General features: G+C 40.0%; 1 protein-coding gene across 1 annotated transcript; it reads left to right on the top strand.

The window, feature by feature from the left end:
* Nucleotides 1-18844: 18844 nt before the first annotated feature.
* On the top strand, nucleotides 18845-51200 carry LOC129100218 (chemokine-like protein TAFA-3). The gene is made up of 4 exons (XM_054609794.1): nucleotides 18845-18944; nucleotides 43343-43492; nucleotides 46427-46551; nucleotides 50376-51200. The coding sequence occupies exons 1-4, from the start codon at nucleotides 18845-18847 to the stop codon at nucleotides 50385-50387; spliced, it is 387 nt and encodes a 128-aa protein (XP_054465769.1). The 3' UTR covers nucleotides 50388-51200.
* Nucleotides 51201-72089: the final 20889 nt, after the last annotated feature.

The raw sequence follows: 72089 nt of genomic DNA, 5'->3' as shown, positions 1-72089 counted from the left end.
TAACAAAATCGGCCTGCAGCACATATAAAGGTCACTAATTCACAAGTGTAAAAATGCCAAGTTGTGGTTTATGACGGGGGTTGTGTTTCGGACTATTTCTTGGCTGGAGACATTAACAGTAACAGTAGCCAATAGTCTAAAGCTTCAAATTTAAAGGACAGATATGAGAGTTGTATTAAGCTTCCTCTTCTGGTATCCATTTGCATCTAACTCTCTGTAAGAAAGCAAATAAGCACATGCCTATGTTGAACAATACTTTTTAACATAGCCATTAGATTTAATTACGGCACAAAATAATGAGTGCATTTCTTCATTCCTGTATTTTTCTTAGAATTACTAAAAGGAACCTTCATTTTGAGTTGATTTTGGCAGTCCATGTGGACAAAAGTGGTAGTGTTTCCGAGCACCAGATTCCCTGGTTCTCTTGTGCCTCCCTTCCGTCGAGAAGTTCTTATAGAGGCATCAGTATTAAAATGAGACTTTTAACTTTTGACGTTTAATAACCTGTTAAAAGTTCCCCACAGTAACGTTAATAACAGATGTTTCATCACGTGAGATAGCTAGTAAGTACGACTCCATTTTGCCCAGAATCATGTAGGGGCGGCTGTGGCATAGTGGAGAGCAAGGTAGTTCTCCAATCAGAAGGTCGGTGGTTCGATACCCGGCTTCAGCAGTCGATGTGTCCTTGGGCAAGACACTTAACCCCAAGTTGCTCCCGAAGGCTTGCCATCGGTGTGGACTGGATGTTGCATGAATGTTAGTTAGAGCCTGATGGTGGCACCTTGCATGGTAGCCTGTCATCGGTGTGTGAATGGGTGAATGATATGTAATATACTACTGATTGTAAGTCGTTTTGGATAAAAACACTGGACGTAAATTGCATGTTCTGCACTGCCGAATTGTACAATTTGAACCTAATTCATAGAGATAGAGTTGTTTTTTCACAATGATTCTGTATTAATGATGATCACATGATGTGTTGAGAATGTGGTTTAAACGGGGCCTTAAGTAAGGTCACCTATTCAACCCACTGAGGATCCTATTCTGTGTTTAGGAATATAAATTAAAACCAGACATGCACAGAATACTCCAATTAATATGTCCATGCTCCATCACACCATTTCAATCTTTTGCTAATATCATCTCATGAGCACAATAGCCTATTGAGATAAAAAAAAAAAAAAAGGAATCTGAATGAATGATCTTGAAAAGAAAGGGGAAGTAACCTATTTTTTTTTTTCAAGGTCTATCAATTTGTCCCAGTACTCTCTCTCTTTCCCCTCTCTCTCTCTCTTGCTTTTGCTCTGGAGTGCAGTATCAAATCTATGCAAGTCACTGGGGAGTTGTAGACCTTTACCTGCTCTGGTCTGGTTGTGTTAAAGGTCAGATATGAGAGGATCCAACACACTGGTCTCAGATGTCAACACTGCCCGCCTCCCACAGCCTGGATTAAGAGGCGAGGAGACGATGGCTGCCAGGAAATCATTTGTCCTCCAGCCTGTCAGTAACAGTCTGTATCCCTGTCGGTGTGTGTGTGTGTGTGTGTGTGTGTGTGTGTGTGTGTGTGTGTGTGTGTGTGTGTGTGTGTGTGTGTGTGTGTGTGTGTGTGTGTGTGTGTGTGTGTGTGTGTGTGTGTGTGTTTGAGAGGGATAGAGGTAGAGAGAAAGAGTGCACAGGTGTATGAATGTTTATTTGCAATATCAATATCCCACTGATCCTCTTCTCCCTGCTGTGTGTTTCTGCATATCTCTGATTGCCAGATGTGTTTATTGAGTGTGTGTGTGCACGGATTTGTATTTGTGTAGGTGTGTGTGTGCTACGACCAGGTGTTTGTATGAGTCTCTCACTCGCAGTGAGAGATCTTTGTGTTGACAGGACTGATGCTGTTTATTTTGACAATATGCTGCCAGGGTCGATGGGACACCGGCTGTGTGTGTGTGTGTTTGTGTTTGCAAGAAATGTTGTGCGATGTGTGTGCCGAGCTGTACATCTGAATTGCTGTCACACCCAGAAGACAGCAGACTGTAATCAGGCATAATCAGGTGGTGTGAATGGGCATGCGTGCATGTAGTGTATGTGTAAATGTGTGTTGTTCTGGTGAAGCTCAGGTTTAATTATGGACTCACACTCACTCACACACTCACACACCCTCATGCATGCACACCATACACACACACACAAGACAACAAACTCTCGTAAGCTGTGTTAAAATATCCATCCGAACATTTTAACAGACTGCTCTTGTCATTCTTATACCTCTGTGACCACTTAATTGTTTGTCCGCTGTTGTTTTTGATGTAGCCTTGTCTGTGAGATAGCACCCTACAGCTAACTACAGCTGCTGGATAGTAAAACCAGTGAGGGGGCAAATGCAGCACTATCATTTATTGGCACCACAGGGAATTCCTTTAGGTGTCTGGTGTCTAACTTTGGTCCTTAGCCACAAACACAACACATATGGTGTTGTAGAGAGAAAAAAAACATTTCTCTCTTTAACCCATTAATAGCCATCTCTGTTTTTAGGTAAGGGTTTGCTTAATTTAAATTAAATGGACTATATATGATCACCAGATTGCAAACATTTGTTTAGACTTTTTAAAGCTCTGTATGTATGTTTCATCAGCCAGACATAAATGTGAACGGCCTGATACATATGTCCTATGACTTATGTTGACTATTTACGTGTTAATTTTTCTCAAAATACACAAAGTGAGTCTATTCCGGTGTCTGGATCCTCTCTTTTCATGGAACTTCAGTTCCACAGTCTTAAAAAAAGATTTTGTAATTTGAGGTCAATTTTGATGCATATTAATAAGATGGTGGCAGCCTAATAAATAATAATAGCTAATGTCAAAATTTGTCAAAAGTTTGACTTTTTTTATACTTTCGTATGTTGTAAGTAATCTAGCAACATCTTGTGACTTTTTGAGCAGGTTTTAGCTACTTTCCATTGAAAATTGATGGCAACACTGTCCGGAAAATAGCCAGAGCCTCGCGTCCACGTTGAAAAAAAGCTCTCATCTTTTTCTGCAGACTAAAATTCAAATGTTTTAACTGTAAGAATAATGCAAGTACAATCCAGACAACTGTCAAACTAAGTAAAGTAAAACAATCAATAATATAATTAAGAAATTGTCAACTTCATAACATTTGTAACCCACAACTTGGAAAGACAATGAAGTATAAATTGCTTTACGTTGGTGTTAAATTTAGAGGTACTGACTGAAAAAGGAGGCAAAATCACAAACTTGAAAGCAATACTTTGCAATGATATTGGATGTAAAGTTTAGACTGCTTTACATTTTTGGGAGACACCATATTGTTTTATGTTTCAGTTCCGCTATATTTTCTGAAATATTTCTGTAACTTTTAATTGTTCTAGTAGTCAATCAAAAGCCTGCATGGTTCTAGCTTCCTGCGGACAGAACAGTGGGTGGTTATAGGTTAAATTCATGCTCACTTTTATGTATCCCAGGATTCCCAATGTAAGGCATTGACTGAACTGAAGAGGAGGTTTCAAACAGAAATGTTGGCACCAGCTTTTTACTTTATGTTTTGTGTTAGCTGACATTAGTGATGATGATCTATCCTCTCTTTTTCCCTTTCTCTCTATTCTCTATTTCTGTGACACACTTCTGCATGCACCAGATTCATCGTCTTCCGCCTCCTTATGAAACATAACTGTGACCTGCAACACAAGCTAAGAAATAGTTGTTTGAATTACCACACGTATCACAACAATACAATGTTAAACTAAGACGCAAGTGTATCTCTCGGTCTTTAATCGGATTTCTGAGCTATCTATCGGCGAGAGACTCGATGCTTTAAACATTTTGCAAATCAAACCATGTAAATTTTATTAAAAGGATGTGAAACAAATATTTGAATAAGAGGGGTTGTGTATGTCAAGCGTGAAGACGGATAACATGAATACATTACGGAGGATTAGCGCGTTTCAAATAGCCTGTGATGTTTGAGAATTACAGATTCATTTGTTCATCCAATTTGCAGATGCAGAGGTGACAGCTCAGTCACTTACAAGATGTGTCATACTGACATGTGTTAATGTATTCAGTGACTGACGATTACCTCATATAGCTGTGTGTGTGTGTGTGTGTGTGTGTGTGTGTGTGTGTGTGTGTGTGTGTGTGTGTGTGTGTGTGTGTGTGTGTGTGTGTGTGTGTGTGTGTTATGTGGGATAGGTCACAAAGTGTATCTCATTCCTTTTGAATTGTTTTTCGGAAAAATGCTTTGTCATTCTGCGTATTATTCGTGTATGCGTGTGTTTGGGTTCACACAACTCGCCGGTCTGAGTTTGTATGAGTGACACACGTCAAGTGTCTAAACCCTGGAGGGTAGAAGTTGTCATGGGAATGCGGAAGGGAGGGGAGGAGGGATAGAGGGATGTAGTGAAGGTAGAGCGAAAGAGACATAAGGAGAGATATTCCAAATGAGTAAGCAGCCTGTTCATTAGCAGCATAGGAACATGTTGGTGTGTGTGCATGTATGTGTTGTTACAACCCATCTCGTAACAGTGTGTACACTGAGCAGCAGGATGCTAACTAGGACACATTTCCCAGAATGAAGCAGACAGATTTTGAACAAGATCTTAGTATTTATTCACTTTTTTACCTCTGCATGAACTGCTGTGTGTGATGCATTCCTCAGCATATCAGCAAGCAGATGTAGCTCGCTACTGAAGTGCTGCGTTGCTTTAACGCGAGTACACAGCTTATGCACTTTGAGTTACTCGACTACATCACTGGGTTGCCAATTAGACAATTTCTAGATACAAAAGGGAGTGTTTCAATTTCAGGAAATAAAGTACAGGGTGAAAGAGACTAACTCAAGTACAACCTGGCAGCCATTTGCTTTCCCCCCCCCATCAGTCCTCAAAATGTCAAACTCTTTACTTTTCCCACTGAATATTACATGGCTTCTTCTCCCTGGTACGTTGTATTTGGCGAAGCATTTTTTCCCCTTTGTTTTCACGTTTTTTAAGCAACTGTTTTATCTTCTGAACAGGAAATAAAAAAATATTTCAAATTCATAAGACAGACATACATACCTCAGATTATTCATGTTTTGGCTACGCGTGTTTCTGCGACAGGTTATAAGTTGAAGATTGAATTATACTCGAGGAATTGAATTACAAACAGAGAAACATAGGGATGACTGTTTGTATGTGTGCACGACTGTGCTTGTGTGTGTGTGTGTGTGTGTGTGTGTGTGTGTGTGTGTGTGTGTGTGTGTGTGTGTGTGTGTGTGTGTGTGTGTGTGTGTGTGTGTGTGTGTGTGTGTGTGTGTGCGTCCCTGAAAGGGAGGGATGTGTTCCATTTGAGGAGACCAGTTTTCTGTGATCACATTCTGATAAGAATTGTGGGAAACCACACTCACAACAAGCCACCATGGAATACCAACTAGACACACACAGGCTCTCTCTCTGTTTCTCTGTCTCTGTCTTTCTTTCTGACATACACACATACAGATGCAAACACACTCAGAGGCATACACACACATGGCAGTGAATGCGTATCCACGTTTCCTCTTCCTCTAGATGCAGTTCTTGAATTTGATTAGATGACTTGCCTCTGCAATGTTAATATTTTCTCGTTGTGCGTATAACGCATCCATGGAAACAAAGGCATGCTTGTGTAAGTGTTTTGCAGGAACATGGATTCCTGAGACCAAGCAGTGTGAATGATTTACTCAATTTACATTGACAGCAAAGGAAAATGTCCACCCAGAATAACCAAATGTATAAAACAAATCACTCTAAAACCCAAGATGAAGAAATATCTCTGCCGGCTTATTTCTGACTCTAATGCACACTTATTGACAGAGAGCAGAGTTTAAAGCAACTATAATCACTATACTTTTATAATAAAAATGTATCAGTGACAATGTAAAAACAATGCAACAATGTGAAAGTGGTTGCTCCTAGTAATGAGGTTTATATTGAGTTTTCAGCTCATTGTTCAGCTGTTTAATGTTTGGTTCATTCTCACCGCTTGTATAACAGCATTTTCAGCCACAAGATGCAGTTGTTTTCAATGAAAGAGCTCTAAAGAAAGAAAAACACTGTACACTACCTGCTCAGCACCAAACAGCAGACAGACACAGTTAGTGACCATGTGGTGAACAAAATGGAGAGTTTAGCAGCTAAAGAGCCAAATATTTCCCCAAGGAGTTGGTAGAGACCAAAAACAGAGTCAAAAGAGAGTGAAATTTGATAAACATTTATCAAGTGGAGCGAAACATGACTCCAAATGAATGATAATGTTGCTCCATACCTGCTGGATGTAAAATAAGCAATTGTATGCTAAGTTTGCAGATCAATGTAAAAGGTGATAAGTAGTGATGGTGTGTCGATGGTGTGTTCACAAAAAATCACGAACTGCAGGTTTGATAAAATGATCCTATATTGATCAATAAAAGCCTTACATAAGTCTTAGACCTAAGCTATCATTTATGTAAACAAAATTCTAATTTGACAAGACTCAAGAGTAGATTGGACCAGCTTCAACAGCCTCTTTTCTGTCTCTTGCCCCTCGATGAGTGAGACAGAAACAAAAAAGAGACATAATTCCACCCAACAGAAAAACTAAACTCTCTGTTTGTCCGTCTGTCCGCCTCAGAATCTTGCCAGCCCAGCTGCTGATCTGCCTGCCCCAGTGGCTTCAGCTCTCAATTATCATGTCTGGTGGAGAGATGTGCGTAGAAGTCAATAGCTCACCCTGATCTGTTGGTTATAACGTTGGAGTTTTGGTGTGTGTGTGGGTGTGTGTGTGTATGATTGTGTGTGCCAAAACTCTACATCTGCCAGACTGTTAAAGGGTCCTGATGAGTTTAATCTGCAAGGACAGGATGTATTGTGGTTAAGTGTTTATATACAAACTTGTCTGTTCCTGTATGAGCCGGAACAGAAACGTAAAACGGGATGAAGACAAAAGCGCCATGCTCTCCATTCACGAACACAAACACGCATACAGTTATAAATAATGTAATTGAACATGCTACTTTTATTTTTTTACTTCAGACTATGAGAAATGATACGTGAGAAAATAGTTTTTTTGCGTGTGTGTGTGAGTGTGTGTGTGTCTGTGTGTGTGTGTGGGTTTGGGTGTGTAACTGGAGCCCATCTGTTGTTGTGTATGCTGATAAGGCAGCTGCATCTGTGGGGAGCTGACTAGCACATTAGGAGATGAACACATACAGACACACAGACACAGACACACACACACACACACACACACACACACACACACACACACACACACACACACACACACACACACACACACACACACACACACACACACACACACACACACACACACACTGAACCTGCACATACTGGACAGCTAACAGTTCATTTGACACTGTAATTACAGCCAGTGATCATGGATCTATTCATCAACCCTCTTCCTCAGGGCGTCAACTGACCTCCAACAATATCACCATGAGACAGAGGGATGGAGGGAGGGAGTGAGTGGAGGAGGAGGGATGAAGGGCCGAGGGAAGAGAGGAGCAGGGATGGAGAGACGAGAAAGGGCAGGCTGAAAATAAATGGGTTGCAGGCAAATATGGGAGAAAGGGGATGGGGAGTGATATAGAGATTGGCAGGGTACATGTTTATGGGCCTGGAGGTGTGTTTGTTGGGGATTGATTCATTCATAAGTCTGTGCATGTGTGTGTGTGTGTGTTTGTCCAGGCAGTTCACCTTCCACCACAGTCTCTTGTGTTGACCTTACCTGCTGTTTTACTGTGCATCATTAGGATGAGTTATACAGCATTATTGCTCTGCTGCTATGGCTGCTGGTTAAACACACACACGCACACATACACACACCCACACACACACACACACGTATGAACATACTCACAGGCACACACCAAATCATGGCAACCAGTATGAAAACAGCATGCATAAGTTACGTGCACCAGGCTGCAAGGTGAAATAGCAAGGCATGAGGAGCAATCTGGGGAGGAGAGACAAACGAAAAGAAATGGGTAAGTTTGTGTTATGCACAACACAACACACCGCACTGCCTGTGTGCTGCCCGATCAGCTTTTTTTTTCAGTTTTCTGAGTCCTGTTGTTATTGTTGATACACCGAATGAGGGCGAATCTTAGCTTAACAAAACCATAAACTGCTCGCTACCTAATAGTCAACAGTACAGTTTAAATGGATGAAAACATTGTACCCGTGATTTCATGTACAGCAGTAATTTTCCCTCAGGCCTGCTGTTTTCTATTCAGATCATGGTCACTATGGTTGGTAAAGTCACCACAATGAGCAAAACACGCTAATGATGCAGGGCGATTTTCTCTCCAAGTTGTTGTTTTTTTTCAATTTCAGGCTTTGAGAGAGCTCTTGCAAAAATGCAAAGCTCATAAAGTGGAAAAACTGTAATTCTGTTGTCATTCGGATACGCCAAGAATTATGTTACTATAGAAACACTGACATCATGCTAACAATGACTTTGCACAGGTTCATATTGAGAGCTCCTTCTTGGCTTTTCACTGCAGTAACTCCAGCACATTATTTGTCTGAAAGCTTCCAGTGCATTGCTTTATCCGTGCGGCTCCAGTACCAGCCACAGAACAAACGTGCTCTTGATAAAAGGCCTGTCCTAATTTAGGAAAACCTAAATACAGACTTTGTTTCGGTTGACAGAGCAACCCACCTTTTTAGTGTCATGATTCATCGCCTCTGCAGTAATCAGCATCTGCTCTCACATTTTATGTTATAATATTTCTTTGCACACACTCCACTGCTTCTTGTTATTGCTTCAGTAATATTTAACAAACTGAAACACTAAGGTATGAATACATAGCTGTCATTCCAAAGATACTTCGTAGATGCTACATGTTTTTGGGGACTGTTAGCAAAACTATTTTTGAGTGATGGTGTGTGTCAGCCCCAGTCTGATACACAGGGGCCTACTGGGACCACACAAGCAGATGCTTCATTTACAAAAATTATGCATTTAGGGCAGAGAAATAGGTCTGAAACGGGGGAGTTTAGTAGAGTTACAGAATGAGACCAGAGAGGACAGAAGCCATTAGCGAGATGCACCATTGTGATCTCCACATTGTTCATTAGAAACTCCTTCCCTGTATGTTAATCTGTCAGAGAAGGAGAGACAAAAAAAGGAGGGAAAGGGAGGGAGAAAGGATGCACCAGAGCTCTTTCACCGTCTCCAAAGTTCTTTGCCCCTCTTTAGGTGTTGATTTAAGTGAGGCAAGCTGCTCTCCCACACCAAGCATTACCGCCATCACCTACTCACCGATCATCATCTCTTTGTCTCTAAAATGGAAAAAATAATAACGGGGAAAGTGGGTTGTTGACTTCCCTAATCTACTTTAACCCCGCTCCATCGCTTTCTCTCTCTCAACCACATCTTTTTCTACATGAACTATAACCAGCAGCGTTGGCAGTCCTCCACTGACATACATGGATGAATCTAGTTCTGGATGTAGTTTTTCACACACAGATTGAAAATGTTTGAGTTTCCAAGCAGCAGAGTGCTGTCCTGCAGGGACGAGCTCTGTCTGTCTGTCTGTCTATGTGTGTGTGTGTGTGTGTGTGTGTGTGTGTGTGTGTGTGTGTGTGTGTGTGTGTGTGTGTGTGTGTGTGTGTGTGTGTGTGTGTGTGTGTGTGTGTGTGTGTGTGTGTGTGTGTGTGTGTGTGTGGGCATCTTCAAATCGTAAATTCCAGTGAGTAACATGAGAGGCTTCCTCTAACAGGACCTTTGATTGTTTTTTTTCTGGTAGTGTGCGTTTTTAAACCCAATTGAGGCATTTTCATCAAAAATGACATTGCTTCTTCACAGTCATGACTTAGGGGAAATTGAACAGTACTTTCTGAAGTTTCAAAATTTATTTTTGAACATGAAATAACAACATAGGGCATGCCTAGCTTGACACGTAGTGACAATGCCATAAGGGAATTATAACCCACTTAACTGAGAAAGAAAAAACAGGTTACAAAGTATTAAAATAAATCACGGATCATTTTGATGATTTGAATAATTTTGTTCAGTTCAGCTCAAAGATTTGTAATCACTGACTATAGTTGGCTCCCTTTTTTCCACCAAGCTAAGAAGTCGCATCACTTGTCAAATGCACTTCAGTGTGTACAATAGTAAGTTTCAGCACTTCATCGTTAATAGCAATGTCCAGTGTTCAGTTCAGTGGTACGTTCAGTCCAAGCAGCCACGTGACGTTCAGTACAAAAGTAGCCTGCACAAGCTCTGAATATAAGATCAATAGTTCAGCAGCCTATTATCGCATTATGGTTGTTTCCGTGGCTTTCGCAGGCTTTTAATTAGCTTTTAACAAGGAAGTAACATTCTGTGTAATGTATCACAGCTGAGCTGACAAAGCACTCTCAACCAACAGTGATGAGCTCCACTGATACAAACTACTCATTCGTTCAGTGACATAACGATTCACTAAAGTCAGTTTACATAAGAAATTTGAGATTTAAATCGCAGTTTTCAAGCCCAAGGTAACGTCCAATCCTGAATAAAATTTGATATGCATCAAATTAATATTTGATGCATATTAATAAAATATCAATCCATCAACAAATCATAACACTAATAGAAACACACATTTTGGAAAGTGATCTGAAAAGCATTCATATCAACAATGAAGCAAGTAATGATGACAGAGAGACAGAAATGGGAGGGGAGGAGAGACACAATCTAAATATACCAGCTGAGGGCAGTGGAGAGGAGAAAAAGCCACGGCCCTCTGAAAACCACAGTGTGATAAAAAATTAAGTTGGGAGGCGCAAGAGAGAGAAGAGCAGAGAGAGAAAGAGAGAGGAGTGGAAGGGAGAGAGAGAAAATGCTTTTACTGCCGGTCACTTTCACCTGCCTGTCTGGGTGATGGACGGATGAAATCAGACTCTTATTAAAGTGCGCCGGGAAGTAGAACCTACATTCTTCATCCGTTAGTGAGTTCAGAAACAAGGGAATAGCTGCAGCCTTTTTCCCTCCCAGTCCAGGAAGTTATCCTAGAGAATGTGAGGCTCAGTATTTCTTATTTGTTTTATATTCTTTGATGAGACTCCTGCTGAACTGCCTCAATTCCTAATGTTGCTTGTTCAGCAAAAAAAAAGTGTTCTTGCTCTGCAGAACAACTGTTACATTCGGCAACAAAGACTGATATCATTGGATGGATTTCCACTTTGCTAGCAGTTAGTTAATCCCAGCCAAGAGGCTACAAAGTTCTAAAAACCTGGATTGAAATCGAATTGAAGAAACTATTTCTTCCCCCCTGGATTATTTTTCCATCCGTGCTCTCCCATGCCTGACGGTACCCTCTCGCCCCACGTTAGGGACCACACAGTGGAGGCCATTTGCATTTCGCTTTAATATATTTCCTAAATTCCAAAGCTTCAAGAGATCCCTACTTTGCATTTGTTTATTTAGTTCAAAGTGTTTTTTTCTGTTATTGCCCAAGAACCTTGCAGAAATTTGAAGTGTAGTCAAAATGTGATAGATACATATGAAAGTGGTGCACTGTGTATTCTATGGAGAGAGAGACTTTGATGTTATTTTTGCAGTGTTAAGCCAGTTTATAGCTATGGTGCAGCTCGCGCCTGTAGGTGAGGGCTGGCAATTCCCTTTTTCTTTTATTGTCTGATGCTGTTGGACTTGTGGATGATAGAAAGGCTCAGACAACATAACTGCGTTTACCACCTGGATCTGCACTGTCAGCAGACACACTCTCCAGCTGTGTGTACTTGATGTACGTGTGTGTGCGTGCATGCGTGTCTTTGTGCATGTTTGACCTGGGGATGTTTTAGGGGTGGCTGTGTTGTGTGTGGACGATGGATTTGTAGTGACATCAGGATTTTTACCTAGCGGTGCAGCGAGTTCTCCGGGTTAGCACAGCGAGCAGCAGACACATGCAGGCAGAGCCAAAGAGAGAGGGGGAGGATGGATAGAGCGTGACACCCTGGGGTTGAATCAAGCTTTAGGGATGCGTTGGGGACACACATGTAGTAAAAGGGAAAAGCTTAATTTGAAAGATGCGAATGTCAAGTGTGTTATGAGCACTCTGAATTCATAGAATACAGTTAACTAGTGATCGAGTGTTAAGACGCTGAGGATTGGAGGATGAGAAGGCCAAAAGCTTCCCAATCCTCATTTCCTCTCTCCTTCCGAACACACACGCACACATGTGCACACACACTCACACACACAGTATTGAGTTTCCAGAATGCTTGTTAAATAGGAGGCTTAATTTGGAGCCTCTGGTTTTTCTCCACAGGTCACATGGAGTGAATTTATCCACAAAGGCCAAACTGTGGATTTCATTAATGAAACACACACACACACACACACACACACACACACACACACACACACACACACACACACACACACACACACACACACACACACACACACACACACACACACACACACACACACACACACACACACACACACACACACACACACACACACACACACACACACACACACCCCTGGCTGGATCAAGGAGGCCTAATCAAGCCTAAACCTCCCGAGGTTGCAATTAGGATTGGAGAGCCACAGTCCTGGCTCTGGCTACAAAACAAACCCATCCATTAAGTCACAAGAATACACAGATTTCCTCTGACAAATCGTCATACTACTGTGGTCCATCCATTCGCATTCATCCACTGTTGTGTGCTAACTGAGCCACTTCATATTTACTGTACAGTAGAACTACCTAAATAAAAAAGTACAGGGGATAGACTCACATACACCTTCAACTCTTCATAGCTTTTTTTCATCTAATATAGCAAAAACTATTTCACCCTAAAAACTTCTGTTTAGCACAGCTAGTTATGTTGTTAATATGTGTGTTTGCCTCGCCAAGTTTGAGATAGGTATGGATGGGCAAATTGAACTTTAATTAAAACAACATTTACAAGCTTAGAAATAGATCAGTTTGTCTACAACCATGCTAGTATTTTTCCCTGGTTCAAACTTACTATCGGGTTGGGTTTTCACCAGCTTAAGTACATTCACATAATATAATATTGACTCGGAAAAGTTGTTGTTCATTAAAATTTGTATTGCATTGCAATTTACATAAAATTTGAATGCATTAAATGTATGTAACACATTTTATTTTAACTGTGAGTTAAGTATGATTCACATACAAGCAGGTGTAGGAGTGCAAATTGCTATGGCAACTTTTTGAATGTTTAGAAAATCTTTAACAAATCAAGTCATTTTCAACTAGTAAGTAGGTTTGGCCTAAATTAGTTAATAAGTATTAAGATAATTTCAAAGAATGGCATATTGACAACTCCATCATAAGGTTTTTAAAGGGAATAATTGAAATAAAAGTGCAACAACTGGGGAGAGAAATAAATAGCTAACGATTTGCTATGGTTACCTGGTTACCATGCAAAAAACAGCTTTTTGCAGCCATCCCAACACGGCCGGGAGAACATTCTCAATAACATATTTATATGGATTGTAGGTGGATTGGTAACATCAGCCTGATATCCTCTGAGTGAGTTATATTGATACCCATATTTGATGAGATCGGTCCAAACTCTTATGAGAACCTCTGCGTTGCCTTCCCTCTCCTCCATCCTTGTACAGTTCTCTTTGGTGCTTCACCTCCCTTGTATGCACTCGTTTCCTTACCTTTCATCTTTCCTTTCTTTCATCTATGTCCTTTCCATTCCTCCCTGCTGGCTCTTGACAATATCACACAATATCTTCCATTTCTTTTGATACTGTTACTTTGAATAGCATAACAAGCTGCAGTCAGCATCCTGATGACCTTAGCCTTGGTATCACTCCACAGGAGACTGATATAGTCATCTCTCTTTTAAATACTCAGGAAGAAAAGGATCCATATCTACTGTACCTAATTCATAGTCATGCACATGCTAGTTTGTGTGAGGGAAAGCACATGTCCATCCCTTGAACAAAGACTGAAAAACATTCACAAACATGTAACAGCTTGTGGGGATTACCAATTTGGCCTATACTTGGTGCAGCAGTCTTTTTTTTACATTTGATGATAAAATTAGATAGAGTGGGAAATACAAGCTGCTGTTTTGACTGATCAGGGTAAATCCCTGCAGTTACTTGTTGACGTGCATATGTGTTACCATGGCTACCAACAGTATAACTATACAGTGTATTGCTTCTGCAGATTGCAATCAGCAGATGAATTTAAAAGTAGTTTTTAGCTTTTGAAGTAATACGAAAATCATTTTTTTTTTTTTTTTAAAAACACTGCGGTTGGTTTGTTTCCTATCAGACCCTAAATGCAGAGCAACCTGAGTCTGCTTATCAAGTGGTCTGGGTCTGATTGTTTGGTCCGCCGAAGAATTTGATTGACAGTTTTTACGCAGCCCAAAATTAACCACACTAAATAGGCAAATATGTTTTTTTTGTTACAAAAATTAGAACAAACACACAAAAAAGATACAAAGCAACCTACACCATTTTACAAAGTGACTGACCCTTCTGCCAGGAGGGTCAAGGTAGAAAAGAAAGACACACATAGGAGGAAGATTGCGAGAAAGTCAGTCTGCAGGATATTTGAACAGAATAAAGATACAACATAATAGCAGAGTTCATGGGTTATACAGTAATATCTCATAAAGAAATGTCAGAAACCGCTTTCAATCTTCAGGAAATAGTTTTGTGAATTCCACTTGCTAAAACGGATCTATTCCATCTTAGCAATAGAAAACATTTAAGTGAGCCACCTCCTGAAACATGGGGACGATCATGACTTCATGTTAATTGCCACAGTAAAAAGATGTAGAGTTTACGGGCATTCAATTTTCCAAGTGGCGCATATTTCAGTGAATGGAAACTCCTTGAATATTAATGCATTTCCACTACAGTTTTTTTCATTGACCGTTGGGAGATCAACCATAGCTCACATGCCTGTGAGATGTCTGTCCAGCTCTAGCTAAGATGCATACAAACACACACGCCCACGTGCACATGCACACAAATCCACACTGGAGATATAGAGGGGAAGCTGATCTGCCACATGGAGCTAGGAGGCCATTCCAATGGGACTAATTAAAGGGATAGAACAGACCGCAGAACTCATCGGAGACCACCATTCTCTCTCCAACTCTATCTCTTTCTCCCTTCGCTCTTCCTTTCCCTCTTGCTCCAATGTGTTCGGTAACTGAGGCTACATCATCCAGGGTTATAGAATCCAATGATGCTTTCTGGCCAATATTTATAACGGCAGATATGATCATCCACCTGATGTCTACAGTATCTGAAGACATTTTCTTAACATATATGCATGGCAAAATCATGCAAACAGATTCAGTGTAAACAAGCAGTAAGCATATAATCAGATTTCAAAACACAAAAACAGACAAACAGAACTTTTGTCCCAACCCAGGCTGTTTGTGTCCTCTGTGAACCTAAAAGTCTGTTGACTATTTTTGTCACGTCAGTCATCAGTCGTCAGTCGTTAGTCAGTCAAGTTAAGGTCAACCATGAACGTTTCCTAACCCTAAAAAAGTGAAAAAATATAAAAATATATATGTATTTAGCGAGTTGACACAGTGCCCCAGACACTTCCTAAACTGATGCTAGAGGGGTACCTGGACAATGCCGAGTGAGATTGTGTTGCACAGCATTCTCCTCCACCTTCTCTCTCTCTCGTTGTCTCTCTATTTTCCTGCTACTTTCTGAATCCATTTCTACATCACCCACCCACTCATTTCTGCGGCAGACAGACCAAACAACCAGCCAAAATAAAGTGACACTGCATCATCACAAACACTGCTGTGTGTCTAAATAAGCTGAAGAGGAAGCATGCAGGGTCTCTGTTTTGTCTCCAAATAATTTACTACTAGCAGAACAGAGGTGTAAACAAGAGGAAGGGGGGACGAGGGGGAAGGAGAAGATGATATAGGAATGAGGGTAAATGGAAGAAAAGACAAAAAAGGACAATATATATGTGTTTGATTCTCTCCGTGTATGTGTGATGCCCTCTAACCAGAGAAAGCCTTGGCTCAGCCTGTCTGGCTTTTCAGCTTCTCACAGCTCTAGAAATGCATGGCTGCATAGTCAGATGACTCACACACCCAGCTCAGAAAGCAAGCCAGGGCTTAACACACACCACACACACACACACACACACACACACACACACACACACACACACACACACACACACACACACACACACACACACACACACACACACACACACATACAGACACACACTTCCTCACGGCAAAGGCGCTCAGACACACATGCACGCAGATATATGTCCAAATACATGTGCACAAGAAAGCACATCAGCAGATACTGTGACCCAACCAGGCACGTGTATAATCTCATCTTCACTGAGGTAATCTGCACAGACTCTCACACAAACCTGGAAAGTTTGGTTTGTTTTACTCATATCATCACATAGTTGCTCAAAAGTATTTTACATTCTTTTTTTATGATCGGCCACACCTTTGCTGCCTTACTAGAAGAGTAAATCAACCACTATAAAGTATTTAGAGAGAGACTTGAAGCTGGGGTTGGAAATCTTGAGAATCTAGCAAAGTTTTAGATTATCCAACCTAAAACCCAGCCCAGTTCATCCAGCTCTGAATTTAACTCAAGTTGGCAAGACTGACATCCCGTCCCTTCAGGCCTCCATCCAAAGCCACTCCCCCTAAATTATGATAATGAACGTAAACAACGAACATGGATATTGTTAGTACTCAAAGGCAACAAAGGAAGGCCGACCAACCATTTCATTTGGGCCGATTGAAAACTTTGGACGGGTTGATTACAGTTCTGCGAAAGCCAGAAATACTGGAATTTTTCCCTTCTTTTTTTGGTCAGGGCATTTGATTTATTTATTGCTGCCAACAGACTTTAAATGTAGATATCAAAGATGTTTTTCAAGAAATTTGATTTCGCTTTGCAAGCATGAACGTAAATATGTTGCAAAATGCAAGAGCTTGTAGACTCGACTTGAGAAGTTGTAGAAAACAATGTGGGAACTTGTAGAGCAAATATCTGAATTTCTATGTTTAAATTTTTTAAATATTCATACATGTGAGCTGAATTTGAAACTAGAGACGAAGATCTCCTTTGCTCTGCTGTGCATTATCTGCTATCCTCTGTCTGCAGTGTTAGATCCGCTATGACACACAGCCAGGGAAAGTTTCTTCCAAAAGCATTGTTTTGGTAGGTTAGTACTGTGATTAAGGAGTAAATAAATGCTAAACATGCCACTAAAACTTAATATTCCCGAAGAACGCTTGGTCAGAGCAAAGGGTCATCTTGAGAACAGGAATCGTTTGGACATTTCAGCTAACCTTACAAAGGTTTTAATGACAGGTCAAAGAAGATTATTTGATGATATTTTACCTCTGGCTTTAGCTCACAAAAAGTGTTGTAAAAGTGAAGGCGAGAAAGCAGTGACCGATTTGAGAGGTTTTAATCACCGTGTTGTGGTTGGACTGGAAAATAGACTCAGCTTTCATTTGATTTATTTAAATATCTACACATTTGTAATTTTTTCTGTAACTTTACAGTCAGAACACGCATGTTTTAATATTTTAGATTTTCGAAAATATTTATCATACAAGTTTGCATTTTTTCTATGAGGTCTGGTGTTTTGTTTTTTTCAGCTCACGTGTGTGAATACTTCATACAGTTGAAAATGTAAACATGCTCTCAAATCAAGTCTACACACTTTTGCAACATATTGTTGACTAATAATAAAACACAATTAATGGTTGGATTTGTTTTTGTTACATTTTTGTAATAAATTTTAATTTCATTAGAAGGTTTGTGAGATTTTGTGTGCATCAGACAGACATTTGTCAGACCTGAGGAGGCTGTAAAAGCTTTGCACTGCTTTGGTGTGGAATACAGTACTCTTAAGTGCCTTTATTTGCAACCATTTAAATAAACAAAAACATACACATAGTTCATCACTGGAGAGCAAAAATGTAGACTGCATCAACAGAACTTGGCCAATCTCTTTCTTTGACGTTGTTCTCCCGATTTTAAACCTATACATACTGATAATCTCCAACTTCTGTCCATTATCCCTTTGTTTCTCTCTCCTCACATCTCTCTCTCTCTCTCTCTCTCTCTGAGTCACTACCCTTCTGTTTGAATTTGATTGCAGTAAACATTCAATTTCAATGGGTAAATATTTGTTTTCTCTACTGTAGGGAGTCTGTGAGAGCTGGTTGTGTCTGTATGTTTTACAGTTATCTTTGAAAGTTGTCCAATTTTTTTAAAGCAATTGTGATTTAACAAAGCTGTATTATCTAAATGCCCAGATGCCCAACAATGACAATATCGTTAACATAATGTTTACATGTTAACTATCTTAGTTCTTTGTATTACCATTGTTAAAATTTTCTAATTAGCATTAACACAAAGTTCAGCCAAAGGCTGATCGGAATATTAATAGTTTTGCAGGTAATTTGTCATAAACAAAAGAGATGGTTAAAATTGCAATTTTTACCTGATGATAGCGCTATATTAGAAGTCAGGGGAGGCTTAAATTATTAGAATTCATTGTTTGGAAATCATGAATGTCTGTTCAAAATGTTGTCCTCATCCATGAAGTAGATGTTGGCATATTTCCCTGGATAATTAAAAACTTTAACCTGCTGGTAGTGCTAGAATAGTCAACAGATCACAGAAGAATTGTTACTGCTAACATGGCTAAAAAGGCAGTAATGCAGAATATATCTGCAGTTACATACCACCAACGGTTGAACAAAGTCATGTAATTCACAGTATGATTCGTTGTTTATGTGTTTTCTAATGGAGCATGTTTGTTTTCGTTTCTCTCTGGCAGAATGCGGGAACGGGGTCCTTGCATTTGTGGAGTAGGTGTGTGGAGCCTACTGCTGTCTCTCTGTCTGGCCTCCCTCACACAGGCACACAGGAGCCACATAGGTAGGTAGATGCATGCCCGATCATGTGTGTTTGTTTGTGTGTGTGTGTGTGTGTGTGTGTGTGTACAGTACATATTCCTGTCCCTTGGTCAGCGTCTGTGTGCAGAATACACAGCATTGGATCTATCGTGGTTTGCCACCGCAGGCATCCTCTGCAGCCAATTTATTTTCAAGTGTTGTAAAGTTTGAGTGAATATGCCGTGTGCCACCCGAAGTAATGCAGAGGTTGGATTCACAACGAAATACGAGACCACAGAGGCTGGTTGCCAGGAAGAACTATATTAAAAAAAAAATGTAATAAAAGGAAGGGGAATCCGAGTAATCGAACAAGAAAGGTCTTCTCAGTTCAGGGGCTTTCAGGTCTTTGCAGTCCCCATCAGAAAGGGGTGTCTTTCCAGAATGCCCGTAGATAACATTACACATAGTGACCAATGAGCCTTATGGATTAGAAATCCCTGGCTGCGTGATACCCTTCCCATGTGAGCCAAGTGGCTGAGTCACTAGCATGATTGAGCCCAGAGGCCCCTTACTACTTTCCAGTTCGTTTCTCATGTGAAGGTTGGGTATCTTAGCCTCTCTGCTTTACAATGATCACCTGTGTGTGCAATTAAAAATTACCTTCCTCTGGATAAAAAAAGCTTCAATAGAGAGCACGACATACCTGCTACCTGTATATGAGAGCTTATATAAGAGCTTCTCATGTGTCGAGGTCGGGATGTTCTTACATACAATTGTGGGATGGAAATATGAATATGAACTCCTCTGTGTGTCTTTGTGAAGCTTTTAATGTTTAGAATTTGTTGAAAATGTGTCAGACAGGTGAAACTCCATGTTGATCTTATTGGCTGTTTTGTAATGAATTTCATAACAATGAGATCATTTTGTCGCTGTATATGTTGATTATGGTTATTAGGTTCACCTACCTACATCAAATTTCAGCAACAAACCTAGAATAAATAGTAACTTGCACTCAGTGGACACTTAGGTACACATGAATAGAGTCTAATTCAATTAAATGAGACTGCTGTGTAGTAAAGTCATCTTCAATGATGCTTATTATGTCCAGGTTGTTTGACATGATATTCAGCCCCCCCAAAATGTATGATAATAGGGAAGACAAAACATTGTAGTTCATTGTAGTTGTAAATAAAGAGAAGGAGTATTAATTAAAACTGTTGTGGGACACTGGTGATTACTTTATACTAAAATATGTTTCTAATATTTTGTCCAACCATATCATGTCAATGGGGGTGGATACAATCAATCTCTCTGTCTATTGATGAATGAACACTAAAGCAAACATGTGGTTTATACTGTAGGCCCCAAATGGCACCTGAGTACATGCAGATCTTTTGTACACTAATGGTTGCAAGACAAGTTTTAGAGATTGATGTCTAAGTTACAGACATGGTCAATAAGCCACCAAATTTTATTTCAACACTACTCCAGACTCGTGGAACAAAAAGAAGACAAAACGAGGGATGTGACTAACATGCTAAAAACCATATCTGACTGAAATAAGCATTAGACAAATACAAAACGCCAAGAAGTGATGATAGTGGATCTTGTCTTAGGTTTTACTAAAGATATTTATACTGCAGCCAGTTTATTGTGTGTCTCAACATCTGCCTTTTACGGATGTTCCATTAGCGGATGAATGAAAAGGAAAAATGATTCATGAGTCTGAGTCTCTTTTCCTTTTCGATTCTTTAAAAAGAATGCAGCATCTCAGACAGTCCTTTGGCCTTCTGTGTGGGCATTTCTCATAGTTTTATCACTTTTAAGAGATGTGAAGAGGTTTTTTTTGTGTGAATTTGTGTGAAGGCAGTATTTTTGTGCCCTTGCTGTAATGCGAGTACCTATAACCACTGCTTTGTGTGTTGTTTCTGTTTGTGTGTAAGACTGACCCTGCTGAGCATTATATTCTCAGAAAGATTTTTCCTCAAGTCAAGGGCAAACATTTTCATGAATAGAAGGATGATGAAAAGAAAAAGAGAGGATGGATATGCTCCCTTATTGTGGTGCATTACCAGGCTTTCAGTGAAGTGCTGAGGTCTGCAAAAAGCCACAAAAACACTGAAACCACCATGAGAGTCACAATATGAGAATAAGGTTTAGCAGTTTTGGCTTTGTGTCGTTGAAGATTCAGTCATGGGTATTTCATCAAACTATCCTCTGATAAAGTGGCAGTAATGGTGGTGTCGGTATATTAGTCTGACACGGCTGTATATATATGTGTGTGTGTGTGTATTTATGTGTGTGTATGTGTGTGCGTGTGATTGGGCATGTGCACCGCTTGTGTGCTCCCGTTAATGGGTGATTGATTGTAGAGTAAGTTGTAATCAGGGAGTTAAAGCGTTATCCAGTTGCTGGATGTCTGAGTGGGGAAAAACAGAAGAGTAGTCAGATAATTACTAAATACAACCCCTTAGGTCACTGCAAGGTTGACACTCTCACACAAACGGTGCAAGCGTACACTGTCTCTTTCTCCTACACACTAATACACACACACACACACATATATGCAGGCCTGTAAAGCAAAAAGCTGAGGAAGTGATTAGTTGCTGCGTTAACATCCCCCTCTCCTATTTTCCCTCATATAACTTACTCTATTTTGTTACCTTTAATATACCAAAAACAGAGTATGTGTTTTTGCAGGGTTTTTAACTGTCTATATGTTCATGTGTGCATCCTCATTTCCTTGTAAAATAACCTGATGAAGGTCTACGTACCGAAACGTCGTGACTAAAATACATTTATACGCAAGTGAAGAAGACAGTGTGCGGGAGTTTTTTGTTCTATATTGTCTACCTAAGGTATTCTCCTACGCACCTGTCGTCCTACTGGAGTGCAAAAGCTTTGCTCTTTTTAACTGTCTATATGTTGAAAATCAAAATCTAACAACATGCACAAAAATGTAATTTAATTTAATCAAAAAGTGATGTAGGTGATAGCTGGCTACATTAGCCGTCCTGAGTCACGACAGTCCCTTAAGCTGTGACATGAATAGTTTAACTCTTTGCACACCTGCCTCAGATTACCAAACTGTCTTGACTCATGGTGTCTAGTCGATAGAAATACACTGGAAAAAAAGGCAGAGATCTGAGCTTGGTTTGTGTTTGTTGACCAGTTGTTATCCCTGGTAACAGAGATGAAGCCATCGGAACAGAGGTCTGTTTTGGCTAAAATTAGCCTAAACGCCGTCTTCAGATATCAGCCAGGTGTCATGTAAAGCAACATAAACAGAAAGGGCAAATTAATAAGTGTGTGAGGACTTTTAGTCTCTGACTGTGTTGAAACCTGTCTTGAAGGTGGTTAAAGTCTTTCTTATAAAATATATAACATTTTAGTTTCCCTGTCCTAAATCGTTAATTGCCCCAAAGCTTATGATTTTTTACATTTTTTCTTTTTTGGCCTTATTGCCCAGCCCTTATGTTTATATTTGTGTTCTTTCCACCACCATTAAGAGGCATGTGCTGACAAGACAGCTGTGGCAACCTCAGGGGGAAGGTCGAGCGGGCTGAGAAGTGGAAAAAGAAGTCTCAGCATGTGTGTGTGTATGCATGTATGTGTGTGTGTGTGTGTGCTTTCCTAGCTTCTGCTCAGCTTTTATTCTCCAGACTTCCTATCTCTGAGGCCAGAACAGAAAAAGATGCCTCTCTTTTGCCATCAGTGCCTCTCCTTCTGTTAATCCATCCATCCTCCTGTCATTTTTTCTTATTCACACGCTTTATCATACACATAACTACAGAACTGTAGAGAAATTACAGGTTTTATACCCAGACCACAGAGCTCTAGCACACTGAGTGGACTACAGATCCTCAGCAATGAAGATAGGCCTTGGTTAAACGTCTCAGTGGCTTTGCCAATAGTCTTGGAGAAACAGCTCGGCTTGGATTTTGAAGTAAAGCGGAACGCAATTATGCTGATCACTTCACCACACACTGTCAAGTCATTGATTCTCACACTATAGGCTGCAATCTCCATACATCGCCACTGATTAGAGGCTGCTGAGAATTTAACTTACCCTGAAAGACATTCTCACTGCCAAGAAGGGGAAATAGAGATGTAAGGACAAAAATGTATAGGTATGCCAAGATGCATGTGCTAAACAACTCTCACACACGCTCAGATGGACAAGTGCATTCAGTCAGGCATGCACACAGGCCTGCAGTAAATGCACATGGAAAAGACACACACAGACCCATGCAAACATGCTTACATGTATGCACACTCAAAGAGGCTCTCTAATGCGATGAGTGGAGACAGGCTGTCTGCCCTCCTTAAAGGCTGCTGCACAGTAAAGCTGCACTCCATGCTCTGTCTACAACACAGCTCCATATGTGCTTGTGAAAAATTCAAGCTGAAAATGACAAATGTGTTATTTTTAATTCTGACAAACATCCCAGCATTTCCTACCACTTTTAATGCACTGCTAGAGAGAAGGAGAGAGTGTATTTATGTTCATACATGTGAAAGAAAAAGAGTGGCCAAATTATAGAAATCAACTGATTATTAGAAGTGTGACAGATAATCAAGATGGCAAATAATTGTCATTGTCATGTAAAAACTTTGGCAAATAATAAAACAACGCAAACTAAGGTTTCCAGATTATCAATGTTCTTGTCCGGTGATTGGGATGTGATAAAGAGGCACAGCAATCTGGATATGTTATTTTGTGGTACTGAGAAGCAGAGGTTACCCCTCTCACTGCTGACATTTGAAATGTTCTGCTTAATGGCATTCAGATTTTGGAACGCTAAAAAATGCTAAGACTCGATGCATGTGGGTACTTATGACAAATGTGTCAAGTAAACTCTGTGAAGCTTTTCATAAGAGAGTTTATAAATAAAGTATGTCATAGATTCTTGTTTTAAAGAAAAACTAAAATTCAGCTTTACTAAAATTGAGTATTTGTTGGTGTGTGACAATATAAAGATAAGCTATCACTATTCACACACTAAAGCAGTTCATAAAAACCGATAGAACAGAAATTGCCTTCATTGAATGTCGTAAACCTCAATACAATATGACGAGCATTACAGAAGATAAGAATTACAGCTAGGATGTTAAAGTGCCAGTAAAATTGCAGTTAGAGCCTGTGAGTAGAGTAAAATATGGAGAAGGGTTTGATTTGATCACTCAGAAGTAAGAACCACATTTGTCAAGATACTTCCTGCTTTAAAGACTGTTCACCTCCATCCACTTCTCCCTCACTGAGTTTCTAGAATAGGTGACGGGGACAGTGGGAAAATTACACACAAAGACATGTTTTAACCAACTGAAGAGATTTTTGATACATTTTATGGAATTACAAAATAATTTTTTAAACACATATTTAACATAAACCGAGAGATAGTAGAAATTACACAGGGAGATAAATAACACAGGGAGAGAACCCTAACCTAACTGTGTATTTAAAAAATAGTGCTTATACCAAAGTGCTGGGCTGAGAAATCTTATACTCAAGACATTAATTGTGCAGTTTGAAAAACATTTCACCATATAAAAAAAGATACAGGCGACATTAACTACATTTCATGTTACATTTGTCCAATTGCCATTTTAACACCCCAGGTAAATATATATAACATATATATCTATATATCAGTCACAAATTTGTGTATTTGGTACTTTTACTTGTGTAGTATTAGGATTGCGGGACTGCTATAAAGATAAAGAGATAAAGAGGTTTTTATTGTCATTGTAGTGATACAACGAGATTCCGTTTGGTAGCCCTCAGCCAGCCAGCTATATATATGTTATATATATTGGTATATTGGTACTTTTACCAAAGTAAAATATCTGAATGCTTCCTACACCAATGCTACTGTGGTTAGAAGAAGCACTGTTATACACTTACAAGTACATCTTCAAAGTAATTCACAACTACACAATGGATACACCGCGGTGTGAGAAAAAATGTATCTGAGTTTTTCCTTATTTGAATTGAGGGTCAAGGACAGAGGGTGTCGTATGCTGTACAGATTGTAAGGCCCCTTGAGGCAAATTTGTAAGTTGTGATATTGGGCCATATAAATAAAATTGATCTGACTTGAAGAATATTGAAGGTAGTCTGAACACCTTTTGTAGTCCAAACAGGTCATGGCAAATCTAAAAAATACCATTATGCTCATATCAAAACTGTGCTCATCATCAAAATACAATTACATAACATTACATTTTGTCACACAGGTTTCCTCTGAAGAGTCATGATGTTTGTCCCATTGTTTTACAGAAACCAAGGTTGTGTTAATTATTATCTGCCCATTTGTTCATAATTATGGGTGATATACAGCCCCTGGCTCGCTCCCTCCCTCTGCTTTCTCCTTCGCTCCACTTCAATTGGTGTTGACAAATTCCAAGGAACTAAATTTGCATTAACTCACCTTCTCCAATCAGTCTGTCCTTGGAAAAGCATGTGTTGTTTTAACCATGGTTTGTTCAGTTATTAAGGTGCCAGGAGTGTATTTGATAACTGACTCCAAGCACTTTGGCCTTTTGTAGTCGATCACAAGATAATCCTCTGTGTTTATTCTTAGTCAGACACGTTTCCATCACATATTCAAGGGATGAAGAGGTGAGAAATATATTCTAATTTCTGTCAAGCAGATGGCCTGTTTGCAAAAATATTGAACAAGAGGATCACAAAGCAGCCAAAATGGCTACTCTACCAGAGGGAATGGTGTTTATAGCCGTTATTTTCCACCAATTGCAGAAAATGAATATCTATGAAAGTAGATGCCAGACAGCGAGATGCACTCAGCTAGGAGTCAGAATGATTCATGGCGTTTGCCCGAAGAATCAGGTCAACAGATAAACAAAAGCAGAATGCGAGGGTGTGATTGGTTTACTAACGACCAGCCATGTGCTGTGAATATATCTAACTACGTCTATGTGTCATCTACGTTTGGCATGCATGTTTGTGTTTCACTGAATTGGGGCTTTGGTTATAGATGATACATAGGTTTGTTTGATCAAAGGGTTGAAGTGTTTCATTGATCTCCTATACATCAAAGATCAAGGATCTAAGAATAATAATTATAATATCAAGTAATGGAAATGGGACATTTCTTAATGGTTAGGAATCCATTGTCACATTACATATTTTTCCATTGCTTCCATAAAAGACAATGATCAACCGCATCAGAAGTTTAGCTGGTATAATGCTACTTATATTCACCATCTTAGTTTGTCATCTTAGTATGCTCATATTTGCTAATTAGCACCAACCACAAAGTAAACGTTTGAGGCTGATGGGAATGTCAATTTTGCAGGTATTTAGCCATGAACAAATGAAAATTTTGAGTTGATGATGACACTAGAAGAAAAGTCAGGGGATCAACACAGTTACAATTCAATTCATCCCAAGAGGGAAAGGAATGTGTGAACCAAAATGTAGAATGGACATCCATTCAAAGGTTGTCGAGATATTTCACTGTAAAAAACCTCAAATGTCAATGTCATTCTTGTATTAGAGGAAAAGTCATGGTAGCACCAAAGTTTGTAGGAATCATTCATGTTTTCCATGAATGTCATTTTATGGCAATCCATCACATATCTCACGCATGAAAAGTGCAAACTTCGACTTTCTGGTGGTGTTAAATGAAAAATCAAGGGATCAGGGGAAAATGCAGAACAAGGGATTCGTGCTATACCATCACAAAATGCCAAACACTCAAGGGTTAAAAATAAAGCATTTACGGTAAGTGTCTGGGTGCTATGGCCACCGTCTGATTATGTGTTTGCACTGATTTTAGTAAATGGAGAGTTTCCTCTGGCTGCACAGTGAGATTACCTCATTGGGGCCCTCTCAGTGCATTCATTAGTGCTAATCGTTACCTGTTAGCTCACCAGCCAATCCCACATAGACCCGGCCTGGTACATCTGGCTGTTTTCTTAAGTAAAACTTAAGCCGGTATTGACTCTATGCCTTTAGTTAAGCTTCTACGTGGAACTACGATGGTTACAACAGTAGTGTGGATTAACATTTGGGCTGAGAAACTATGGGAGACATTTAAAACAGTAATGACTAATTAGCCTTGATTGCAGTTTTAATAAGTCATAAAGTAATTCACTTTCCATTAAATCCATATACCTTTAAGTCTTTGAGTTTCCAAGTCTGTCTATCCGTCCTCGGTCCGCTAACGCGCCATTCCTATCTTTTGCCCTCTGTTTCATATTCCCTCTTTCCTCCTCTTCCCAACTTTTACTATTTCACAGCTATTAAACCAGGAAATTTCAATCAGGTAGCACAGCGTGAATTTCTGCAGGGGCAGAAGAGAAAGAGTGAACTCTTATTTAATGCAGCCTTTCTTTCTTTTCTCCTCTCCACCTCCATCTCAACTCTTTTTTCTTCTGCTGCTGAACTCAACCTTGGCTCTTTATAGTTTATGATTCAATTTCCAATTTGTCCTCCAGAGGAATTTGCCTGGTGGGTGGTGCAGCAGTTTTGTTCTTATGTGTTTGTACAATGCTCGCCTTTGGTATTCATAGTAACACAGTCTTACGGATACACTCATTTGAATTTTCAATTCTCTGTCTGCAATTCTTTTGGCTTTATTTTACATGAAAGTCACATTGAGATAGGTATCGCTCTCTCAAGTAAGCTCTTGGCAAGAAAGGGGAGATGCTCTGAAATATGTATAACCAATACATACCATTTCCCTTTTATTAGAGTCAAGGATGACCAGAGGACCTTACTTTGGGACTTGAAGGTTGTTAGTTCATCTCAACCCTCAGACAGAAAGCTACAGTGTTGAGCTCAAACTACAAAGGATTACAATTTCCTAGCTGCAGGATGTAAATAACAGAGGGGTTAAACCCCCAGAAAAGAAAATACAAATGAAAATCATAATAATATTTTTTTTTAGATTGTTCTTTTGGAGTGTTTATTAGAAAGTGTGACAGTGTCAAGAAATGTATCACAGTGTTAAATGCTTTTGTGCTGTTGTGACTTGAAAACATTTTGCTTTGTTGTAAATTGACTGCATTATTGTTTTCTACAGTAGGCCGGCTTACTGTGGTCTTGCCTGTGTAAAGTGGTAAGAGGTCTTTTGGTTCATATTCACAATCTTAGACAGCCTTATATGGAAGTGATCAGTATTTTCCAAGTAAACTGAAAATTGCTACATATTTGGCTCAATGGGCATAACAATCTGTTCAGGACAGGAGAGAGAGTATATTGCATTATAGAGCTCACTTATATTGCGCCCATTTATGTTCAGATGCAATCCCACAGGCAATATTATATTAAAACCAATAAGAATTGTAAAAAATTGTAGAGGTGTATATTTCATTGAGTGAGTTATTGTTTATTATTTGTATTGTAAAATGCATCGAAAAACATGGCTCCCTCAACGTTATTGTATAATTTGCAAACAGTTCTAAGTTCTAAGCACATCAAAGCCTTTTGCTCTGCTTCCTTGGGGCCATTTGACCCCATTTTCCTCCTATTTCATTCCCCATGTACACAGATCCAGATTCACAGTCTCAGGAGATTCTGCAAATGGCCAGATGTTTGGCAAGGAAACAAATGTCTGGATGTTACCTTTTTGAACCATTTAAGATATTTTAGACAGGCTTTCAGGAGAAGCAGGAATCCATCCAAAGCTTTTGTTTTCTCGGCCAATGTATATTTGTACACAAGAATAATTTGGACGGATTAGTGCCATTACATTGTGTATCATAACCCAGCAACAACATTCTTCTTTAGGGATCCAAAGTGTTGCCTGTCTTCTGCTGGCTGGATCTAAAGCAGAATAGCCTGTTTCCAGGGTTTTCCCAGTAGAGCTGGCACACTTGGCGCTATGCAAATAATGCATGGAACATATTATCCCGTATAGAAGCTTCATATATACAGCATGTCGGCAGGGATTTTTTTGCCATAAATGTTCATACCTACAAAAGATCCATTAGAAGCAGACTTTAACTGGTGTTTCCATTAGGTTCATGCAGAGATAATAGACCATCACTTTCTCATTTTCTAGCTTTTCTATTTTACAAAAATGGGTAAAGTAGAAAAGCTAGAAAATACAATAAAATAAAAAAAAATCTGAGCACACACAGTTCAATGAAAAATTGGCACCAGTAGTGATTGCTTGAATAAAAATATGATTGGGGCAACATTTTGCTATTTGATTAGGCATCGTGAACAATCCCAGAGTGTGGTCTCTAATGTAGCAGTGTTTTAGTGGATTAACAGGGCCTCTATTGTGGTGTATTTACTGCTTATGTTAAAATAGCATACAGTATGCATATGATTGTGCTTCTGTGTGCATGCACTGTGGAGAGCAGCTTTAGTATTCTTCACAGCAGCTCCAGAGCCATGCACTGATGGATGGGGTGCTCTTTACTTTACTGATGTACTGTGATCAATGCTGATGCAAGGGAAGCGAGTGTGGGACAGAGAGAGGTAGGGAAAGATAGAGAGAGAGAGGTAATGTGCTGCCTCTGCAAATCTCTCTTTCACCATCTCCCTCTCTTTGCCAGTCTTTTTGCATTAATCCTCTCCTCTCTCAGTGAGTTTCCCGCTCAGTTGATCCTGCCAGTATCTGCATATGCTGCATTCTCACCAGCATCATCGCCTTAACTGATATGACACAGTGTTTCCTTGCGTAGCATATGCTGCACAGGGCAACTTTCAGCAGATTACTAGATTAAAGATTAAGCACAGGAAGTTAAGTGTGTGAGAAAGTGTGTGTTTATGTACATCCAGCACAGGTCTTTAAAGATGACACAAACATGTTTGTCTAACTGTCCGGCCTAGCCTCTCATGTTGCCTAAATGTGGTTAAGAGGCTTTTATTTTTAGTCTTTTGCTGTTGTGAGTTAAATAAAACAGCAGTAATGCAGCTTCACTAATCCTCTCACACAACTAATCCTTGCAGAACACCACTGTAAATACTCTGTGGGCTGCATTAAAGTACAAATCACTCAATCCCTCACTGAGCGTTTTATGCCTATTTTGGTTCAGATTAATAGAAATTCTTCTATTTTTCATCTACGAGAGAGATGTTCCGGAAATAACTGGGATTCCTCTTGGACTTTTAACATTTTCTGTGTTGCTTGTGTTTGTGTATTTTTGTAATAAAGTGTGCTTTAGCCAGCACATACAGTACTCACTGTGACAATGAATACTTGAGATAGACGGTCATGGAAATTAATTTGACATGACCTGTACAGCTACCTCTTTACAAAATATCACAATACTTTAGATAACATTCCTTTGAGGAATGTGTGGGCTGTTTTAACTGCGCGTTGTATCATAAAAGAGGATGGTCATGATTAACGTCCGCACTCCTCTCAAAGCAGAGGAAGAGCAGCTCTGCTCTTCAGATCCTCACTTGATTTTACCAATACCCACCACTCACATTTTATTTAGCTCAATTTATGTTTCACTGTAATAAACCTTAATTAAGTCCTTTATCTTCTCTTCTGCTTGTTGTACCTTGCTCTCTAACAACAAGTGTGCTTCATTGTTATTCTACTAGACAAACAAATATGTCCTGAAAAACTAAGTCGGCTCAAGTTGGGTTGTGTGCCAACTGTGTACAAAAATGTAATTATGAGGACATGTGAAGTGCAAGGTAACGTAATTAATCAGGGAACGCATTCTTTATAATTAAGGAAAAGCTTAATCTTTGATATTACAATAAACAAATAGCTTTGTGTAATGTTAAATTACTAAAAAAATCTAATTCCTTGGATCTCCTTAAGCAAAGTTTGCTAATTGTACCTTACAGAAAGATAAGACAAATATTGTTGTTAAGAAAACAGAAGAAACTGTGAAATGTGTATCAAATAAGTGCTTTTGTATTTATTCATTTTTTGGTCTGAAAATGAAACTCCGCCACTGAGTTCTTTAATATCTCTCCTCTGTGGCTCTGCAGTGAATTATACAAGCTGCCTGAAGCAAATACAGGATATTTGCTGTGCTTCTACAGCTTTGGTGTGATTTCCTTAAGCAAAAAACAAAACGTTTCCATCCATTGTGTGAGCCTGAGAGAACCACAGGGATATGAACAAACAGAAAGTAATTTAGCCAATGTCCTGCCTATTGTAAAGGCTGTGCACGCCCACACAGGTGTTTTCAGTTAGTCTGCTGATTAGACCTCTGCTCCTGTTGATGTTGGGTTGAGCTACACTTGAATTATAGAGTTGCCTCATCTTAGAGTGTAGCAAAATAGTCAGGGGATGTCAGTCAACCAATATGTATGCCCACACAGTCCTGAGGAGAAGTCTTATCAGAAACTGGTAAGTGAAAAGGTTTGTGTGTAAAATGGGCATACTGGGCAATTTAAAGCCCCTGCACATCTACAGGAGTTGGAGGTGTTTTCAATTACCCTGGCTAATTAGACCTCTAATTAGAGGTGTGTATGAAACCCAGGACCAAAATAGTCATACATTCTGCCATTGTGATCCTTATGGATGTAATAGTGAAATCATATCATTCCCTTTTTTTGCTGGGAACCCACTGGAGCGACCTCAAGGAAACCTGGGGGTCCACAGACCGCACTTTGAAAACCACTGAGCTAGCACAAACAAAACACCAGTACCCTTGAACTGGCACAACTAAACGGAATGCAGCCATTTTAATTTGATCACCTGTGCTTTTTCTGCTATGACCGATCAAAATGCCTGCTGTGAAAAAGGTCTATGGGTGCAACAAAAACAACTGGAGAATGAGTGAGTTGTCAATCAAGTGCAATTTGTACGCGCCAGAACATTCCTAAAAAGAGTTCTAATCAGGGAACATAAGTGAAAACTGAGTGGTGGATCGTGAGTGTGAGGAGGTTTACGGCCAATGGAAAGAAGATTGAAAATGGTGCTGCTTAATGGACGAAACAAGCCAATCACTGAAAGTGTTGACAATATAACCACTAATGAAAAAAACGTTATTAATGGGAGGTCAGATCAGATTTGCTTGACAAAATCTACTTGCATTGTGGCAAAGTTACCGTATAACCCAAACCATGATCTTTTCCTAAATCAAATGCTTTTATTTCAAATAAAAACCTTTTTTTTAATTGGGAACAGCAGGTAGGGACCCATTTTGCCCCGTCTGAGGCAATATAATGGTAGTGATAACAGTTGATAAAAGCCATTAATGGGCTGTTAACATTCAAAAGTGGTTGGAGGGTGGAAAGCCTCATGATTTTGTTTGTAAAAAGTTCAATCAGCTTGAACTGAAAGTGAATGATTTGGGTCAATTCGTGACTGGAAGCAAAACAGTGTCATTAAAATGAATGTGGAAAATAAAAAAAAATGTGTGGGTGCTTTTCAAATCCACTGATGTCAACGTTAACATTCAAAGCATGTGAAGGTGGAGAAAATTAGGGCAAAATATCATGATTTGGATTTCTGTAATTAACAATGACCTCCTAAAAAAAGTCATTAAAAAATCTAGTCTTGTAACCAGGCCAGTTGAATGAAAATATGTTTCGGAATGTCAAAACAATGGGTTTCAGGGGAATAAGGCAAAAATCAAAACCTGAACATGCAATATGCAGAACAGAGATGCCCAACTGAATTTTTCAAAATGACTCCGATGCCCATTTGGTGCTTCTCTAAACTCACTGTTTTCACCCAAACAGAGACTTATCATCCCTCCAACACAAACTCTCCTCTTCTCTATCACCATTTACAGTCAGAGCAGGCTGTGCTTTTTTTTCCTTCTCTCTCTCTTTTCTCATTCCATCTCTTTGCCTTCATCTTCGCTCCGTCTCTCTTTGCATCTTTCCACCTCTGGCTCCACTGCCAGCCAGCCTCAGACACACCAGGGTGTTCCTTTCATTTGGTAGTGAGGGATGGGATGAGAGAGAGAGGCAGGAGAGGAGAGGAGTGGAAGGATGTAATGATCTGTCCTGATGAATGCAGTTAGAGAGAAAGTGCTGACGCAAAGGAAAAGAGGCATTTAGAAGAGTGGGCTTAATGCACCAATCACAGCGCTCATCAGATCACCTGTCAATGTTCAATAGCCAATAAAGCCATTTGAAATATAAACTAAGCATCTTTATCAACAACATTATTAAGGATAAGCATTCAGGTGTTTGTTGCTCATGTCAGGTATTAAACATTAAAGTTCTAAGAACTTATCTTTTGAACAGGATAATACATTGATACCTGTGTATCTACAGTGAAAGCTTACATTAGTTTTACTAATGCTGTCAAATGTGCTCCATCTTTACAAGTCTGAGTAAACATGAGAGACAGAAATTGGCAATCGATTGTTAAGGTGCAGATTCAATGCGCACAACAGTTAATATACACACAATTTTTTCTCCTGTAAGATGCCAGTAAGGGCGGTTTTATTCTTTTTGGTCACATACTAGTAGAATAAGTTATTTCAAAATAAGTTCCAAATATGAGAAAAGAGGAAAAAAAACAAAAACTCATGGCATTGAGTAATCAATGATGAAAATATCAAAAAATGGAAAATGGAAAAATGTTGCAGCAGCAGTATTTGTGCATCCCAGAGATATCAGTTCCATCCTTGAGAAGATTGTCAGCAGCTGTCTAGGAAAGGGATCTGCCATATTTTCCTCTTTTTTTAAGTGCTGAGTCACATCAGAAAGTGGCACGGTGAAGGCCTTTCATGCACCCTCGTTAAACATCAGATGCTGGAGGTTTGGTGACTGCACGTTGGGCGTGAAGAGGCTACCTTTGGTCAAGGCTGGTTTTGTTCACGGAAAACGATTTGCAAATGACAGTGGCATTGTGGGCTCTGAGTTGACAGCTCGCTTTCATTCCCAGGGCAACAAATACCGACACTAGGTCACGCCCCCTGGCGTCTGATACGCACGCACAAGGCACCCTTTAGCGTCTGTATGACGTACAGGGGCTTTCGAGTTTTACAATGTAAAGCAAAACAACAAAGGACTTTTCATCCAGGACGCAGGTGTAAGAGACCGGTGTCCTAAGTTAAGTGAGTGATGTCTGCGACGTGTTATCCGTACTTATGTCACCTTGTTTAGGTGTTACAAGTGTCAGTATGTATTGGCATGAGAACGTGTTGCAGTTAACTGTTGGTGTGCGATGTAACATATGGGACTGTACAGTCTCTCAAAGAGAGTAAACAGCACTGTAGCAAGCGATTAATCTCGATCTGTGAAACGACACCTCTACAACAGAGTGACATAAACAACAACCATGACTCACACACACGCACACATACAGTATGCAGTCAAGCACACAGACACACGGCGACCTGTTAAAGTGAAATACACAGAGCTTGACGTTTACGAGTGTCCGTCCTCATTCATTTGACAGGCAAAGAATTCAGACAGAATGAAATCATCATCAACATGGCTGCGGTGCTATAGATCTCTCCTCCACTCTCTGTTTGCTGACTGACAAAGAGAAAAAACGGAGGAGGGGGGGGTTGTTTGGACTGAACTCAATCATTGTGTTTCTGTGTCTATACTGGTTTGCCAGGATGACACAGAGAAGGAGAGAACAGAGACTGAAAGGCAGAGAAAGAAAGAGAGAGAGACACCAGCTTCAGTCAGAGAAATGAAAAGAGGCATGACTCTGAGCTCCCCCACAACTATGCACATTAGAAACTGTAGGAGGGGATAGAAGATGTAAATACTCCTTTGGCTGGATGGGTTTATGAATTCAGAGAGAGCATGGGGGGGGGAAAAGGAAGACCGAAATACAGATAAAGGAGACCTGGACATCCCCATAGGGCTTGTGAAAAGTCACCTCTAGTCAGCAGTTAACAATTAACACGGCTTAAAACATTAGGTCCTCACGCTGGGCACACACACACACACACACACACACACACACACACACACACACACACACACACACACACACACACACACACACACACACACACACACACACACACACACACACATATGCCGCTACAGGTTAATGGCTGAGTGGTAATGCTGTGTTAATACGTCTGAGCATATTAACAATTTATACCCAATTCACTGCCCTAATATCTCGCCTGAAGCACAGATTAGTATAAATCGTCTGCTGTGGGGTGGTAGCGATGGTGGTGGCGAGGTTACTGCTATGTCATGACACGCCATGTGTCACCGGGCCCGTCCAGTCGCATGAACTAAAATCTTGTATGATGTAGCAGGAGGACTGTGGTGGTGGTGTGGGAGAGATAATTCCCTTGTCAATGCTGCATTAAAACTGCACGGAGATCAGTGACAGAGAACCAGGGGCGTGGTTATAGGAAGGAGACAATCTAGGACAAGCTGGTCTCATGCCAGTGTAGATGACTTGTACTGGGATGGGTGCGTGGTGGTGGATGGAGCGTGTTATAGATGGAGTGGTTCAGCAGGCAGCTTATCACATTCTTAGTGAAACAATTGTCCCGTTGTTAAGGTGAAAGAGTGACAGGAACTATGACAGGGGAGTAAATGCAATTAGAACGATGAGTATTTGAAGCTGACGAGTGATTCTAAATGTGTAGGGTGATTTCTGGCGAGGCATATTCTCTGACAGCGATGATCCCCTCTGTGTGGATGTCCACGGCTTTTATTTGTGTCTTTCAGACCTCAATTCCGATGAGCCAGATACCAGTGTTTCTTTTCTCTGTTTCGCTCCCTATTTATGTCACATTGTGGGCAGGAACCGCCACAGTGAGCAAACAGTTTCCAATTGTGGTCAGTCACACATTTTGGGTCGCTGAGCTGAGGAAAGGAGTGTGATAGGACAGCGTGTGTGAGTGTGCTGTAGAGCGCTGTTTCAGCTCATTGTCTATCGGTTTTACAAATACAATATTTTGTGGTTTTACATATGAAAAGACAGCCAGCAAATATCTGCTGACCACCAAGGCAACAATTTAAGAATGACCAGCACAGAAAATTAAAGACCTAGTGAATTTAGTTCACTATTTTTAAGTTTCAGCTGTTGCAATGTTGTGTCATATTGTTTATTTCATTGGAAATAATATGGAAAATAAGCCATGTGATGCAACTTTGCTGTGTTGCTGAGGGGGACATGCTGAGTTCAGTTTATTTTTCTGTTGTCAGACACGCCTGCCGTGGTAGTTAATGCCATTGTGTATTGTTGTGCTTTGGGAGGGAGGAAAAATAAGGGCAATTTAAACAATTAAATATGCTATATTGGCATTATTGTACCAAGGAAAATGTTGTCAAAGCATCAAGTAAAAATGACGAGTCTGAGAAAAAAAAGATAAACTTGGCTTTACAAAAAGATAAACCCTTTTGTAAAACCAAGAAAAAAAGCTTCAAGGATGAAGGTATATTGCAGTACATTCTTAGCTGTACTAAGCCTGGAATAAACCATTAAATATGCACAAGTTTGTCATGGCTCTGGACGAGTTCCAATGCTTCTCTTCCTCTCCCTTCTTGTGTTTTTTTACCCTGCTGGTCTCAAGGGTTATTATAACAGAGAGGGACATTAGTGTGGGAGAGGAGTCAAGCTTCTCCAGGGGTTGCCATTGATCAGTCTGGCCATCCATACATCAACACACACACACACACACACACACACACACACACACACACGCACACACACACGCACACGCACACACACACACACGCACACACACACACACAATATGAGAGACACAGCATAGGGGGTACAATGTCAATATTAGTTCATAACCATAAGTAATTCATGGAGTAAAGAAAATAAAATGACGTTCTTCCAGCTTTAATACCTTTACTTATGTCCCAAGAGAGAGAGAGAGAAAATATTTGTTTATACTTGTTGTGTATTTTTAACATTTAAAGAATAACTGTTAAAAGATGTGTGGCAGTAGATGAGAAGAGAGGTGGGATGGAGTTGTAAAGATGCCGAAAGCTTTCAGGGAGAATAGAAAACAGGGTCGAGGAAAAAGAAAAAAGCAGTAGTGGTCGAGTGTGTGTGAGTCCCTTCCTCTCAATGCTAATTTTCTTGGCAGGCTCTTAAACGGAATTTTAATTTGCTCTGTGTTTACGATTCATAACGAATGGTGCCATCTCAGAGGCCAATGTAATCTAATTATTAACACAAATGTATGGACGTACATGCACTGATAAGCACACACACACATGCACTGGGAATCCTACATTGTAATCTAATTCATTTGGCAGTCTGAAGTGAATTTCCATTTCTAAATATGCTCTTTGTGAAAAGAACACGATGGGCCTTGGGGAATTACTTAAATATTTATACATACTAAATATGTGATTAATATAGTGTATCTATATGCACCATGGATACATTAGGTAATTTGAAGCAGTCATTTTTTATTGTATATTTTCACTCACCAGACAGGCAAATGCTTTTTTTAAATATGCAATCTATAAATGCATAAACAACAAATAATAACTTAAAATGGGTGATTTAGTCAATTAAGCTGAAACATATTCAGTTTCTTCAAAAATATGAGACCTACAACAAAAAGCATTTATCTCACTGGTAAGTTCATTCACGCATCAGGCCAATACTTTAATAAGACCCGATAAAGGATAATCAGCTCCCGCAGCTGCTTTGCTTACATATTCTCTTGGCGTCAAGTGTGCCTCTACAGAGATTTAATTTTATTTATTTTGTATTATAAAGAGCCAACTTGAACTGTGAAGACTTTGTACAATCAGTACAGAATGCATTCATTGTCTACAATCCCATGAGACGGTCACCTCCACAATAGCTGCTTTTGTTTCCATAACAGTAATTTTAGGTACTGGCTGCCTTATACGTTCAATATAATAAAGCAATGTATTAAATAGTGATGAATCCAAACATGACAGCTCATTCATTCTCATGAAAGACGCTCCCACAGAACACATGACCAAACGTCTCTCCACCTTCCTACAGTGAGTTCCCATAACACTTAAATATTCTGTCTCAGTCTCCACCTGCTTAACTGCCCATAGACATGAATCACACAAAAGAATCAAGATAGCATTATCTTAATATGAGTCTTTGTGGCTTTTAAACATATTCTGGATGAAATAGATCAATGGATTGTGCTCATTCATAGAGTCATTTGTAGATATTTGTGATGCTGAGGAAATGTTATCTTGTGGATCTGTGTGGCAAAAACTATTTCTGGGTAACAAGGTGTCCCAAACCTGGAAGCTTGACATAGAGAACATTTTGGGGATCTTTCTTATTGTCCGAAACAAACTGGCGGGAGAAAACAAAACGAGGAGAGGAGCAGGCTGCTGGCAGAGCTGTGAGCAAATATGTGGAACTGTCAGCTCGGTGACATAATGGCTACTTGCAGGCTACTTGCAGGCTGTCCAATTTCTACCATTGGTTGTGGCTAATCATGGATGTGAAGAGTAAAGCTCTACTGGAGAGGCGTCTTATTTGGCAAAGGAGGTTTATATACAGTATAGGTGGATGGCACAACGTGTGTGTGTGTGTGTGTGTGTGTGTGTGTGTGTGTGTGTGTGTGTGTGTGTGTGTGTGTGTGTGTGTGTGTGTGTGTGTGTGTGTGTGTGTGTGTGTGTGTGTGTGTGTGTGTGTGTGTGTGTGTGTGTGTGTGTGTGTGTGTGTGTGTGTGTGTGTGTGAGACAGTCTCTCCTAGCGAGAGAGAGAGGCCCCCAGTGGTAGGAATGGCATTTGAAAGAAGTACCCGCCGCTGGGACCAAGAGACCTATCTCAAAGCTTTGTGTGTGTCAGCAAAACCGTGCAACACACACATGCACACGCGCACACACACACACACACACACACACACGCACACACACACGCACACACGCACAAACACAGGGCAATCTGCCCATCTGTTAGTCTGTCAGTAGCTTGTCATCATTAGTAAATGGGGTTAACAGCCACTGCTGTGTTAAGAGAGGCAGGGATAACAAGTCCCCATGCCATGGAGAGAGATGGGAGGGGGCTTACAGAGGGGGAGAGACATCGACAGTGTGAGAGAGAGAGACAAGGCAAGAGAGGGAGAACACATAGAAGGTGTAAAATTCTCTGATTTAAGGCCTGTGATTGAGGATAATGGTTTGCTACCCTGCTGAGTTTGCTGTGTGAAAATGGGGTGCTGGAGTGGCTAAGAGAGATTGAGAAAAGGAGCGGTCATTTATGAAATCGCAGTAGGATGAGGTGAGATAGATGGAGAAGATAAGGAGGAGGAGGAAAAGGAAGAAAATGGAGTAGAGCAAAAATGGATAGCTGAAGTATAAGAGAGATTGCTAAGTTAGATAATCGCCATTTAGAAAATAAGAAGAGGGTTGCACTCACCTATTAAAAATGAACTGGATGTTTTTTAAGTGTAGTTTAGCATCATTAGTCTTCTCTCTCTCTCTCTTTCTCTCTCTCTCTCTCTCTCTCTCTCTCTCTCTCTCACTAAACACTGTATGCACTTATTTCTGGGAGTATTGATCAGTTTTCTATCATATCTTTAATGTATTTTACCCTGGAATCCCTTTATGCTCCATGTAAAAGAGTTTGGTTTTTTTTATATCACAAATATAAAAGATTCTATGATCATAAATCTTGGGTCCATCCAACCAACATAAAGCCAAAATATAAAGCCTTCAGGTCTACCAGGCTAAACAACAACAAAAGCAGCAACAAAAGCAGCAGTAGCATGTGCAACAGCCGGTGTGACCATGGCATGATGCTGGTAAAAACATGTCCTTCCTTATTTTTTTACTTTCTCCGTAAGTGAGAATGATGAATGAGGTGAGTGATCGTCAACAAAGGAGTCACAAGAAAACATTAGGGTCCATGTTTTCTGCTCTTGCCTGATAACTTTTAAAGTCATGATGTCCCACTTCTACCTTCTGTTGTGGGAACATGTCAAACCAAGATGAGAAATTACAGTCTGAAATAATGCACTGTCTCGATTATGCCCTCCATTATGTTATTGCAAACCAGAGAGGTCTGAAAAAAAATACTTAAAATGCACTTTAAATATTTAACATATTCAGCACAAATCCATCGCAAAAAAGAACTGTTTTGATTGTTGAAAAATGGAACGTATTGAGATTGATGTTGAGGCACAGTAAAACTACATGACCTCACACTAAGAGCCGAACAGAAGCAGAGACTGCCAGTTTCCCTTTTATCAAATGTGAAATCATTGCTGTTAAAACAGCCTTTTTGACACATTGAGCACTGCATTCTTTTAAAAAAGCCATCGTCCCCAGAATGTGTTTTTGCAATTTTCATATTTTAAAGGTTGATTTGGAGGGTTAAAACCACAACGAGAGCGCAGACAGGATGATTACAGTTCCACTGGGCTTTTCTTTAAAACATGAACAGCAGCAATCAAAACAATTATAATAATCAAACAGTTTTGGACCGGGGGTCTTCGGCGCTCAGTTTCGCACTTCTTCAGTGTTTTTGTCTGTGATTTTAAGACTGTTACTGCCACCTGGCAGCAGTAATGGTTTTTAAAAGTAATAAAAGTTGTCAAATTAACTTTATAGAGTAATACCATGAACAGGCAACGATTCAGCTGACAATTAGAGAATGTGTTAAATAAAGTATGACAGTCTGTTGTAGACATTTACATATCGAGCAGTGCCAAAATAATCACTCAAACATCATAACTCATATTTAGCACATATTTAGTTAACCATATGGTACATATTAAAGAAATGTATTGCCATCTATTAACATAATTTGCTTAATCAAGCGTCAATGAACTTTTATATCCCTCCAGTAAAGTCATCACACCCCAATCTCCTCATTATTCCTCTATGCTCGGCTTAGTGCACTGCCGCTCCTACTAATGCTGAGTCAATTACTGATGCAGGTGATGAACCTAATAAGGGCCGGGAGGTGTGTTCACTCTCTGTGTGTTGATTTTCCTAAGCTGATTGTTGGTCAACAAGATTGCCAAACTTTATACTTAAAAAAACAAAACGAAGCAAGTCAATTAGAGTTGAACAAAGATAGATAGAGGGCGAGGGCAAAAGGAAAAATGAGAGGTATTAGTATCAAACAAAACTAAAACTCTGAAGCCCAATAGCAATCTGTAGAGGCTCCAATTTCAGACTAGGACATGAAAGTGTTGGATGGCATGAATGGCATACTGTTTTTGGATATTCTTCCAGCTTTGCCACATAAAAATGTCACAGTGATCTAGAGAAATTGCACATTTCAAAAAGGTTCTCCCTCTGAGGGAGGAAAAATGTAATCAGCTTGCTATATTATTCAAAATATAGTTTACAAGCAGTTATTGGGGGTTAAAAGTGTAACAGTTAGCAGGTTAGATTATGACATATCTTCCTGAAAGTAAAATGTCGGTTTAAGAGAGGCACAAAGAAAGTCAGAGTATTATCAAATCAAAAACAATTAATTCTCTCAGGGAGAGACACAAATTTCAATTTCATGGCAAACTGGCCATTTATTTGTCACGAGTACAAACTGGACAATTCGGCCTGAAGTTGTTGTTTGCGTAAATGATATGTAAAACCAAAACGGACAGAGATCTTGTTTGGATCATAAAAGTGTGACCTGAGGTGTGGGAATAGAAAAAAGGTTGAAGGGTCACTACGGTGAGTAGATACAGTTCAAGCTGCGGTCACGTGTGGATATTTCTTGTATACAAATGAAAGTCTCTGTCTGATAATGAAGATAAAGCAATGGTGAGGTGATCACCAATTCCTTGTGGGAGTCATTCTCTGGGGCCCATTAATATTGACACCAAATGTTGTTGTAATTTGTGTGATGAGATATCTTTCTGTGGACCAAAGTGTTGGACTGATGGACAGACAGATGGACAGATCAGTCAACCACCATCACAATCCACTGCTAGTGGATCAAAAAGAGAAATAAGAGGACATGAAAAAGAACGATGAGAGGCAGACACACAGTGGGTGAGATATTAGACTGTGCTTTTCACCGAGATGATAATTGGACTGGGCTTTGCAGGATTGCAGCTTTGTCTTTTTCTCATTAACGGAGCAAATTAAGAACTTTTCAAATCTCTGTTAGCCTGTTTAATATATTCAAACTCTGTTTTTCAGTTTGGCTTGACAGTTTGGCTTGACTTTTAAATACTCTTCGGTCAGAGTAGAGTCATTGTTTTCTGCCTTGGTTTTCATTGCCACGCAGTGTGCACCCTTTGTTGTATTATGGGCGGCTCTTTTGTAATGGAAATAGCAGTAACTTCCAACAACTGTGTGTAAAATCAAAAAGCACCCACCAGGCTTTGACTTTTGCAACCATAAGACTTTACAAACATGCACACGTATACTGACAAACACACACAACAACGCAGCAAATTCTACACAAGTGCAAATGCAAGCAAAGCTGGTAGACAGATCGTACCAAATAGGCGCGCACACACGCAGTATTCTTGCACACAGTGCTCTTGACAAGACGTATTGTTTGTCCTTGACATTTTAATGTATTTGATGAAAGGCTGGTATGAAAGGGCCATGTGTTGACATCATCACAAATCTTCAAAAGTCATTTCTTTGTTCCTTCTCTCTTAGTTGACTCAAGGGACTTCTGTGCTCGGGGTGGACTTGTTGTTAATTAACCACACAGCTGTCTGATTGAAGTGTGTGTATATAAATGTGCATACAAAGAGGTAGCTATAGAAGAAGTGAAGGGGCTTCCTACATCTACCCTTCATTAGTATTAAAGCTAATTCTCTCTTGGAATTGCTATATCGTACAGTCAAATCAGTTTATTCAATACGAACATTGGTTGTTTTTCTCTCTTTCAATTACTGAGTTACCATTCTATTCCCTGTGTATTACAGAAGGGCCACAAGAGACTTTACATGCATTTTCTATACAGATCCTCTTCGTGAAGAAAAAGCTGTGGGTCATTAGCAATGCAGTAAGAAACTGGGACTTCCAGATTTGCTATATTTGTGTTGTGCGATGTGTGAGTGTTAGTAAGTAAGCCAAATATGTGTTTTTACAGGGGTGCATGGTTTTGTTTGTGCCAACGTCAGTATGTAAATAAAGACTCTTAATTTGATAGATCTGATTATAAAGTGGTATTTTGTGGCTTATGGCTAGCTGATAATGGTCTCATAATCATGAATTGCTCTTTCATTCATGTTGCCACTTTTTGTTTGTTAATGGGATGGTTGTTTTCTTGGAATCCTTTGGCCGTGACTTACACTTCTGTCCTATCAAGTTTCATTTAAGTGTTATTACTTCTGTAGGGTTAATTATAACAAGCTGTATAGCTGCATTGGTCTACACGTGTTGCCATTTTTGTGACAATTTTCCTGAAACATGCGCAGGTAGATAATCACATCAACAAAGCTCTGATTGTTTTTTGGTTTTTTTTAAACAACACCACAACTATTTGAAAAAACTGAGACTTGGGCAGCAATTCATTGGTCTGGAACCAAGCTAATCTGATAACAAAATGTCCGTCCTTCTCTCTGTCTGTCTGCACACATAATGTTAATGTTTTATACAAGATCACTTGTTGGATTAAATGAGCCTGGTATACTGAAAACAGTATTTCTGTCTCTGTATTCCAGTGCAGGTGAAGGCAGGGACGTGTGAGGTGATCGCTGCCCATCGCTGCTGCAACAAGAACAAGATCGAGGAGAGATCTCAGACAGTCAAATGTTCCTGCTTCCCTGGACAGGTCGCTGGCACCACCCGGGCCATGCCCTCTTGTGTTGATGGTATGTACTACTGTTTGTGTGTACGTATTTGCACCCTCCCACACCTGGTCTAAGTAGTGTGATAAAAAGCCTTTTAAAATGTTTTCATGTTGATTAATACTTTTTCAGTGTATGATGCTGGAGTATAGTGTTAATTCAGGCAAAACACTAATTTTGTCACTTGGATTACCCAGTTGGTACCTACTAGGGGTGTAAAGATTAACCGCCATGTATTGTAAATCCAATACAAACTCTTTCACCAACCGACAAGCAGTTCTGATGGGGTAAACTGTCCCTTTAACTAATTTATGACCTTAACCCAGGTAAACAAGTTAGAAGCATTTTAGCGAAAAAAAAAGGGACTGGCTAAAAAAGAAATCATCAAATCTCATTTATGCAAGTACATAGCGCAACTATTATAACCTGATTGTTTTTCACCATTACTCTCCTGATATGCTCCCAACCTCCTCATATGCTTCATCTTTTGGTATTCCTTATCTGATGTACATGTATGTGTTTGTTAGGGACCAATGGATTAGCTCCCCCTGTCTTGTTGCTGCCTGAATTCTTTAAAAGCTACCTCAAAGAGCGGAGCCTTTTCTGCCAAATTTCATTTTACAACCATTTGCTATAAAAGGTCGATTCCCTCACAAAAGTGTCTCGAACTAGAATATAATTTATACCGCCTGGCCGATCCTGACGCAATAATCCTCACAAATGTGGCACTCAAAAACATAACTAAGTGTTATTAGACCCAGAATTTCTGTAGGAAATTTTTCATTAGATCATACTTCATACATCTGACCATTTTAAACATTTGTTCTGGTGTGTGCCACTCCCCTCTGAAAATTGACATGAAAATTATTAAATGACTGTCGTAAACTTTGATTTGACAGTGAATACACAGTTGTCAATACTCTCTTGGCAGTATGTTTGTATACTGGTAGAGAAAATACTGGTTGCCAGTGTCCTTGTAGCCGCTGAACAGAAGAGAATGGAACCATATTGCAACCGCCGTGTCGGAAAAGATAAACCACTGTGGACGTCCTTAAACTTAAACTAACATTATTTGAACATAAACAGACTCCCAACATGAAACCTGTAGAGAATATCAGAATCTGCTGGAACAGTTTTCTTTCTGGAGCTGCTTTGTTGACAACGAATGAAAGCTTGATTCTGCAGACCAAAATGTGTATTTATGCTTTTACACAGAAATGAGCTTTGTTTCACGGAAGTGCTAACAATTATTCTAGGCTAGAAAATGAACCCGTATACCCAGAAATCCCCCTGGCTACTGTTCCTGTGTCCACAAAATCAGTGTCCTGCACCCGCTGCAGCTATGAGTGGCATTTGATGAAATCACAGACTGCAGTCTCTCTGGCTCTCTTGTTTCTTGCCTTTAGGTTTCATGCTAAAACTCGAAATAATTTAAAAACCATGGTTGTCAGAGATTTATCACCAGTTTAGTTAAGTACAGAAGTATATACAAATAGCACTTGAATACATTTTAAATGCTCACGTCTCTCTCCACTTAGAAAGGGTTTATAAACCATAAAAACTCTTAAATTGCCTGAGGGTATGACATCAATATTGAGCTGACACAAATTCTGACAGACAAAATAATGATGTCTTGATGAAAGTCGGCCTGAGCTTTGTATACTGGGACTGGGACTGGGATCTGCAATATCTCATTACTACGAAATCCCCCTGAATATTCCTCAGACACTACTGCAAAGTTGGACTGTTCAAGAAAAATATCTCAAAGTGTCTCTAATCCCCTGGGAATTATGTCACAGAGCACAGGCTGTTTTCTGCCTAAGTATTTAGTTTCTAAGTTTGAGTGTCAATTACTGAAATCCTTACATGCTAAACATGTTATTACATCTTAGTCTTATTTAGTCTTAAGAGTGACAAATAATTAAAGGATATTAATGAGAACATTGCTCATATATTTTCACATTCAGTCTGTTAGCCTTTACTAAGGTGAGTGTTATTTGCATTTTTTTTCTTTTTGTTGATATTTAATCAGCTTGTTCTTGATGTGTCTGGTCTTTCTAAGCCTTCTACTCTTTTGTGTTTCCTAAAGAAAAAATCTATTAGTTTTTGGGTTTGAATTGTTGTAAACGGATATACTCTAAACCCAAATAGATTACGTCATATCCCAGCTGTCTCACGCATATCTTTGCTCTATTTTTGTCCTTTTTTCCCACATTATTTGAAAATGTAAAGGAACCCTTCTGTGCTGATTAAATCCACATAATCCAATGCCCACACATACAGTAATAACTGTATGTAGTAATGAGCAAAATGAGACAATGTGCAATGGAATCAGACTTAGCAAATAAATCGTGGCATGGAGAATGTGATTTCAACTGAAGCTGCCACTCCACTGAAGAGACGAAGAGTGTTGCAGATGAAAACAGAGATACCATATTTACCTCAAGTTATCCACAGCGTTTCCATTTGTTTGAGATTTGACTGGCAGTCTTTTAATTCCATCATCTGGTTGCAGCCTATTCTTCAGCAATGGTTTAATGGCACCAAAATGGAGAATAAGTGCTTCCGACTAGAGCTTTTAAATCAAGGCTGATCGATCTACAAGAATGATGCTAGTCTCTTCCACACAGTTAGGCATGCGGCTTATTATTAAACAGTGGTATCAGATCGGTACTTGGTATCGGCCGACACCTTAAGCCCAGGTATCACTTTCAGGACCGGGGTTGAAAAAGTCGGATGGGTACAACCTTGTATTAAACAGAAATGAGTGATTAAAGCTCTACTAACAACGGTTTAACTTGATGCGCCCAACTCCAATATTAATTCACATTTTGGTGAAATTCCCAAATACACAGTGTTGAAACACATTAAAGCACTGAAGGAAAACACACCCACAAACATCGAGTCCCTTCTTTACCAAACTAAATATTTTCCGCCCTCTTCTCTCTTCCCCCCCAGCCTCCATTGTAGCTCAGAAGTGGTGGTGTCAGATGCAGCCGTGTATGGATGGTGAAGAGTGTAAGGTTCTCCCAGACCTCACAGGATGGAGCTGCAGCACAGGCAACAAAGTCAAGACCACAAAGGTTGGTATTCACACAATCTCTCCCTCTGTAATATCTCAAATGATCTCTCTCACACTAAGAACACTTTTCTCATCCCTCTCCCACATACATGCATGCACGTACAAGGTCAGACCAACCACCAAGTGACCCACTTCCACCTCGGTCGTGCTATATGTCTCCATCCCCTACTCTTTTCTCTCTTTCCCTCCATATCATTATGTTTCTCACCCAATTTCTCTCCCTTTACTTTCTCATCCTGCCCATCTTGGATCTAACATCAAACCGTCTCTAAAGTAAAACAAGGCCAACAGGAACACTCACACACACACACACACACACACACACACACACACACACACACACACACACACACACACACACACACACACACACACACACACACACACACACACACACACACACAGGCAGAGAGCACATCACAATTCCCTTCACTCCCACTTGCCCTGTTTCCTGGCGTCTGACTGGTATGCCATCTGACTTGATGCAAAAACAACTCACCAAGCAGATACACTAGAGTGGTAATTGTCCTTGGATAGTTTTTACGCTCCTTTTCGCCCATAATACAGTATGTGCGCTTTGTGAATGTGTGTGGTCATACTTGTATTTTCTCACTTTTCAAGTATTTTCAAGTAAGTCCATTTATCTGTGTCTTTATGTGTGTGTGTGTGTGTGTGTGTGTGTGTGTGTGTGTGTGTGTGTGTGTGTGTGTGTGTGTGTGTGTGTGTGTGTGTGTGTGTGTGTAGGTGTGATTGTACATTATAGCCTATATCTCTCTGCTCAGCCCCGGCATGTGTTGGCTTCTCTTCAGTGACTCGACCTGAGCAGACTCTCGGCTGCCTGTCATAGGAGGGAATTTGTGCGGACTCACCTCTTGTCACTGTATGCTTCTGTTTGCTAACCTCCATCCTTCTCTCTGCCTTTTCATCTTCCATTATTCATGGCGGGAGCAGACCTTTGTTTTCTGCCTAAATAATTGATTGAAGGCGTGGTCAGAGGAGGGAGAGTGCATCTCCTTGGGAAAAGAGAGGGATGAGTAAAGCGCAATACAAGCGTGGGCTCCTCTCTTCGCCAATCTCTCTTTCTTTAAAAACCCTTGGAGAATTTGTCCTATACACCTGGCTGATTAAGAATTCCTTCCCGGCTTTTTCATCCACTCACCTCTCATCTAGCAAAGTGGATCTCACACCCTCAAGTTACACTCTCTCCTTCTCAACAGCCCCTTCTCACTTTTTAAAATACTTTTTCTGCTGTGCTGGCCCAAACTCAAATTTGTGTTAGGCTCTTCATAAATGTTACTGAACTTTACACATTAATTTCTCACACCACAGCCAGATAAACAGACAAAGAGATGGAAATAGAAAACGACAGAGTGGTCTTGGAGATTGCAGCGGGCATAATTGAAGAGAGAGGCACACGAGGGTTGATCAGTTATGAAGATGATGTAATTTCTGAATATGTGAGTGCCGTTCTGAAGTTGAATCATATATCTGATCTCATGCATTTAGTCTTATCAAACCAAAAGAGTGCATTCATAATTTCTTGAACGGGATCAAAGCAAACCAGATTCTGTTGAGCATCACTTTATCATTGACTCTGTCGTGGTTTGAAAGAGCACAAATATTTGCTGTCTCTTGCTTTCAGGTCTTTGATCAATGATCTGTGTGTGTGTGTGTGTGTGTGTGTGTGTGTGTGTGTGTGTGTGTGTGTGTGTGTGTGTGTGTGTGTGTGTGTGTGTGTGTGTGTGTGTGTGTGTGTGTTGTGTGTGTGTGTATGTTTACAGTATTTGAGTGTTTTAGCTGATGTGTTTGCCTGATGATAAAAAAAGTGTGATTTTTTTTCTCCTCTGTTGTGGTACGTTGAGGTCAAGATGCGCAAGCATCCAGATCAATAGCATCGAACATTCTCTTATAGTCCCATTAAGACTCGCTCGTAAATTGAAATTGACGCTCGAGTGAGAGAGAATGAGGATGAGAGAGAGAGAGAAGGCAGGGAAAAAGGAAGAAAGAGCTAGAGGGAGATGGATGAGAAAGAAAAAATAACACGTGGAGGCAGGGGCGAAAGGAAGATAAAAGAATATTGGTACTGGTTAGCTGATAAGGAGCTTATGCTTGTGTGTCTGGGTACACAGAGCAGGCAAAAAACACAAAAAAGGGTTTGGCACTCTCCCTCCTTTCCTCCATCCATTCCTGGCTGGGAGAAGAGGAGAGGAGGAGAGGAGGAGGGCAGAGGGAGGAGAGAGGGAGGGAATGGATGACAGCTCGATCAATACCAAATAATATCATATGGATGAGCAGACAGACACGGCCGGGCTGCCAAACCACTGAGCTGTCATACACGGCAAGGCATGTGTGTGTGTGTGTCTGTGTTTGTGTGTGTTTGTGTGTGTGTATGTGTTCATTTGCATACAGTAGATGCACATGCACTGACACATTAACAAAGAGTTAACAAAGGTGTATGTTTGATTTCCTACATAGAAAACTTACGTCAACACTAAACCTATGCAACACACTACAAGCAAAATCAACCTGAAGAGGTCTTTACGCAACATATTCTGAAAGCACTTTCGATAGAAACAATACAAACAGGGAATCAAGACCTGTGTTAAGGTAAATCGATGCAGCTTTTAGATTATCGAAGAATATTTAAATAATAGCTTTCCATAATCTTACTTTGTGTGACTGAGTGAGTCATAAAGAGTGTTTACAATGGAGGACTGTAGGGGACATCTGCCTTTTGGCCATCTGAGCAGCCACTTGTGTAGACTGTTCAAAGTTGTGAAATGATGAAACCGTGGCACTAATGGACCTGGAAAGGCCTCTAGATGTGACACTTGAGCACTGCTTGCGTATTTTTATATTGAGATCTAACTACCTAAATCCGCTTTCTAATTGGGCACAGAAACTGCCACCTACAGGCATATTAAACAGGCAAGGGGATGAACACCTAAAGGGACTTTGAAACACCTTAGAGCATGGAAGCCACAGTGAAGTGCGTGTGTATAGTGAACTGGCATGACAACAAACGCCTGCAGTCTCTTTGATCAGGCACAGGAGTAGATGCCTGAAAGCAATGGGATTGGGCACAGGAAAGGTGGCCTGGAGCCATCGGAGGCAGATACAGTAGAACAGTTTCAGCTCCCAGCTTGGAGGAAACGCTCCTCTGAGCTCTCTCAGTGATTGCTGGCCTTCACACTTTGTTAGCTGGCACCTGGGCCGGACAAAAGACTGAGTCCCTCAACAGGAAATACAGCGGGGATAGCATGTGTTGGAGCTAAGAGGGGAGCCGCTGGGAAACTCAATGAGAAAGAAAGGCAAAAAAAAAGTAGACTTGGGGAGACTGGTGTATTACATGCAGAATGCACTGGCAGTTAGACAGCAATTTGTGTATGTTTGGTCATTGGTTGGTTGAAAATGTCTCCTATTAGCTTGGAATAAACCAAAAGTGATTCCATGAGCAAAGAAAATGGAAAGATGGATAGACGAGATAAAGAAACCATGTGATTAGAGAAGCCGTCTCGACAAAGAGACGAAATTACATGGCAGTGAGCCAGGTGCTGAGAGTGAGGCATTGTGGGCCGACTGCCATAATTCAAGCTGTGTCTAGTTTAGTTTCTTGCCAGAAGAGACAGACACCGTGCTAGCCACGATGTCGGTGCTCCACCAACATGAATCACTTCCCATTATTTCCAAATAGCAGACTGTTCAGCATGGCACTGTGTCATTTCATATGTTCTACCAAAAATTGGCTTTCTGTTTCAGGCTTCATCCTAAATTTGTTTTTTAGGACTATTTTAAGTGACCCACTTTCTTTTCTCCCTGTTTCAGGTGACCCGATAGTCCTGTCCTTCTCAAGAAGAGCAGAAATGGCGTTGGAGTTACTTAAATAGCACAAAGGACCAATCAGTGGTGAGGAAACACACTCAGACAGACTTCTATGAGGAACCAGTAATTGTTAAATTTTTTCTGAGGATATCCAAGATGTGGAGGCTGAAGAGACAGGACTCTAACACCGTCTTCCATCAACTTAAACACTACTGAGTGTCCTTGGTCCCTTACCGCACAGGACCGTATCACCCACAATCCTTTACTGCTTCTACAAACAACAACTTCAACCGAGTGAACAATGTCTGAACAGCACTTGATTAAATGACAAAAAACAACTTTATTTACAACAATCAGTATTCTTCATCTTTCTTCTATGGCTTAGTTGTGTTCCATACGCATACTTGGAATAAAGGGGATCTGGACTTTAGACGGCTATCCTGCATTATGAACGGCACAACAAAAATTGGGGGCTTGAATCCACAATGGCTGTCTCATGTAGTCGGGATGGCACGTTTAAATTTAACTGTGCCACATATGACACACCTGATGCTGTCAAAAAGTTTCTCAGATCTGATACCGAACCTCTCTTTCTTTCAGATCTCACCTCCATAAGAATATTTTACCTTGAATAGTTTGTGGCTTACCACATGCCATTTTTTAAAATGGGGAGACAGTTTGTCAGTCTTCTTCTTTCTTTTGTTTTTTGACAGAGGTCAAAATCCTTTCAGGGTGAGGTTAGACTAATACCAAGTAGATGTTACGGTATATTGAAACATGTAAACGTGTAAAAAATGGTCCATGGAATCAACGGGGCTAAAAATAAAGTGACGCTCTAATGGTTTTAATATCTGTGTTTTTAAACGCCTGTTAACCGCTATTGAGTACATGTGTCAGTATTATATGAAATGAATAAAACCTTTCAAAAGAAAAGATAAATCTTTGCCTTTTGTTTTAGCCCTGAAAATAAATGTTTGTGAAGATTCAACCAACCATTGGAGGTGTAGAGCGATAAGCATGATTGATAACGTAAGTATGAGTTGATTTCCAAGAAACCTTGAGGCATCAGAAAACACAAAATCATGAATTGTAACTACTGGTGTAATTATGTTGGCTCAAAGAAATGTCATCAATATCTGGTAATTGCTTTCCTGTTATTTTTTTAATAAAAATGTGTCATCTTTAGTTCCTGCTACAAACAAACAGCTCTGAACACTGTCAACTGTTCTGTAACAGATGGAAAAAGCTCCTAACAACGAATGCTGTTCTTCCTTGGTCATTTTTTGTGGAGTCGACATTGGTTGGACTATAATAATAGGCGTGGGTGGTAAAAATTAAATTTGGAGGATCGCTGAACCTGCTTTTGATTTTGAAGATCGCAACTTTGTTTGTTGTTTTATTTCTTCCAGGAAAGTCTAAATAAATGTTTTACACATCAGGCAGATAACGTACTTTGAGGTATTTTATTTTATAAAACGTTGGCATCACATATCAGTTTAACGCACAGCACAGATTACTCTCTGTGCTGAGGAGGGCAATAACACTTTTATAGTGCAAATCTCGGTCATAATCCTTTAATTAAGGTGTTATTAGTTTATGTGTTACAAAAAATAATATGACTTCTACATTTTTGTGATTTTTTTGTGCACTTTAAAATTATATTTTCATTGGCATTGTTGGGTTTCTTATGCATATAGATGGAAAAAAAGACCAAGTTTCTTTTAGCTGTAAAAAAAACCTCATGAGTTCTGAAACTAGTCACATTAAATCACATATATATGGTTCCTTGTCAAAACAAATTTCCTCACATCCACATCAACTGGACCAGGTTGAAGTCACTGACAACAGTGTGATGGATCAGCAGCATATTTTAACGACTCGTGCCTACTAGTAAAACACTACGTCCTGTACTTCCAATCAGGTTTTTTTTTTCCATTTCCCATTCCTGCTATCTCTGCAAGTCATTGATTTTGACAGGTAGATGGGAAATTCTACTCAGTCTGAAGCCAGGAGACAAGTTCTGTCATTAAGTATTGCAGATGAGATGACATTGATGTAGGTTTAAATATAGAACCATTAAAAGACAGTACAGTACCATGTGGAAAAATGTAATAAAAACAGCAGGATTAATTGTAGTGTACGCATGCAACTGCCAGTGATGGATGTTGATTTTGAGTGGCAGGATGCAACGGTTGTAAACTTGATAAAGGTGATGAAACAAGAGGGCTCAGGCTGAGACAGTTGCCAACATAATATTCGGTTAGAAGCTGTGGGCATCTATCCCTTCTCTCCATGACACACATACACTATCTGTGTTGTGTTGCATTAAAGCCGCCTTTCTCTAAAACGCTTTTCTCATTTGGCTAATCTCCCAGTGGATCCTTCCACTGAGCCTCAGTCATTCTGCGTGTGTTTCATGGCCTGGGCTCTCTCTGAGCCTCAACGCGTCGTTAGTGCATGTCATTAAAAGATTACAGAGAATAAACCATCATAGTGATTCTCACATATACATGCACAAGAGGCGAGAAACGGAGACTGAGCATGGAACAGACTGTTATTATTACAGAGAGAGAAAAATGTGTTAAAGGGTTTTGACATCAGAATATGACAGCTTCAATTTTTGAGTATTCTTGTTAAGTTAACTTGAGGTGTTTCACAAGTTTTGCGTGAATCAAATCATGAGTCAACCATGTGACACTCTGAGATTCTTCCACTGCAACCTTAATACCAACCCACACCTACAGGAAATATTTAACACTGGTGCTGAATGGAAGTTGAATCAGGTGAAGCTCTAACAGTCTCCTACCTGTCTGGCAGTTCTGAACATCAACTCTTGTCACAGACCGGGCGGCATGGCCATGACAAAAGAGGGAGATGCACCCAATCAAGCCAATTCACAAATTATGTATTAACTTAAAGGCAACATAAGAGGAAAGCTTAAACTAACAGCAGCATGTGGAGTCAGTAAGTTCAGAAGTGTAGAAGTGTGAATGCAATGTTGTATGGTGTAGAAACATATAATGTCAACCCCAAATCAAATGGATCTTAGGGAGGAGAGAGAGCCAGTCACTGAGCTCAAAGAGGTTTTTTTTTATAGAGTGTGTTGCCAGTGTTGCTGATGAGCTCAGGTGTTTCCACTCTACTGAGGACCTTCTGCCACGCCCATCTCTAATACCTGCAAAGAAAGCATCCACAGTAACAAATAAACAGGCAAAGAGGGTCATAACACACTGCTGCTATGCACTAATCGTTATTTGTGGCGTTACTCTGAACGTCCAGACGATGCTGACAAGTATGCTCTCTGGCTAACGGTGTTAACAACAGATGCCACAGTGGATGCTTCATCCAGCAAAACACTGAGATAGGCCATCATAGATGCTGACATGTCCCTACTAGGATGATGTGAGGGAAGGTGACACATCAAGGGATGAATAGCACCTACAAACATTCTTAATCCTTTCTATATGTTTCTAGAATGTTGAGAGCTGAAGAGAAACCCGAACTTCCATGTTGGTGAATTTTATGGTTTTTGGACAAAACCAAGTAACGATGATGTAAGTATATGCGTTGCCACGCAGAGACACCAGGACTTTGGCTCTGTATAACTGCCATAATAACCAGTTCAGTGAGATTTTTCAGAGTGTCACTCTTCCTGGCCTTGCAGTGGTCCAAGTAGCTGAGACACTCCTTGATCAGTGTTGGAGTGAATACATTTCCAAAAATAAGTATAACCAGCCAGGTTGCCTCCCTTTGAGGGGATGTCTTTATTTCAATTCCTACTCCACAATAATACACTCACTTAAATCTGGTGAGAACAACATGCACTTCAGGCCTGAAATTTACAGAACACAAGACCTGTTTTTGCAAAGTTTTAGCACCAAAGGACTGATTTTTTTTTTTTTTACCAAAAGTTATCATTTGTAAAATTTTAAATGTGGACCATACTTTTTTCAGCTCATGCTCGTTGATAATTTAACTAATTTAGTTAGTGGGTAAAGTATCCAGCTTTCAGGATCTTCCTCTCTTTAGTCCCGAGGTAAAGTGGACTTTCCCCCACCCACGTATTAATGTAATTGTGTTGGTTCCTCTATGCATTTAAATATTTATGTTGTTCTCCTCTTCCTCCTGCATCGCCTCCGCTATCTCATCCAAACACCTTTGCACACTCCAGAAACAAGCTGCTCTTGGTACAGGCTCCTGGCTTCTCATGACAATAAAAACTTATTTTTCTCTGACTTCATTGGACTTATCTTGTGTACTTTATTATACTGGACCCCACTAAACCAAAACTGAACTCAATCCTATGATCCTTTTGTTGAACATTTTGACTTGTCAATCACAGGTGAACTTACAATGAATCATTAACAGTGGCTCGATATCAGTAAGGTGTGCCTCATAAGCTAATTAAACTTCACTTGGAAAATGATGTCATAATTAAGAATGTAATTATGTAATATTTAATCATCATTGAAGTCATACTAATTATCTGCATAATTTGGTGACAATTAAAAGGACAGGCATGTCATTTTGTAAATAGAAATATGTGGATAACTTGACATGTTTGACAAGCATGAATATTAAGCCCAATCATTTATTTCAAGTGTGATGCATCATGTGCCAACAGTGTTGCCATTCACAGTATACAGCACAGTGCCAGTTGAAACAGATGAGAAAATGAACAGCTGTTATTGTCCCCTTTTCCAATATGAATCAAGCTGTCTATCACAAACTGTAATGACGCTCCCCTCTGCTTTTTTTTTTGGAGTTCATATTTAGCAACAGTTTGCTTATTTCAGCGCTAGTTATCATAGCTTACCTTGGCAACACATTGTTGGCAAGGAGAACTAGAAGTATTACAAACAGCATAATTACGACAGAAGCACTCACGTCTTAATTGGTCAGTGCATTCAATGTTATTTTGAAGTAAGAGAGCTATCAGTCGAGAAGGCTGGTTAATTATGTTCATTTCCAATAATAATAAATAAATGGTGATTATGTTACAATTTGATTAAATTGTACCTACCGTCAATGCAAATGGCACTGCATTTATATGGTGCTTTTGACCAAATCACACTGAGGTGCCTCCAATGGATACCATGCAAGGAGCTGGCCTGACCATTGGGATCAATTTTGTGTTCAGTGTTTTGCCCATGGAAACTTTGACATCCGAACAAAAGAAGCTGGAGATGAAATACTCATCCCAGTGATCCTCGTACAGCAGGAAAGAAATACCTTTGTGCCTGTAAAGGGTGTAAAACACAGCTAGTCTCTGTTTTGACAAACATAACACGCTACACTTTACAGTTAAATTCTAATTGCTGTCAACTGAAAAGATAGATCTGGGTTGTTGTGTTTTTGCTACAGCAATTTAAAAATAATTTATATATAGTCCATGTACACAACTTTAACCTATTAAGGCTCCATGTCACTCACATAACACATGTAAACAGAATCAGACAGTGAAGGTGTCCCACAAGCCTACATGCCTTGTATCCTAAAACAAATATATCATTTTTGAAAAGTTTTCCATATTCACCCAAGTTCACGGCAACATCCAGTTGGTGTAATACACTGGCACACAGCTATAACCCTTCTCCCCTCTGATTCTGACATATAGATAAAGACATGAGAGGACGGCGAGGAAGTGGAAAGTGGAAGTGGAAAGACAGCAGTAATGGTGGGGGAGTCTTGTGATGTTAGTGCGAAGTGACGGCCTAAAAATAATATGGCTTCTTTCGTGAGACTTGGAGAACAGAGCAAATCTGAGCAGGTTACAAATGAACTCAACAGATCAGCGTGACATATAATTCAGCTGAGAGAGATTGTGTATGTGTGTGTGTCTTTGTGTGTGCAAGGTGGATAGCATGCAAGAAATAAAGAAGGAATGTGTGTGGGACTGATAAGCAGCACAGGCCCAAAGGGTTCTCTACATGGCGGTCTCAAACTGTCACTTTCCTCAAACACACCTCCTGATATCCACACTAACACACACACACAAAAAGGCAGATAACCCCAACCCTGACTGTGTCATTCATGTCATTGGAAGCATAAAAGGAGGTGTATGCTTCCTTTATATTCCCTGAGTTGCTCCTGAATGAGCTTTAAATATGAGTCACAGTGATTAAGGCTGTGCTGATGACTCGCACAGAAAAGATGACCCCTCATTTCCTCTGCATAATGTGTGTGTACGTGTGCAGTCTTTTAGTATTCATTTCCATGACATCTAGACTCACTAGCAGGCTGTTGACACATTCTGTCAACAGAGACAAACATAGCCAGCCCACACATTTTGTTTATTGTGGTCAGGCAAGGCTCAAGAGGCACTTCTAAGGGACAGGAAATTGTCACCCATTGTCATCTGTTGCTGTCACAGCCTTCAAAAGTAACTCCCAAGCGCTCTCTTTCACTCAGACATCAGTATGAACCCTACCTACACCTGCATAATGCATCTCTAACTGGGATGTGATAAGTAAACACTGTGGCCATGGAGCTGGTGAATCAGCTGAGAACTCATGAGATTCAGACAGTGAACTAATTATTATATACAAACTGCATCCATCATCTCCCTAAAGCTTTGCAAATTATCATTTATTCTATCTAGTCTTTAAGGCAGACGTGTCACACTTTAGAACCAGATGTGAACATTTGTCCTGGGTAATTCCTTAAGTCAAGATTAAATAAAGAAATGCATTTTTAAAAGTGGTGCAACGGATCATAAAACTCAATTCAGATTCCCTGCTGGGATTTGCTTTACTGTGTCCGCTTATGTGATAAATTAGGAGGTAACCACTATGGTGGGCCTTGATAAAGAAGGGCTACTTGTCATGCTGTGATTCATGGGTGGAAAAAGTAGCTCTGTTCTTTTTTCTGTATTAATATGTACAATATCTGTGCCAATATTCTATTAGCTCACCATTTTCCTACCACTCCACATTTGCAATTCGTAGTTCTGCACATGCATGTTTTGTGTGTTTAAATGTACAGTAACAATGTAGAACCCTAGTTGTATACATCCAAAGTCAAACAAATGAAAGCAGGGAATCATAAAATACTGTTACAGAAAATTCCCTGAAATTAGACTAACAAGGAGAAAAAGCTCTGAGCTCTTTGAATAATAAGAAGGTTTGAGAAGCAGAATATTGCAATTGCAAAAAAATTACTATTCTAATATTGGTAATTGGTAATATTCAAAACTGCCACTTATCAGTCTGTGGAGAGAGAGAGAAAGGGAGAGAGAGAGAGAGAGAGAGAGAGAGAAAGAGAGAGAGAGAGAGAGAAAACATTCCGTGTCAGGATAAGATTTAGAGAGACAGAGGGGAGGGGTGTCAGCGTTGTGATGAATATTCAGTTGTTGACATTTAGCATGGAGCACTGAGGATGTGAGGGTGGGATGATGCCAAGTTAAATAAGAGCATTACAGAACATGGAAAAGATAGGGGGGTGACCAGGACAACAATGAGAGATATCACTCACACACACATAGACAAACAGACACACACACACACACACGCAGCAGACACAGGGAGTTAATTTGGGTCGATTTTGAGATTGGAGGCCATGAGTGTCGCAACTGTAATAATGAGAATTGTTGTTGATGACTGTTGTTGTCAGTTTGGATTTCGTAGGCAGCTCAGTGACAGTCTCAAAACTAGATCTGGGTCACACTGCCATAGTCTACTAATTAAGCCTATTCAGCTCCCATGCTGCACCATCAGCTGTTTATTCAGCTATTGAGATAGTGCGAATGCTTTCTTCTGTCGACTTCAGAAGCTTCATCTCAAATTCAGACGCCAAGACTGAAAAACCCCTGTGTTAAATTTGGATGGGATAAAGGGAGCGAGGTAATGGATAGAGAAACAGAGATAGTAAATTGAGTGAGAGATAAAGGTAGAAAAAGAAAAAGGAGGACACCAGCAAACTGTCTTTGTGCTGTTGTTTACAGACACTGTTTATTAAGTTAATGACCTCTTTTGCACGGTTACAGTCACCTACTGTTTGTGGTGAATCCAAAACTCAGGAATGTTTCCGCTCTTTGTAGGCTCAATCAAATAACATGTCTGTGTTTCTAACGGAGAGACGTATAATGGAGTGAAATAGGTAAGGAAAGATGTGCACAGCTGAATTCATGCGCGTTACAGCATTGCTTACGTTAATAGCCGAGTTTGACCAAAGCTAACATACACTTCCTCAAAAAATTTGGGGTTATCAGTTTATTTTTCCAAAGAATGTTGAGATTTAGTGAATTAAATTCCACCTCCTCATGCAACAACACTGGTGAGGAAAAGTGTGGGTGTGCGGCTAGTCCTCTACAGCTCAAATTCTCTCTACAGCTCTGTATTGCACCGTAAGTCACCTCCACTTTGAAGCGATCCAATAAAATCTGAAGAATGTGATTTCATTCCGCTTCGTAATTATACCCCACCCACATGATTCATTTATGTATTAGGGAACCTAAAAACACTTTAACTTTTGTTTAACCGCACTTTAAAGAGTTAATCCGGAACAAGAACACACACATTGTAAATACAGCTTTACATAAACACATTCACACACACACACACACACACACACACACACACACACACACACACACACACACACACACACACACACACACACACACACACACACACACACACACACACACACACACACACTCCGTTGAATGCATTGTACACTTGCACCTATAAAAAAGGGAGCATGCAAAATTGTACACACTTGACTACCCATCGACGAACACTCTCCCAGCTCTACACACCGACTAATGAAAGCATTCCACAACACTTTAGAGTCACTGCAGATAATGAAGTCTATTTGCATAATAAAAGGGGATGAATCAAAAGGTAATTTACAGTACCCTCTTGTCCCCTGTTAAAATGTAGGCTGGAGAGGAGGAAGGGAAGGAGTGTGGGAGGTGTTGCATACACTAACGTCCTTGCCCTCGGGAGCCTTTTTGAAGTCGTGAGGAAGGTGGAGTTTTTTTAATCAGGCATTAGAAGAAAATTAACCTTTGTATCATCGCGTGTCACACTTAATATCGATGGCATCACCCTATGAGTATTCACGCACACACACACACAGACACACACACAAACATGCAAAACCCTGTGGAAGCAGGGGGGGGGGGGGGGGGGGGCAATTCTTCAAATGCATGAACATATAACAGTCCACCTTTTTTCCGTCAATCAATTTTTCCCACCTTTCCACCTACCTCTCCTCTCATTTCTCTCTCCATCCATCCATTTCTCCATCCATCCCCCTCCAAAGCCTCCAGTCAGCAGTCAGCTATAGAATTCCATTACAGTCTAGTGATGCAGCAATTCAAAGGGGGGGGGGGGGGCTGCTGCTTGTGTGTATAACTGTGGGAGTTTGTACAAATGCAATACAGTGTAAGTGAGAGCTTTTTCTTGCTTTGTGGAGGGAATCTCATCATCAGGCACACAACAACACAACAGTTATGTCCCCAGCCGATATTTATCCTGCAGTGTGTGCAAACAGTTTTTTCCTGGAATATACTGTAAGCATCTTGGGTTTTGCTCAAAAGTTTGATGTTCTGCAACAATGTTCAACCACATGCAAATTTTTGTAAATTACCAATCAAGTTATCAAAGGTAATTATTCACCTGTACCTCTGCTGCATCCTGCCTGATGTAGTGTTCATGTTTATGTTATGTTTTCCTCTATGTGCTTGTTGTTTTTGTGCTTGTTAATTTTTTGGTCCGTCAGATGGGGGAGAAATGGGATCTGGCTGAAGAGTGGTGAATCAGCATCCATGCCCGAAATAAAATAAAAAGAACCAGCTCCCTCCTTTGTCATTGTTCAGTCACTATTCAACACTATTTGGATTAGCCTTTTCTGCATCTTATCTTTAATGATAAACAACTCCACCACTATATTAAAGCCTTTTTGGGGTCACATTTCTGTAATTTTCATGCAGGTTCTTCTCATGGTTGAAAACGTTCTTGCTGTTGTTGAGACTGAACTGAATACTGCAAAGAATAATTAACATATGATTGATTTTCATTTCAGAGCTTTCCTTCAAAGGCATGTTTGTTTGAAATCTTTCTAGCAGCGTGCTCTCTTAGAAGTCATCTAGAGAGGTGTGAAAATCAATATATCTCCTAGTTTATCCTTTAACACACACCAGTGTTAATTGGCCAGATGTTAATTGTGAGTTAGACAACATTTGCCTCGCACTGCTTCAGACTGCATTAGTGATGCAAAGAGCCCATGAAGCAGACTGAAACCACTGTACAGATTTAAGGGTACGATTCCGATATGTTGCTCACAGAGGAGAAGTCATTAGCGTTGTGGTAATTGCGAACAGCTGCAGACAGCGAGCTTTGAAAATACTAAACTGCACAGACAACAGCAACAGAATCTGACCGCATCAACTGGCAAGCATTTATCTTGTGAGAAAAAGAAAAATAGTTTTATCTCCAATGCAGTTCCCTTCTCTTCAATTAGATTGTTCCTGCATTTCCACTGGTAAATAATTCACAGGCAGAACCATCAGCAGACAGGCATCGCAGTATAAATGTTTTAGTGTGTGCATGGGGAGGGCAGTGAGTGACGTTGGAGATGATGGTGTGGAGTCTAACGATGGAAATAGTTTTTAACTGTGTTTCCTGTGCTTTTAAACATTCCCTGCTCAGTCTATCGTCCTGTCTCTCCCTCTGATGGCCTAGATGATGTTGACAAGGTTCTCTTTCCATGTTTTCCTGAATGTAAATGGAAGAAGTCAGCTCCAATGCATGTCAACTTAAAAGAGTAGAAAACAGGCGGTTGAAAATACAGTAAAATATGGGGTTAGGCACTCTGCACTCTCTGCTTTTCTTAACATTTTCTCACACCTTATGCCAGAAGCACATTTGTTGTTTGTGTCTGTATGTGTAAACAGCTGTAGTGAGAGACAACTCTGACTTATTTTATGACTTGCTGGTCAACAACAGAATTACTGTGAAGCAGGGAATAATTATAATTGTATAAATCGAAGCAATAAAGCAATAATGCTAACAAAATATATTTTTTTATCTCCGTCAATATCAATATATTGTATATCATGATATGAGTTGCGTCGTGACTTCTCTGTATAGCTTATATACGTTTATTAGTGTATTGGGAAACACAGCACACTTTCAAAATCCTGGAGGAACGAACAAGTGCACGCACTGACATTTGTTTACACTGACTTTTTTTTCATGTTAATTTAAATTCAGTTTCGCAATATGCTATTATGCATTATTCTATACAGATTTGCTATCACTCAAAATGTGCAATATTAATATTGCTAATGGGCTACCATTTATCAAGGGAAGCAATGATTAGTTTTAAGGCCATAAAAAATAAAATTGTTTCTTATCTTTATCTTGAAAAACAAGTACAAGTTTTGGCTGCGGCCGCTGCATATTGACCCCGGTGGGTGGAATTGTGTGAGAACTTGCACTCTGTTTGCATTATCAAATGGTGACACATCAGGTGATAAACTTATAATTTCCTATCTTTGATGGCACAGCTTTTTCAGCTTTGTTAACATTATCACATATCTGTTTTGTGTCTGACACCAAGTAGCACCCTGCTTGATACTTCCTCACCCGCTCCACTGGTTAAACAGACTCAAATCCTCTTTTTCTTTGTATTTGATATTCAATTTTGTCTTTATACATTTTATGTTGTCGGATTAGTTGTATGACTGTCTTTGAAACATTTGATCAAATTCGTGTTGAAAATATCAATTGATTAATCCGGTTAATATGATATTAATAAACAACAATTTATTTGCTTAAATAGTTTATTAAGCAAATATACTAAACAATAAGTTCCAGCTTCCAATACTGTACATGGAAAATAATGTTTGTATTTATATAAGTCTTAATGTACTATCTCGGGCGGACAAAACCATAAACTTTTTTCAAAATGTTTTGGCTACATGTAGTTTTTTCTTCTTAATCAGGAATGAATGGTTCTTAATCTGGATTTTTTTTTTAACAAAACAGTTCATCGATCAATTGAAAATATAATTTAAGTAACAATCAATCATGAAAATGATTACACAATGATTGAAATCATATCATCAGTGCTGTTTGCTTCAGTCAAACAGCACAAAACACAGAGGACTACGAGATAGTGAGAAGCTGAAATGTGCGAGCAAAGATGTCTGCCCGAATGCTGCTTTTCTTGTGAGGCAGAAGGCAAAGCAAGCCAGACCAGGGTTTGGCTGTAAACGGGGTCTGACTCACGCATTGACAGGAACAACAAAAGCCAACACCATTCTTGTCAGCTGTAGCCATAGGAACCTTACAAGGGGAAGTTTTCTGAAGTTTGCAAAGTAACACATATATAGGTTTGAAAACTAGGTGTTTTCCACAGAGACACCCCAGTATAGCAGAATAAAATAGTTTATTTTTTCATATTTACATTAGGGATGTGAAACATTACACTTTAGGGATATTCTTGCGAGTCGTATGGATACAATATAAATAAAAGTTTATTACAAAACTTCTAATTTTCCTCAAATCCCTGTGTGTTTGTCAAACGACTTCCTCCTCCGCTCTTGTATATATTGCCGCCTAATGCCTCCTAAGCTGAGGCCAGGGACCTCCTGACCCGTCACATGATCCGGCCAATATCACAACATGGCGGAACAGAAACGTGCATTGCAAAAAACACACGAGCGCCTTCAGCTTTCAGAGCCAATGTTTGGGCCATATGGAGTGTGTTTGTAAACCCCCGGCTTCAGACATATGGTGAACACTATGGAGCCGTGCTGTGAGATCTCGACTCGCCGACACATGACGGATGTAGCTGTACCAAGGATCTCCGAAGAGACGAAGAAACGTGTCAAAACATTTCTCCCCCCTGCAGAGACATTAGCCTTGACGAGTGATAGGTGGACGTCTCGAACCACTGAGTCCTATGTCATGATTATGTCACACCACATCTCGGAGTGGGAACTAGTTTTACTTGTTTTGAAGAAAATGCACGAGAGCCGTACAGGCTGTAACAGCCCAGAGTTACTAAAAAACTGAACCTGGAGGAATGGGAAATAAATGGGAAGGACCCGGCCATAGTGACTGACAATTTTACTAAATGCACTTTATTTCTTTCAATGTTTATGGCATCTACACGTAAGTTAAGAGTGCACAGTGACACAATAGGAAAATAATACACTATGCTTGAGGCTAGCAGCTCAAGTCTACAGTACATTAGCCGCGACTAACATACCACACCTGAATCCCAGCCGAACTGTCTGCGTTTCAGTTGCATCGTGGGTAATGTGTGTGCCAGATTTTGACAAGGCAGAAGAATGTGGGAAGTTAATAAGAGAGATGTTTTCTCTGGTTCTACTCCATCGATATCCATTTTAAGTTTGACGATGTTATAGGAGTGCAGTGCTTATCACCAGAGTACTATTACAAAGCATGATACCTTATTATCATCCATCTTGAGTACCAGTGGTACTATCTGCAGGAGAAAACCAACCCTGAAATACGGAATCCATCAAAAACATACGCGATATAGGTATCTATGGTGGGACTCCTGTTAACCACTTGCATCAACTGTGAATTTGCCTTTAAATCATGTCACAACATTTTTTCCTAAATCTATTCAAAATGCAGGTAACACCAGTGCATGATCAGACCAAACTTAGTAGAATCAGTGGTGGGAACACTCTTTCTCTTGAATCTAATAAAGAGATTAGTGCCAACAATAAATTCAAAGACAGCTGAATTGGGATGAGGATATAAGACATAGCATAGAGTGGATACCTCCAATCAAAAGACTGCAAAATGTCATTGCAGGACACAAAGTAACTGTGATACTGGATACATACATTACTAGACAGAAAAGTGTACAACCAATGAACTGCATGAGCATTATAGGCATGTATATTCCAGGTAAAAAATGTTTTGTCATTTTAGCTCTTATTGACTTTGTACCAACCATGATCAATACATTGTCTCTGCAAAGTGACGGACACCTGCCCAGTGCTTTAGCTGTTTGAGACATGTCCATTTGTTTCAGCTGACAGGAGCCAAGGGCAGCAGAGACAGAAAAAAAAGAACAGAAAGTGAAAAGAGAGAGGACAGAGCGAAAGTGAGGAAAGGACAGGTGGATTTCAACCACATCATACACAAAATGTACACAGTTACCCATCATTCGTGCAAAGGGAGGTTAACCAAAAAATTAAAAAGAAAATTGTGTCAGCCTGCTACAAATGTGTATAACACTAGAGCATTGTCAAATCCACTCCCTGTAGTAGCTCTTTCCTTATAACAGAGCACAACCAGAGCCCTTAATCAGGCAGATAGTAAAGTCAGTCTGTGTATTGATGCAGCGTAATTAGAACAGACAGTTAAGGTGCCAGAGTTTGATTAGTCAGAAGCATGAGATGGAGGCACAAACGGCTGCAAACTCCCATTTTCTCCCCATGAATTCAACATCGTAATGCCTGCTATTAAATGAATAACACTAAAACGAGCTATGAAAAAGATTTTAGTCCTTTTTTAATTGCATTGTCATAAGTTAGCATTATGACTACATACCATAGATTTTTAAGAATTACTGGTTGTGGTTAGAGTGCATCTTCCAATCGTTAATTGTGACGGATGGTTGATTCGTTTTAGGATATGGAGGACGACACACAGTATGAGCTTAATTGTATATTTTTTTCTTCCTTTTAAAAAACAGCAGTTAATCATGAACGATCGGTCTGCGAGTGTGTTAGTAACTGTCAGTGTGTGTAGATCGAAGACATTGATCGGAACAGCTATCTCACCTCACTGCATGTCAGCTACCTGTCAAATGGAGATGGAGGGTATCTAGTGCTGAATGAATGAGAGACCAGTTTAACGCACAGAGACACACACAAGCCAGAAGGAGGCTGAGTCACACACATTTCTTCAATCACCTCTTGCACCTTCTTGTCTTATTTTACATTTATTTCTCACATGTAATTATATTCTATAAAAGACACATAGAACACTGCTGTCTATCCCCTGTGTATTTATATCATATAACACTATATATGTAGTTGCTGCCTTTATCTTTTTTTTCCATATTTGCCTCAACTCATTTTCACCCATCAGTTTTCCTGTCGCTGATTGAACACAGCTGTCAGACGTGCCGCTCAACGCCTCACACAAACAATTGTCCTCTGTGTGTCAACTATGCGAGTGCAACAACCTTGAGATGGGCTGAATATGTAACCCGTCATCTGACAGCTGAAGAACTTTCCGCCCTTCTTTCTACCTCTCACACAAACACACAAACTCATGAGCATCTGTCTGCCTTCTCCCTCTCAACTTGTGATCTGTGCTAAAACCCTGGGGGTGGTAGGTGAGGTGTCAGCAGTGATCTGATAGTGCTGAGGTGGTCCAAATGAGTGATTCCTCTTAAGCCTGATCCTCTCACTGCATCCAACTTGAAAATCCTTCCCTGTTTTGTGGCATCTGTGGAGGTTGAGCATTTAGTCTCCAGGCCAGGGACTTAAACGTATTATCTTTTTTTTTTAACTTTTGAGTAATTTAGCAATTTATAGCTAGATGGCATAACTTTAAACTTTAAATACAGCAGTTGAACTGGACGACCTTCTGGAAATAGGTTTTAAAAACTTCAATTATTTCTAATTATCATTCTTGCTGGGACATTATTGGTCGGGTTGGCCGGAGCTGCAGGCATGGTCTGCTAGGCTTGAAGAGGAAGTTCCAGTTGGGAACAGAGCCTGTCAGGTGAACTCTGAGACGTTGCCGCTGTAAGTTTTAATGAGGAGGTAATCATGCGGAAATTACAGATGAGTAATCACTGATTAATAACTACATGTTTTACAAGGAGGTCAGAGATTGGTGAGGCTACAGTGGATCCCTCAGATTAACTGCTTTGATTGGTTCAGTAAAAACCCAGCCGACTGAGTGTGCAATGACTGGCGTTAGATAAATGGGCTCATAACTTCCCTAAAGTTCCTTCCTTTTTTCTCCAACCCTCCCAACCCCTTTTCTTCATTTGTATGCAAAGTCCAATCCCTTAGGCTCCCTTTCCTTCTCTTTAATTTTCAGCCATCTTTTTTTAATCAATTTTCTTTTATCTCGGGGAAGTTATTTTAATACTCCTACATCTTATTTCATTCTCAGCAAGACTGTGTGGGGATATCAATTATTCAATGGAGAGGGAGCTGAGGAATATGTTAATATTGATTAAGCTTTCGCCACACCTAAGAAGATTACACTCTCTTATCACTATGCTAGAGTGCTGCATTAGCCGGGCAAATTAAAGGACACATAGATACACTGTGTTAGGTATACAGGGATGTTAGAACATTTGTGTGTCTTCCATGTTTGGATCAGAGATTAAGAGCCTTCATGTATTAACGCTACGCAACGAGCAGTAAAAAGAAAACATGCCCTGCATTTGTAATGACTTATACAATGCTTTGAAGCTTAACCCCTTAATTGCACCAAAGACATAGATTTGCAGATTAGCCTCTGGGCCACAGAAAGTTAAATACATTACACCAGGCTAAATGAGAGAGTTAGAATCAACGCAGGCCTGTTCGACATCCAGTTCTGCTGTGTGTCCAGAATCCTCCTGGTTTATGGTGTGTTATGTTGTTTCATCCCAACCATTGTGGTGTCAGTGTCCTAGCTGCTGTTTTATTGCCATGGGCTACAGCATTGGTTTTGGGCAGTGATACCGCAGATACTGTGGCATTTGTATCTCATTTCCCCAGAGTCCTGTAGGGCAGCCAGGAGCTGTGTATCTGTCAGGGTACAAAGCAGCCAGTCAGAGGGCCAAGGGAAAAGGGAATGGAACAGAGGTGGGCGTTAAGGGGACAGGATGTCATTGTGTGTTCCAACAGGGCTGTGAGATATGCAAGTGTTTAAGCTACGGCTGAAGGAGGCTTTAGAAGTCAAAGAGCTGTTTGTGATTCATATAAGCAGGCATACATGTTTCCATCCACACCAACGTACAATATGTCCACACAGCACACACGTACACAAATACCAACCGGAATGTAAATACGTTTACCCTTCAGCTCTTTGCATCAACCCCTTCTGCCGAACCTTTTTCCCCACTCACTCCCCCTTTATTCTGAACATATTTGCTCAGCCTGCACCATTTCATTTATTTAGCCAAACATGCGCTCTCTGTACAGACCTCTCTTTCATTTGTTCTCTTTCCCTTGACCACGCACACTCTCATAAACACAGACACACACACCTCATGCATAGTGGATATTAGACTGCTCTGCTGCAGGGTACTCTCTCTGCCAGTTTGTTCCACCAGCTATTAGTCTGCTTAGTCATTAAATGTGTGTGCATTTGTGTATTCATGTGTCTGTGTGTGTTCAGAATGAAGAAGCACCTGTTTATTCCTCTTATAGTTATTACAATAGACGTGAGAGATTTGCTATTTGATCAAAATTCTGGGAACATCCTGGGATTTTCGCTGAGACCATCAGTCTGCTGGATGTGATTCAACCAGCCTGTCTGCAGACTGCGTGCAGATGTTGTTTTGTTGTTTTCCACAAAAAGAAACGCTTGAAAAGGAGAAAGAAAAGAGGTGAGGGGAGGAGAAGGACATGAGAGAGACAGATAAGTAAAGATTGAGACAGGAGGAGGGAGAGGGGAGGAGAGCCCCCCTGCTCTGCATTAATTCTCTGGTTGCCAGTCAGAGCATGCTCATTCCTATGAGATTAGACTGATAAGATGCATGTGTGTGTCCACACACATGCATTTGTGTGTGCCTGTGCCTGTGTGTACACACACTCACACCCTCCCTTGTGAGATTAGGCTGATTTGTCAGTGATGCAGGAGTTCATCCATGATTAATAGCCCAGCGTGCTGGAAACAATGTTATTCTCTATTAGCTACCTGTGGGACGCCCCCATACAACTTCATGTGTGTTTCGGTGTATGAGCGTGAAACAGCATGAATATCAATCCTGACATCTTGTTCCAGACGCATCGATGTTGTAAGTCTGTTGGTACACGAGTCGTCTGTGTGTCAGTGGTACTGTGTGTTGCGTACTGCTGGTGTGTATTATTCAGTTATGAGTAACCCGATCCAGTTATGCAACCCTGATCATAAAAGCTTTGTATATGTTTTGTTATCACCTTTCGATGAATAGTAGAAAGTGGTTACAATTTTCATCACTACAGCGCCTTGCAAAAGTATTCACTCCCCTTGGCGTGTTTACTATTTTGTTGGATGACAACTAGAATTCAAATGGATTTTTAGTAATGTGTTTTGTAAGGGAAGTACAGTACACAAAATAGTCAAAAACTTGTGAAGTGAGATGAATAAACAGCTTCAAGTGGTCCTATGGAAAGATACTCCAACTTACAATGTGGAGCTTTCCAGCTCCTTCAGGGTTATCATTGGTCTCTGTGTTGCCTCTCTGAGGAATATCCTCCCTGCCTGGTCTGAGTTTTGGTCTCCATTGGCAAGTTTGCTGTGGTGCCATATTCTTTCCATTTTGTTGTAGTGACTTTAATAGTGCACAGTTAGATCATGTGACACTTAAATTGCACACAGGTGGAATTTATTTAACTAATTATGTGATTTCTGAAGTGCATTAGTAGCACAGAGCTTATCAAAGGGCTTCACAGCAAAGGGGGCGAATACATAAACAAACACCACTTTTACATTTTTGAAACATGTTTTTTTTTTTTTATTTAATTTCACCTATTTTGACTATTTTGTGAAGGTCCATTACATCAATTCAAAATGAAATACCACTTTAATTCCAAGTTGTATTGCAAATCTAAAAGGGGGATGCATGCTTTTGCAAGGCACCTTATAATATTAAATATAGGTCTTCCTATGCCACTCAAGGCTTGTACAGCTTTTGGCCCCTTCTATGGAAAATGGGCCACATTGTAAAAACAGTCCAATTGACAAAGATGAGCGTGAATAGCCACACGCAGTTACAGTGAAACTGTTAGCATCTTCAAAGAGTTGATGGTTACTGAAGCACATCATAAGGGGAGTCACGCTCAGATTCATGTATCCTGAGAAGCATTGACAGGATGCAATGACAGTTGTTTCATGAAAAATCAATAAATTAAGCTCCCTACATTTGATTCTTGAAAATATATGAGAAAAAAAAATGAGAGAAAAATGAATGAAAAATAATATAATATATATATATTATATAAACAAATAAACAAATGCTCTCTTCCCTCTCCCTCCTTTCCCAAATCCTGGGCTTACATTTTTCCATTCTCCTCCCTCATAATTGCCTTTGGGAGGTTTGGATTCAAGTGGCACTCTAGCAAGCCCCTCCTGACAAGACCTCTGGCTCAGGCAGGCTCTCACACGTCACAAACCAACGCATTGTCTTCAAGCGTATTTATACTTTGCCACATGCATAATTACCATCCGACACAAAATAAGGGTTAATTTAGGTGCAAAACTTTATTGGCGTGTTTGCCCTGTTATATCATTGGATCAATATCTTTGGGAAATCTGACTTTGAGACTAGGAAGATTGCAGTTGCAAGTGACAATCAGTTTCATGACAGCAATTTGCAGCATAAAAACAAGAATGATGCAGAAATAGTAAAGCAATTCAGATTTTTTCCAAATAAAACACTAGATATCTATATCACACACACCACTTTTAAAGGTCAGTGTTTGGGAGCATGGTTACATTCCTCACCCATATTTAAAGTGTCCAAAGTAAAATAGTTAATGGATTTTAGCTGGGTATGTTTTTAAATTATTTTCATAAGATGCACCACTCATAGTGATGTTATTGACTGTTGATGGTTCTAGTGGGCTGGTAATCCAGACTAGTGAGTTGCAGGTCAACTAAACTGCATAGTAAAGGGGGACACTAGTCATACACCTACTGGCTATGTGACATTACATAACACATGCAAACATACATTCTTGCTTATTTTACTATTTGACTTTACAATGATATCACACCAGAGCTAATTGCAAAGTGGAGTAATTTGAAAAAATAACAAAGTCTAAAAGTTAAGACCTATAAAATTGTCTGTGACAAACTCTGCCCAATTTAATTTCCCAAGGCCTCACATAAGAGTTCATAAAGAGGCACTATTTAAGAGTTTGTGTTATTTAGGGTGTGTGTGTGTGTGTGTGTGTGTGTGTGTGTGTGTGTGTGTGTGTGTGTGTGTGTGTGTGTGTGTGTGTGTGTGTGTGCGTGTGCGTGCATGTGTGTTCGTGTGTATGTGAGAGGACAACTGATAAAGACACCAGCAGTAGATGGGATAACTATGGGAAGCAGAGTCTGTGAAGCCAAGGAAAGAGGATCAATACGAAATGTACTTTGTGGAGACTGAAAGCCAAGAAACTCTGCAGCCAATTAAATAGAAAGATCACAGGGGGAGAGGGAGGGAGAGAAAGAGAGTGAGAGAGAGAGGGAGAGAGGGAGAGGGATAGAGAAAAAGAGAGGGAGAAGTATTAGTAGTAGTGGTAGAGACCCTCTGATGGAGGTCCATTATTTTAACTATGTACAATGCACTGAGGCGAACACGCCCAGCCTCACCCTGTTGTTACTGTGTACGTGTACTGAACTAGAATCCTGAGGTCAAATAAAGCAGAGCTCATCTTTCATTCATTCATGAAGTAAGTCTTCAGATCTCTCTCTATCTCTCTCATTTATTCATTCTTACATTTTATTTATATTTATATATAGGTACATACACAAAATTTGACTTCATGCATTAAACCCATCCGAACATTTAGGAGCAGTGGGCTGCTGTGAAGCACCAAGGAAGCAACTCACTGTCTCACTCATGTGGACAGGAACAGTCGGGGATCAAACTGCCAACCTTGTGGTTAACCAACAACCCGTTTATTCATTCTCTTAGAAGGACACAGTGACTCTCACAATCAACTTTAATTTATTTTAGCCTGCCTCACCTAAAATGGCATTAACCTTGATTTTTTTCACATATTCACAAGCAAATATGACGCACATACACACATTGAATGTACACAAACAACGACTTCAACAGCAACCATCACGTCATCCACATTTCCTGAAGCAGCGGCTTGACTCAAAGCCCTCTGTCACTTTCATCATGAGAGAGTATCTATCGAAATGACTAACTTCTCTCTCTTCAACTTCTGCTCCTTTCGGCAGATGCATTCATTTTTCAGAGCCTGGCATGAATATTTCAGGGCTGAGTGACAGATCCAGTGAAGAATGAAAAGAGAGAAGGAGTAGGGGGGATGGGCAGGGAGGTCCAGGGAGGTATGGGTAATCACATTTGGTTTTGCAGATCTCATAAATGACTTAAGCCCCTGCAGATTTCAATCAGACTACCTAAATCTTCGTCATCTTCATCGATTTCCATCTGCGATTGCTCTCTCTCTATGCATTTTCCTCTCCCCTCTTGTTCGTCTGATATCTTACCAGTCTTTGATGGACCAAAAAAAAACTTTGCTGGTTATTGGGCCTATCTTTACTGTTGGTGTGCAAGGGTAGGAATTGGGATAAGCAACATTTGAGGAGTCCTGATGTTTTATCCCGCAGCTCCCATTTTATCAGCGAACAGGGATCAGCATTTTCAAACTGTCTGCAACAAGTGAAGGCATGCAAAATTAAACTTAATTCAGTCAGCATTGCCTGATCTGACTTCCCTCCAGTAACTTATCAGTCTATATGCAAATTATATACTGTATTTCTTAACTTTGTGTTGGGAGATTTGGTTCAAAGAGAGTGATAACGAATCAAGAAAGATCTG

This window comes from Anoplopoma fimbria, chromosome 12, assembly GCF_027596085.1.
Source record: "Anoplopoma fimbria isolate UVic2021 breed Golden Eagle Sablefish chromosome 12, Afim_UVic_2022, whole genome shotgun sequence".
In the NCBI taxonomy this organism is placed as follows: domain Eukaryota; kingdom Metazoa; phylum Chordata; class Actinopteri; order Perciformes; family Anoplopomatidae; genus Anoplopoma; species Anoplopoma fimbria.
Note: the sequence above shows the minus strand (reverse complement) of the source record. Positions and strands in the feature narration are given on the sequence as shown.

Excerpts from the sequence above, each read along its gene's own strand:
- LOC129100218 (XM_054609794.1), top strand. The coding sequence starts at position 18,845 with ATGCGGGAACGGGGTCCTTGCATTTGTGGAGTAGGTGTGTGGAGCCTA. Across the intron at positions 18,945-43,342 it reads GGCACACAGGAGCCACATAG|TGCAGGTGAAGGCAGGGACG; the intron begins GTAGGTAGATGC and ends TCTGTATTCCAG. Across the intron at positions 43,493-46,426 it reads CATGCCCTCTTGTGTTGATG|CCTCCATTGTAGCTCAGAAG; the intron begins GTATGTACTACT and ends CTTCCCCCCCAG.